This window comes from Hylobates moloch, unplaced genomic scaffold, assembly GCF_009828535.3.
Source record: "Hylobates moloch isolate HMO894 unplaced genomic scaffold, HMol_V3 SCAFFOLD_5, whole genome shotgun sequence".
In the NCBI taxonomy this organism is placed as follows: domain Eukaryota; kingdom Metazoa; phylum Chordata; class Mammalia; order Primates; family Hylobatidae; genus Hylobates; species Hylobates moloch.
In genome coordinates, this window is record NW_026652280.1 from 78,129,326 (window position 1) to 78,190,633 (window position 61,308).

At 39.6% G+C, this 61,308-nt stretch overlaps 3 protein-coding genes across 3 annotated transcripts; all 3 read left to right on the forward strand.

Moving 5' to 3' along the window:
- Positions 1 to 10,614: 10,614 nt before the first annotated feature.
- On the forward strand, positions 10,615 to 11,559 carry LOC116468210 (olfactory receptor 4D6). The gene has a single exon (XM_032151810.2). The coding sequence runs from the start codon at positions 10,615 to 10,617 to the stop codon at positions 11,557 to 11,559; it is 945 nt and encodes a 314-aa protein (XP_032007701.1).
- Positions 11,560 to 31,757: 20,198 nt separating this feature from the next.
- LOC116468211 (olfactory receptor 4D10) lies at positions 31,758 to 32,693 on the forward strand. Its single transcript, XM_032151811.2, has one exon. The coding sequence runs from the start codon at positions 31,758 to 31,760 to the stop codon at positions 32,691 to 32,693; it is 936 nt and encodes a 311-aa protein (XP_032007702.2).
- Positions 32,694 to 55,321: 22,628 nt separating this feature from the next.
- Positions 55,322 to 56,239, forward strand: LOC116468212 (olfactory receptor 4D10-like). The gene has a single exon (XM_032151812.1). The coding sequence runs from the start codon at positions 55,322 to 55,324 to the stop codon at positions 56,237 to 56,239; it is 918 nt and encodes a 305-aa protein (XP_032007703.1).
- The last annotated feature ends 5,069 nt before the right edge of the window (positions 56,240 to 61,308 follow it).

Here is a 61,308-nt window from a genome sequence, read left to right on the forward strand (position 1 = left end):
TATTGTGTTCTATTGGTCTATGTGTCTGTTTTTGTACAAGTACTGTGTTGTTTTGGTTACTGTAGACTTATAGTATAGTTTGAAGTCAGGGAGTGTAATGCCTCCAGCTTTGTTCTTTTTGCTTAGGATTGTCTTGGCTATACTATCTCCTTGATTTTAACCATGCCATTCCTTTACCAGTTCAGGACCTGCCTCCATTTCACAGTTGGTGTCTTTTTGATCACCACACCCTGAATTCTCCTTGCTATCTTCTATCTGAACCCATTGCTCCTATAAAATTCCTGTTTCTCCTCTTGAATAAATTAAACCTTGCAACTGACATTGGGTATAATTTTTTTGCCATCATCTCAGGGAGGTATATCCCAAGTTCCCACCTCCAGATAATTACCCCTTCATTTCAGGCACTCATAGTGGGGTTGTCCCACACAACTATTTCTGCTGATAAATCTCTCTCTCTGGCCACTTGTAACACATTCACTTTTCCATTGGTGTAGGTCAATTGGGTAAGTAGATATTTGATTTGATTGTTCATATAAGAGAATTAATTATTTCCTCCATATCTGGAAGAACATAAACAATGCACAGGAAAGCAGAGATCCCTTCTTAGGTTTCCTGGGTTCTTCATCCTCTAAATTCATTCCCATCCACAGCCAATAAAATGTAGAATGGCTCCTACAAATCATATATACAGCTACTCAGAGAGAGAGAGTTGAAATTTGCTGAGTGCTTACTAAATTTCAAGTTCTATTCTGAACATTTCATACATGTTAAGCCATTGAATCCCCACTCACACAGCCATTGAGTGGAAACTGACTCAGCATGGCTCCTGAGACTAAACTCATAAACACTTTGTGACATTTCCCCCAAGTGGGCCTCTGATTAGGTTGAAGTGGGGAGGTTTTATAGTGGCAGCCAAATATACCACCCAGGGAAAATACTAGAGAAACTCAACATACGCTTCCCACTTCTGTCTACTAGACGTATCCCATGCCTCCATTTTTCTATTGCACATCTTCCAAAATGTAGGCCCAGAAGCAGAGGCCACAGCTATGCCTAGAACTACAGAACAATTGCCATTGGGGTCAGGCTGGTGTATGAAACTGCAACAATTAAGCCAGTAAAATTTTAGGAATGAAAAGCTGACAGTATATCTGTATATTAAAGGATACTTGCTTTACAGAAATATCAGCAAATGAATCAAAAATTTACAGGCATTTTACCATTACAAGGGAAATTCAAGAAAGAATATGAGAAGGAGAGATTGTCTGATCCTCACCCCTATTTGGTTGCAGTTACATCATTAGCTTCTTCAGGCATTATTGGGTAGTAGAGAACAGCAGGAGGCAGGGAGACAAAAATCAAAATATCAGTTTAATAATGTTAAACCAGCAGATAATGTTCTGTTGGAGGATATGGCTTTGATCTGGTCCTATGGCTGCCCCACAGTGTACACCAGAATTAGACAGGCTAACCCAGGAGAAGCAGGCTTGCCCTGTTGCACTAATTGTGTAGATGAGAGAAAATCAGTCTACATGCTCCCTGCATGGAGACAGATCCCAAAGAAAGAGAAGGAAGATCAGAAGGCCAAGTTCTCCTGCCTAATTTTTTTCCCAGATTCACCACTCCTTTAAATCAGGGGTGTCCAATCTTTTGGCTTCCCTGGGCAACATTGGAAGAATTTGTCTTGGGCCACACAAAAAAACACACTAATGATAGTTGATGAGCTTTAAAAAGCATCACCAAAAAACTCTTAATGTTTTAAGGAAGTTTACAAATTTGCATTGGGCCACATTCAAAGCCGTCCTGGGCCGCATGCAGCCCACGGGCTGTGGGTTGCGCAAGCTTGCTTTACATCACTCCTACCTTCCTAGAAAGGACTCAGTGAAGGAGGAGGCACAAAACCTGCATGCCATTTCAGTGTAAGTCCCTCTCCAGGAAAACAGGAGGAAAAGGGAAGGAACTCCCCATACACATACTAAGATCTTTAAGGTTACTTCACCCTGATCCTCTAAGAAGCCCTAAACTGAAGTTCCATCCACGACTATGAGGGGCCACCAGACCAGGAGGCCTCATCTAGTGGAATCCAATTTGCCAGTATCTCCAGGTCTCAGTCAAGCCCTCTTCATGATGACGTTGGTCGCATCCAGTGCTTGGATCTTACAGGATTATTATGAGCCCAAAAAAAGAAAATTGATTTTTAGAAATCTCTTAGAAAAAATTTAAAACATATAAATACCAGGGATTCTTGTTATTATCAAATACTGCCTCCCCCAAGGAAGCATTCCCAGACTCCCTGGACCTCACTAAATCCCTGGGCCAATCTCGACCCATTCTTGCCCTTTGGTGTCAATTATCACAGTTGTAAGTTCATGCTTGATGGTGGCAATCATATCTGTCTCTTCACGAATATATCCTCAGCATCTGGAACTGTGCTTGATATACAAAACACAATAAATATGCATTTTTGGTCAACTATTATAATTGATCTGTTTGAAAAAATCAATTATGTGACCCAAATTGTAACCACTGTCACATAAAATTGACTCTTGAACTATAATATTGTTGATGAAATTGCTGTAATCGTTATCATACAAGGACTTTACATCAAATTTGATGTTGATATAACTTAGAGAAGGGGCCTTTGGAGATTCCTCAGACTTCCCTGTACACAGTTTCATCACCTCCTTATTAGATGTGCTATCATAATGGGGTGTGTGTGTGAAAAAGAGAAAAAACATGCACAAGTGTTTCTTAGTAACTTTTTGATAAATCCCATTGCATCTGCAACTGCCAACTTCTCCACTGAAAACATATTTCCTACAAATATCCAACATTATTCCCCATGCTAATTATTATAGTAGACTTCTTATTCAGCGTCAGTTAGGAACAGTGTAAACTGTTTATGTGTTTGGGTGAAGAAGAGCAGAGCAGTGATGATGGGGAACTTGTCAGGCTCACTTTACCAATGCAAAGGTAGGTGAGGGCGTCGTGAACATTTTGCACACCTACAACCTTATGATTTCGATAGTGTCTCTGAAAGGCAAAATGTCCATTTGCAATTCTGGAAGTATATGTCATCTTGAACTAAAAGCTTCTGGCTGATTAAGATCTCCTACCTCTAACCTAAAATACTGGGCTTCTTAAGACACATTCAAATTAGGTAATTTTTCAAAAATTAAAACTCACTCCATAAACATTACTAAGCCCCTACAATGTGTAAAAAAAAATAATAACTGGCATGATCTTTTTCTTAAAAGGTGATTAAAAGTTAGATGGCAGCATAAAGACAACTATATAATGATATTAGGATTATGATAATATTAATACCCTACATTTGTATAATGCTTTGAAGTTTACTGTATTCTCTCATATGCATTAAGCCATTTAATTGACTTATACAGCAACATAAGTGAGTAGGGGATGTAAAATGAGGCTGAAAATGGCGTAAAGGAAAACAAATACTTCTTGGGGAACTACTGCATATCAGGAGCTGGACACCCATTTGTTCATTCATCTTCAAAAAGAATTAGTGAATAACTGCTATGTGCCAGCTAGCAGGTGGGGATACAATAGTGACAAAGGAAATCCTTGCCTTCAGGGAGTTTACATTTGGAGGAAAAGGCAGACACACATAGACCCATAAAGGCAAGGAGTAAAAAGTGTTAGACGATCACGAGCAAACCTCACTATGCAAAGTAAAGTGTATGTTCCTCATTTCACAGAATAAGATCCTGGGGTTCATAAAGGTTAACTTGCTCCAGGTCACAAGAGCCACAGTTTAAAATACTGGAACCTGGCTTCAAAGGCTGTGCTCTTTTGAACAAGCTAATTCTACGTTCAATAATGCAACACTGAGGTTACAAAACAGAAAGCCTATCATTTGATCCTGACCTGACACTGAGCCTGATAGTCCAGAACCTTCTAAGGTGATTGCCAGAAGAGTAGGTGGAATAATATTAATCTGAAAGAGAAGTCAACAATAAGTAGATTTGACCTCAGTTCCCAGAGACCTGAGTTGGCTGGTCCCAGATTCTCCTCTGGGTGCCTCCAGCCAATGCCTCATGGAGCCATAACACACCAAAAGAAAAATTAGAGCTGTCTTTCCTACACACCCTTTTCCATAATAAGTCAGCTTCTTAGAACAATTTTAAAAACAAAAGAAAAATACAAGATACATAATATCAGAGCTCAAATTAATGGAGAACTTTTTACTGCAAATTGTAAATAAGTATAGTAGTTTTTCTGATTCTCAAAATCAGAAGCCATTTAAAATCTTTTTTTAATTAGACACAACAGAATGTCTTTTTAAAATAAAAATGCCAAAATCAAATTACCAACAGATAATGGCTACCACTGTTGTGATATATTAATACATCTTTTCAGACTTCTAGCCATGTAGATATTTTTCCCAAAAATAACATCATGTGACATATTCAGTGTTTTAATGTCACTAAAAAGAAGTCTTTCCATGTTTAAAAGTACAATTCTACGTTATAACTTTGAATGTCTCCAAATACTTAATTGTACTATTGTGCCGTATTTATTGAACAAATTTGCTGTACCAGACACTAACTTAAATTCTAATTTCTACTATTTGAAACAGCACTGTGATGAACTTTGTTTATATTTAGGACATTAAGCATTTGGTTTATTAACTCTTTAGCATAAATTCCTAAAGTAGAAATTTTGAGTCACGGGGTTTGTACATTTTACATCTTGACACATATTTCCAGAATGACCCCAGAAATGTTGCCCGTGTGTGCACTCCTATTAATCATATAAAGGTGTCACTTTCCCCACATCTATGCCAACAGTGGACTTTTCAACATTGGTTAATCTTCTAGATGAGAAATGACACCTCAGTGCAATTTAATTTGTATTTCCTTTTTCTTTCTTTCTTTCCCTTCTTTAACAGAGACAGGATCTTCCTATGTTGCCAAGGCTGGTCTCAAACTCGTGAGCTCAAGAGATCCTCCCACCTTGGCCTCCCAGTATATTTCTTTGATCAATAGGTGATTGACTGTCTTTTCACATGTGGGCTAACCAACTGTATTTTTCTGTGAATCATGACTCATTTTTGTTTTAAAGTATCAAAATGTCTGTGTCTTACAGATTTATAAGAGCTCTTTATATATCAAAGATGTTAAGCTTGTTTTACAATTTTTAGATATTTTCCCAAGTTTTTTATTTATAGTTTTAAGCTTATTTATGCTTTTAAAATGTAAAAGTTTTATATTTTTACTTAGTCAAATATAATAATTATTGGTGTAATGCTCCTCTACTCCAAAAATTATGAAAACATTTACCTAAGTTTTATTCTAATATTTTAATTGTTTTATTTTTGGTATTTATATTATTAAGGTGACAAAATCGTCTTCCATTTCTATGAGAAGTTAAAGAGTGTTGCAATTTATTTCAGCTCATGGTATCTATATATAAAGAGAAATTAAACATTCAAACACAATCAGAATTGGGCTGTGTCCTTTTTTTTTTTTTTTTTTTTTTTTTTGGAGACAGGTTCTTGCTCCATCACCCAGACTGGAGTGCAGTGGTGCAATCACAGTTCACTGAAGAGTTTTGATGTCCCAGGCAGAATTGATCTGCCCAGTTCAGCCTCCTGCATATCTGGGACTACAGCATGCAGCACCACCAGGCCCGGCTAATATTTTTTGTAGAGACAGGGTTTCAGGCTGGTCTCAAACTCCTGGCCTCAAGTGATCTGCCCACCTCCACCTCCCAAATTGCTGGGATTAAAGGTGTGAGCCACCACACCCAGTCTGTTTCTTTTTTTGGTGTTTTTTTGTTCACTTTTATTTTAAGTTCAGGGGTGTAAGTGCAGGTTTGTTACATAGGTAAATTTGTTGTACAGATTATTTCATCACCAAGGTATTAAGCCTAGTATCCATTAGTTATTTTTCCTGATCATCTCTCTTCTCCCACCCTCCACTCTCCAAAAGGCCCCAGTATGTGTTGTTCCCCTCTATGTGTTCCTGTGTTATCATTTAGCTCCCACTTATAAGTGAAAACATGCGGTATTTGGTTTTCTGTTCCTGCGTTAGTTTGCTAAGGATAATGCCTCCAGTTCCATCCATGTCTCTGCAAAGGACATGTTCTCATTCTTTTTTATAGCTGCATAGTAATCCATGGTGTATATATACCACATTTTCTTAATCTATCATTGATGGGCATTTAGGTTGATTCCATGTCTTTTCTATTGTGAATAGTGTTGCAATGAACATACACGTGCATGTGTTTGCAATACGATGATTTATATTTCTTTGGGTGTATACCTAGTAATAGAATTGCTGGATGGAATGGTTTTTCTGTCTTTAGATCTTTGAGAAATCGCCACACTGTCTTCCACAATGGCTGAACTAATTTACATTCCCACCAACAGTTTATAAGCATACTCTTTCTCCACAACCTTGCCAACATCTGTTATTTTTTGACTTTTTAATAGTAGCCATCCTGACTGGTATTAGATGGTATCTCATTGTGGTTTTGATTTGCATTTCTGTAATGATAAGTAATGTTCAGTAATGTTTAGCTTTTATTCATATGATTGTTGGCTGCATGTACGTCCTCTGCATGTTCACGTCTTTGCCTGTTTTTTAATGGAGTTGTTTGGTTTTTTCTTGTAAATTTATTTAAGTTCCATATAGATGCTGGATATTAGACCTTTGTTGGATGCATAGTTCCCAAAAAATTTTCTTCCATTCTGCAGGTTGTCTGTTTACTCTGTTGATCGTTTCTTTTGCTGTGCGGCAGCTCTTTACAATACCTTTATCATCAGTTAAAATTAGAAAACTAATATGCCATTTGACCTAGTAAGTTCATTTCTGGGAATGTATCTTAAAAAGAAATCATAGAGGCACATGAAAATGCATTTACAAAATGCTGAGTGCAGGATTATTCAAAAATACTAATCATGAACCGACTAGGCAACTGAAGAGATCAAGATACGACTTTTGTAGCCCCTCACTTCCTGTACATTCTACAAGCCTGACTCGCAATGCCACCCACTCACCCTGGTTTCCATACTCTCTATCTTAAGTCCTGAATCCCAAACTGCTGTGCTCTCCTGGCTGGTGTCTCGTTCCATTTTAGCCATCATGACTGATGCTTATTCTTCACCTGCCTGATTCCCACATACCTATGAAAACCTGTCTCTACCTTAGTAACCAATGTATTTCCCAATACATTCCACAAGGGATCAGGGAGATCTTGCAGCAACAACAAAGAACTACATACAGTAAAACAATAGAATGTAACCAAGGAACTGTTAAGAGGCTACATGTGAAAAATTATGGAGTAGGAAATTAAGTCACACATATGTTTTTGAATGTATGAAAGCCAAAGCAAAGATACCCAGTCAGGGCCTGGCACGGTGGCTCACGCCTGTAATCCTGCACTTTAGAAGGCTGAAGTGGGTAGATCACCTGAGGTCAGGAGTTCCAGACCAGCCTGGCCAACATTGCAAAACCCTGTCTCTATTAAAATTACAGAAATTAGCTGGGCATGGTGGTGCGTGCCTGCCATCCCACCTACTCGGGAGGATGAAGCAGGAGAATCACTTGAACTGGGAGGCGGAGGTTGCAGTCAGCCAAGATCGCACCAATGCGCTCCAGCCTGGGCAACAGAGCAAGACTCTGTCTTAAAACACACACACACACACACACACACACACAAACACAAAGATACACAGTCTGTTACACAATTCTTATTGCCTCAGAAAAGAACACACACTGATGTCCCACGGGAGCTCTGCCTTGCGCTTGGGTCTAGGATAAATGTCTTCTTTGGAGTCTCCTGGGAAGAACAAAATAGATCTTGCCCTGACTACAATCCAAAGATGGATGCTTTTCCTTGTAGACACTCTAATAAAAGGCAATAACATAATTCCAAATACATTGTACCAGTTAGTGTGTTACTGGATGCTGGCATATTAAAGTAAGATTTCTTTTAGGCTGTATACCTTAAATATGTGCAATTTTTAAAAGACTGTAAAAAGTTTTTTGATTAAAAATAAATAAATAAAAATAAAAGAGGCAACTCACTTCCACAGGAATGAAATTATTCTAACGGTGGAAACATCAGGGATCTAAGAAGATCACAAGATTTTTGTTCAAGAGGACTTCTGTATGTTCTAACCCCTCAGACTAAACTATAAAATACGCTCAACTGTAAGAGAACTGAAGTAAGAAAAATTAAGAACTATGTTTCTTATGGAATACTTTCTTTTGCTTTTATTTCAGGGAAAATGCTCTATCCTTTTTTCATCTGGCATACTGTCTTCTTTCTTATCGTGTCTTTTTCAGACATAATTGTTTTTTCAAACGCCAATTGCCTACTTTTTATTGTAGAATTAGATTTTGGTCATCTCAATTATTTAAATTTTTTTTTTTTGAGGCGGAGTCTCACTCAGTCGCCCAGGCTGGAGTGCAGTGGTGCAGTCTTGGCTCACTGCACACTTTGCCTCCCAGGTTCACGCCATTCTCCTGCCTCAGCCTCTAGAGTAGCTGGGACTACAGGCACCTGCCACCATGCCAGGCTAATTTTTTGTATTTTTAGTAGAGACGGGGTTTCACTGTGTTAGTCAGGATGGTCTCAATCTCCTGACCTCGTGATCCACCTGCCTCAGTCTCCCAAAGTGCTGGGATTACAAGCATGAGCCACTGTGCCCAGCCCCTTAAATTTTTAAAATCATCTATAATATGAGTCCTTGGGACATACAGATATTCTTTTGTTTCACATGCCTGCTGTATCAAATGGTTTGGGGGCGGGGTTATTGTTTTGTAGAAACAGGGACTTGCTCTGGAGTACAATGGCACAATCATAGCTCACTGCAGCCTCAAATTCCTGGGCTCAAGCGATCCCCCCACTTCAGCCTCCTGAGTAGCTGGGACTGCAGGTGCACACCACCATGCCTGGCTAATTTATTTTTTAAAATTTGTTGTTGTTGTTAAGATGGGGTCTCACTATTGCCCGGGCTGGTCTCAAACTCCTGAACTCAAGCAATCTGCCTGCCTTGACCTCCCAAAGTGCTGGGATTACAGGCATTAGCCACTGCACCTGGTTCATGCAGATATTCTTACTGAAAGAAGTTTGTCCTCACATGACTGAATTTCTGATTTGGGGAAAAAGCAGTATTAATATAATAAATTGCTATTATATAGCAATAGTAGAATATCCCTGGAATTTGAGTCAACAAACCTGGTTACAGTTCTCTATCTTTCACCAGTTCAAACTCTGATTCTGAAAAAAATAACTGTCCTTCTCTAGTTACTCCTAAAGTAAGAAGCATTAGACTAATTTATCTCTGAAGTCCTGTGATGCTCTAATGATCAGTTTTTCTGTGATACTAAAATATGCCCTAAACAATGATTGTAGCTCTATACTCTACCAAGAGCCCTGTGTGTCAATAGCAAGGTCCAGGCTTCCCAGAGTGCCAAAGAGGAGTACTTATGAGGGCCTGACTCTTCTCTTTTTATAAGGGATGAGATGAGGATTAGGTAGTCAGGCTACTTAATAAACTGTTTAAGCCTTATATACACACTAGAATTCTGGTAAGCCAAAGTAAGCCCCAGACTATCTGATTTCTCAGAGTGGTACAGTGGAAAAACCTCTGGAGACTGTTATGTTAAAGAAAAATTATTCACCAGACAATTATTAAAGACAGGAAGATAGATTTCATTTAAAACTCTTGCAATAGAAGAAAAAGATTGAGCTCAACTCAAAACACAGCAAAGACAAGTGAAGATTTTTAAGCGATGAGCAGAGTGAGGGAGGTCAGTGGATTGAAAATTACTAAGAAGTGGTATCAAAGGTAGGGTGGTTCTTGCCAAACTGGCATAAAAGAATTCTTGCTAAAGACTGGCCAAGGACTTAGATATTGAGGGTGAGGGATGAGGTTAAAAACAATAAAAATATAAAAGGGTAAGGGGTGAGGAATTTGATTAGATTTCAAGGGTGAGGAATTCTCATTAAACTGACTTGGCAAGATTCCTGCTAAAATTGGGCTCAACAAAGACAGACACAGAAGGTCAAGGTTGAGTCACAGTAGAGAAAAGGGCTCAGAGGAGCCTAACCAACATTTGGTCAAGGAGGGAATCTTTCTCTAGTCAGGAGAATGATTTGGATTTGAATCCTCGATTTACAATTCACTAATTTTGCGACTATGCAGATGTGAGTAAGTCATTAACTGCTGTAAAGCTTCAGTTTCCCCATATATAAAATGGAGATTACCATACTAAAGACCCTTCAGAAACTTCATGAGAATCGAAATCAAGATGACCTATTGCAGGTGAAAGCCCTCGGTAAAGCATAGGCAAACGGCCACAGTCCATCCATCTCTCCCTGGTCAGAGTGAGGATACACACATGTGATGGTTTTTTCCTGTTAACCCAGGGTATTTACAATAAGAAAGAAGAACCATGTGAAAGAAGAATTTCCAGACCACAAAGGGAAGACTGGCCCAGTTTTTCTGTGTAGTCATGATGACCTGGATGCTTGAGAGCAGTATGTGATCAATGATTTTGCCACCTCATGTCACCATAATCCAAGTGCTAACATATCTTCGCCCAAGGTAGGACCTGGAAGAGAGTCATCCCCATCATGGACCAGATCAACCACACTAATGTGAAGGAGTTTTTCTTCCTGGAACTTACTCGTTCCCGAGAGCTGGAGTTTTTCTTGTTTGTGGTCTTCTTTGCTGTGTATGTAGCAACAGTCCTGGGAAATGCACTCATTGTGGTCACTATCACCTGTGAGTTCCACCTGCACACTCCTATGTACTTTCTCCTACGGAACAAATCAGTCCTGGACATCGTTTTTTCATCTATCACCGTCCCCAAGTTCCTGGTGGATCTTTTATCAGACAGGAAAACCATCTCCTACAATGGCTGCATGGCACAGATCTTTTTCTTCCACTTTGCTGGTGGGGCAGATATTTTTTTCCTCTCTGTGATGGCCTATGACAGATACCTTGCAATCGCCAAGCCCCTGCACTATGTGACCATGATGAGGAAAGAGGTGTGGGTGGCCTTGGTGGTGGCTTCTTGGGTGGGTGGTGGTTTGCATTCAATCGTCCAGGTAATTCTGATGCTTCCACTCCCCTTCTGTGGCCCCAACACACTGGATGCCTTCTACTGTGATGTGCCCCAGGTGGTAAAACTGGCCTGCACTGACACCTTTGCTTTGGAGCTTCTCATGATTTCTAACAATGGACTGGTGACCCTGCTCTGGTTCCTCCTGCTCCTGGGCTCCTACACTGTCATTCTGTTGATGCTGAGATCCCACTGTGGGGAGGGGTGGAACAAGGCCCTCTCCACGTGCACATCCCACATCCTGGTGGTGGCTCTTCACTTCGTGCCTTGCGTTTACATCTACTGCCGGCCCTTCACGACTCTGCCCATGGACACAACCATATCCATTAATAACACGGTCATTACCCCCATGCTGAACCCCATCATCTATTCCCTGAGAAATCAAGAGATGAAGTCAGCCATGCAGAGGCTGCAGAGGAGACTTGGGCCTTCCAAGAGCAGAAAATGGGCGTGAGCAGTCAGATGGAGAGTGGAAGTCTGTCTGACTTAATTTTCTCAAATGCTAGCCTAAGAGTAACAGGTAGCTAGCTCTTCTTCCACCACTTCATTGTATATCTTCATAGCCACTCAATTCTATTAGCGGGAGTATACAAACAATAAGAAGAAATGAGATTAAACAATGTGAGCTATTGAGCTTGTGGACTCAGGAGAAGAAGGAGGTGTAAGGTTGAAATCAATACCCTAAATGCTTTTTGGTGTTATCTGTGACTCATACCAACACTTATCTCACTTTTAGCACCCGTAATATGGAAATATCATTACTTGCTCACAAGTTTGTCAAAAGAATGAAATGTGATCAATGCTGTGAGGATGATAGTTGTGAAGGCATTATCAGGCATTAATTAATCTCCTGGCATTAATCAGGTATTCAATCAACATTCCCTATTACCTATCCCTCTCTTCCTAAATGTGCATATACACAGAATATAGACACTTTTATTTCATATATGCTTTCTCTGGTGACTCTGCTATATCCAGTCAGTTATTGAAATCACTTGATTTTATTTTATTTTATTTTTTATTTTTTTTTTTTTTTTTTGAGACGGAGCCTTGCTCTGTTGCCCAGGCTGGAGTGCAGTGGCGCCATCTCGGCTCACTGCAAGCTCTGCCTCCTGGGTTCAGGCCATTCTCCTGCCTCAGCCTCTTGAGTAGCTGGGACTACAGGCGCCCACCATGATGCCTGGCTAATTTTTTGTATTTTTAGTAGAGATGGGGTTTCACCATTTTAGCCAGGATGGTCTTGATCTCCTGACCTCGTCATCCACCTGCCTCAGCCTCCCAAAGTGCTGGGATTACAGGCGTGAGCCACCGCACCTGGCCTTGATTTTATATTTTAAGTACAGAATCTTAAGTATATTTCACCAATTAATGAAAATGGAAGGAATATTTTAAACTGTTAAGTCAAATATATACATGGACAAATTTATACATGGACAAATTTATACATGGACCAAGTATTTCCTGTTCTCAGGTCTAGTCTACTGATTTACCAACTGAAATTAAAAAGATGCTTGTATAGTTTGGGTACATACATGCGCAGAGACAATTTTTTTATGTTAACCTGAACTTCCTTTTCTTCTTTATACCCTCTTTACATTTCACCCTCGGGGCTTTTATGACTGGAATAAAACCGTAGTTTTTGTTTATGTATGGGTAGACAATTCAAGACAAATCATGGTGGTTCAAGAAAACAAAACCTGTCTAATCAATACACTTTATGCATTCATGGCCCACTTTTTGTTCCAGGAGAGAAAAGAAACACATTGTATTCGGAGTTATTTGGGAATAGCCACTGGGTCTGTGTTAGAATCTACCTCTCTCTCAAGGGAAGGATTCCAAGAGAGTAGATATCTAAAGACAATGAATCCTCCTTCTTCCTCTATACTCACCTCAAATCCACCCTTCAGCCTTCAACAGTCATTCAAAAATTATCCAAGGAAGCTCAAGAAATTGCAACACATTGAAAAAAGTTTTGCAAGGTACCAAACTGTTATAACGCATTAATATTTGGCCAAGAAGATCCTAGTAGTTGACATACATCCGTGATCCTCCCTGAGTCCTACAAGACAGAGCTATTGAGCCAAGACTCCGCATCAGCTCCCCCTGCAGCCCCAAGGACCTAGAGTTGCAGCTACTCATGGCAGGAGGATCATTTGAACCCAGGAGTTGGAGACCAGCTTGGACAACACTGCAAGACCTTGTTTCCACACACACAAAAAAAAATTATTAGCCCCCTTAGGGAGCTTTATAAGCAATTTTTCCTAATTGCTCCCGTATGAGGAAATTCAATACCAAAAATATACTGTATATATTTATGTGTACTGAGGCCTTTTGAAGGGCCATACATCATTGTAATATATAAGTATTGTTGCTCCCCTGAGAACAAATTATCTCTCTGGGCATGTCAGGCTGTCATTGAGTATGAATGATTATATGACATTAGATGTTTCCAGAGACCAATATTTCCCCAAAACTCAGAGAATCACAGAATGGGTAGATTCATGTTCATGTGTTCTGGGGCCTTGCAAGAATTTGGAAAGCAAAGAAACGTGGGCATCCTTGTGCGTGTCTGTGTGTGTGTGTTCGTGTGCATATGTGTGGACTTGCTTGCAGTAATAACTTGGAAACTGTTTAATAACTCCCTCTGGAACTCTGACACTACCAGAAGAATGTCCATTCTATTTCCACACTCACATCCAATAAAATTTCCTTTGCTAATTCTCATATTAGGCCTGAGCCTGAGACATTAGTGCACGTAGCAAGGACATTTTGAGCGAAGAAGAGCCAACAATGATGTAACTCTCTTAGTCAGCCCTTTCCAACATGAAGGCTGAAGAGAAGACATTGAAATCTGGTATAATTTATTTTCAGAAGGACTTTGCCTTCAAGCACCATATTTCCCCACCATTATACATGCTGAGGCCCAGCTACCCAGTCTCAGATGGTGTAAATTCATGTTGGACACTGAAGGATTTAGGTAAGAATATTGAACTGTCAGAGTGTGAGATATTATGGATTATACATGAATATGATGAGCATGAAAAATATGTCAAGTGTGTAAGATATGGCAAAAATAGTTGAAAACTTTAGCAACAGGAAACCAAAAAAAATGGATATTAAACATTGGGAAATAAGTAATATCTTCATAAAAAGGAACCACAGCAATGGGGTCAGCATAATAAAAGAGAAGGTAGTTTGTATTTGATAGAAAAATAGACCAGGTGGTGGCTCACATCTGTGATCCTTTGGGAAGCTGAGATGAGCAGATTGTCTGAACTCTGTTGAGAGTTCAAGACCAGCCTGGCCAACATAGTGAAACCCCAACTCTACTAAAAACACAAAAAATTAGCCAAGCGTGGTGGCGCACCCCTGTAGTCCCAGCTACTCAGGAGGCTGAGGCACGAGAATTGCTTGAACCCGGGAGGCAGAGGTTGCAATGAGCAGAGATCATGCCACTGCACTCCAGCCTGGGCAGCAGAAAGAGACTCTGTCTCCAAAAATAAATTAAAGTAAAATAAAATAAAATAAGAAAAAGAAAGGAGCAGATTTTGTTTCAGTTTAGGGTTTGCCCATGAGGATCATGAAGCTCTTTCTACCAAATAGGTGCTTCCTTAAAAAAAAATTACTTTAACCTCAAATTCCCTTAACAACTGTGAAGGTTTCAAAGTCAGCTCCATATGCACACTTTGCCCATGGCTCACTGGGTGTCGTTTCTCTTTGATTTGGAGACAGCCTTATTCCCAAACCCATTCACCCAGTGCTAAAGCCTCAGTTCCACTCGGTCAATTCACACATGTTCACCGAAACAAAAATGAGCAAGCTGATTCAAAGAGAAGCTGTCCTTTCACAGAATAGCGTTTTACATTTTGCAAATGTCTTCATAAATAACCTTTCATGATAGGCAGGAAAGATTTGGTTTTAGGAGAAACGGAAAGGAACCAAGTTAACTGAATGCCTACTACTGAACGATGGGTACTTTACAAACAGTACCTCATTTTCTCCTTACGCTACCTAACAAAGTGTTATGCTTCCCAGTTTCCAGAGGAGTAAACTAAAGAAAAATAAAAGACTTGCCGAGGTAACAAAGTAGGAAGAGACAGAATTCCAACCCCGCTGTGCCCTACTCCAAAGCTCTTAACATTATCCCACACTGCATTATCATAGACTGCCACAGCATTTCACCACTGAGGATCTGAGGCACAAAGAGGCAAAGTGGCCTTCTCAAAGTCACAGAACATTTTCATGGCCTGGATCAGAACATGAATCTTTACCTAGCATCTGAAACCAAGTCAAAGATATGAGCAACATAGGCTGGGCATGGTGGCTCATGCCTGTAATCCCAGCACTTTGGGAGGCCAAGGTGGGAGGATCACCTGAAGTCAGGAGTTCAAGACCAGCCTGGCCAACATGGTGAAATCCCATCTCTACTAAAAATACAAAAATTAGCCGGGCGTGGTGGTGTGCACCTGTAACCTCAGGTACTCGGGAAGATGAGGCAGGAGAATTGCTTGAACCCTGGAGGCGGAGGTTGCAGTGAGCCGAGATCGCACCATTGCACTCCAGCCTGAGTGACAAGAATGAAACTCCATCTCAAAAAAATATATATATATATATGAGCAATATAGTTTCTTAGCCTGTGTTCGTCAAGATCCTTCTCACCCACTCAGACTCAAAGGCCAATACATATAAGTCACGACATGCATTTATCAACTAGATTTATTCATTAATGTAAAAAACATTAATAGGCACCTAACATGTGCCCCAGACTAGGTGAGGCTTTAACAACATTAGGATGAATAAAATATTGAGGAGACAGGATGAACTTGAGGCTTAATAGGAAAATTATACTGAATTAAGGAGAGACAGACATATAAGAAATTAGATGCTATAAACCATGATAGGTGTCAGGGCAGAGAACGGCAGAGACACAAAGGAGGGACCTAGGTGAGGGGTGTTAGGAACATGTGGTCAAAGGAGTATACCCTGAACCTGAGTGTTGAAAGCCCGGGATTTGTCAAGGCAGATAGTTGGGATATTCTGAGAATGGGAAGGACATGGTAGGCAGAGGCAGCAACAGGAACGTAGACCCAAAAGCATAGGCAAACAATAATTTGCATAATATTTGAGCCACTGAAACCAGAAACAAAGGAAACAAGGCACCAGATAATATCCAAGATGAAGAAAAGTCTTGGATGAAAAAAAAGGAGTTTGGGGGCTTTTTTGGTTGTTTTTTGAGACAGAGTCTCACTCTGTCACCCAGGCTGGAGTGCAGTGGTGCGATCTCGGCTCACTGCAACCTCCACCTCCCAGGTTCAAGCAATTCTCCTGCCTCAGCCTCCTGAGTAGCTGGGATTATAGATGCGCACCACCACGCCCAGCTAATTTTTGTATTTTTATTAGAGACTTGGTTTCACCATGTTGGCCAGGCTGGTCTCGGACTCCTGACCTCAAGTGACCCGCCTGCCTAGGCCACTACGCCTGACCCAAAAAAAAAGGAGTTTAAACTTTATTTTTCAGGCAATAGGGTACCATTAAAAAAAAAAAAGAAATAACATGGTCTCATTTAGAATATAAAGACATTTCTGGAAATAACAAAGAGAATGAGGTAAGAAGAATGTAGACCAAAGAAAAGGAGACCAGTTAGGGAATTCCTGCAATAATCTAAGAATAGATGACAGGCTTTAACTGAGGATGGAGAAGAGAGAACAAGAGAAGTAAAGAAAGCAGAATCCTAGGAGGGTTAATTTTGCACAATGTCCTGGTGCCTTGCCAAGTGGGTAGCTCAGTATATGTCATTGGGATAAAATGCTGCCCCCATCAGTACATGCTGTGGAGTTCACTGTGTCCATGTGGAATAAACAGACTCAGGAAACAAAGGGTCACATTCTCTGGAGCAGATGAGAGGCAACGTGTGTTTTGGGTTTGTTTATCCACACGATTTTTTAAGGTTATCACCCTTCCAAAGCTTGTTTTTCCACAGCCCGAGCACGATGCCTCCCAGCTGTGCATTGAACTGGGGATCTGTAATATGGTGCCAGATGATTCAGGCAGATGCTTAGGCTGAGTATAACTATTTTCCTCTGAGTTAACTTTTGTCATGCTGCCACCATCATATATTTTATAAGTTATTGAAATTATGGTGTCAGGCTCCAGAAAAATATATATATATATTGAAGTGCTGTGAATGGAAAATGTATTGGGCAGAAAGTCAAAAACTGACTTCACCACTACCTTGCTGTGTGGTCTCCTACATGTCACTTCAGCCTAACAGGAAATTTACTTTAATTGATCCAAAAGCAACAAAAAGTTACTGGTTCTTTGAAAACATAAATAAAATTGATAGACCATTAGCAAGATTAACCAAGAAAAGAAGAGAGAAAATCCAAATAACCTCACTAAGAAATGAAACAGGAGATATTACAACTGACACCACTGAAATACCAAAGATCATTCAAGTCCTCTATGAACACCTTTACGCACATAAACTAGAAAACCTAGAAGAGAAGCGTAAATTCCTGGAAAAATACAACCCCCTAGCTTATATCAGGAAGAATTAGATACCCTGAACAGACTAATGCCAATAACAAGCAGCAAGATTGAAATGGTTATTTAAAAAATACCAACAAAAAAAGTCCAGGACCAGATGGATTCACAACTTAATTCTACCAGCCCCTCAAAGAAGAGTTGGTACCAATCCTTTTGACAGTATTCTACAAGACAGAGAAAGAAGGAACCCTCCCTAACTCATTGTATGAAGCCAGCATCACCCTAATACCAAAACCAGGAAAGGACACAACCAAAAAAGAAAACTACAGACTGATATCCTTGATGAATATAGATACTAAAATCCTTAACAAAATACTGGCTAACCAAATCCAACAACATATCAAAAAGATAATCCACCATGATCAAGTGGATTTCATACCAGGGATGCAGGGATGGTTTCACATATGCAGTTCAAAATGTGATACACCACATAAACAGAGTTAAAAACAAAAACCACATGATCATCTCAACAGATACAGAAAAAAAATTCCGCAAAATCCAGTATCGCTTTATGATTAAAACTCTGAGCAAAGTCAGCATACGAGGGACATGCCTTAATGTAATAATAGCCATCTATGACCAACCCACAGCAAACATAATACTGAATGGGGAAAAATTGAAAGCATTCCCTCTGAGAACTGGAACAAGACAAGGATGCCCACTCTCACTACTCCTCTTCAACATAGTACTGGAAGTCCTAGCCAGAGCAATCAGACAAGAGAAAGAAATAAAGGGCATCCAAATCAGTAAAGAGGAAGTCAAACTTTCACTGTTTGCTGACAATATGATCTTTTACCTTGAAAACCCTAAATACTCCTCCAGAAAGCTCCTAGAACTGATAAAAGAAATAGCAAAGTTTATGGATACAAGATTAATGTATACAAATCAGTAGCTCTTCTATACAACAACAATGACCAAGCAGAGAATCAAATCAAGAACTCAACCCCTTTTACAATAGCTACAAAAAAATAAAATAAAACACTTAGGAATATACCTAACCAAGGAGTTGAAAGTCCTCTACAGGGAAAACTACAAAACACTGCTGAAATAAATCACAGAGGACACAAACAAATGGAAACACATCCCATGCTCATGGATAGGTAGAATCAATATAGTGAAAATGACCATACTGCCCAAAGCAATCTACAAATTGAATGCAATCCCCATCAAAATACCACCATCATTCTTCACAAAATTAGAAAAAAAAATTCTAAAATTCATACGGAATCAAAAAAGAGCCCGCATACCCAAAGCAAGACTAAGCAAAAAGAACAAAATCTAGAGGCATCACACTACCTGATTTCAAACTATACTATAAGGGCATAGTCACCAAAACAGCATGGTACTGGTATAAAAATAAGCACATAGACCAGTGGAACAGAGTAGAAAACCCAGAAATAAACCCAAATACAGCTAACTGATCTTTGACAAAGCAAACAAAAACATAAAGTAGGGAAAGGACACCCTTTTCAACAAATGGTGCTAGGATAATTGGCTAGTCACATGTAGGAGGATCTATACAAAAGTCAACTCAAGATGGATTAAAGACTTAAACCTAAGACCTGAAGCTATAAAAATTCTAGGATATAACATCAGAAAAACCCTTCAAGACATCAGCTTAGGCAAGGATTTCATGACCAAGAACCAGAAAGCAAATGCAATGAAAACAAAGATAAATAACTGGGACCTAATTAAACTAAAGAGCTTTTGCATGGCAAAAGGAACAGCTGGCAGAGTAAACAGACAACCCACAGAGTGGCAGAAAATCTTCACAATCTATCCATCTGACAAAGGCCTAATAGCCAGAATCTGTAACAAACTCGAACAAATCAGTAAGAAAAAAAAAAAATCCCATCAAAAAGTGGGCTAAGGACATTAATAGACAATTCTCAAAAGAAGATATACAAATGGCCAATAACTATATGAAAAAATGCTCAACATCACTAACAATCAGGGAAATGCAAATCAAAACCACAATTCGATACCACCTTACTCCTGCAAGAATGGCCATATCAAAAAATCAAAAAAACGTAGTTGTTGGCATGGATGCAGTGAACAGGGAACACTTCTACACTGCTGGTGGGAATGTAAACTTTCACAGCCACTATGGAAAACAGTGTGGATATTCCTTAAAGAACTAAAAGTAGAACTACCATTTGATCCAGCAATCCCACTACTGGATATCTACCCAGAGGAAAATAAGTCATTATTCAAAAAAGACATGAGCACACGCATGTTTATAGCAGCTCAATTGACAATTGCAAAATCGTGGAACCAACCCAAATGCCCATCAATCAATGAGTGAATAAAGAAACTGTGATATATATATATATATATATATATATATATATTTGTGTGTGTGTGTGTGTGTGTGTATAGTCCACCATATATATAATGGAATACTATGCAGCCATAAAAAGGAATGAATTAACAGCATTTGCAGTGACCTGGATGAGGTTGGGGAATATTGCTCTAAGTGAAGTAACTCAGGAATGAAAAACCAAACATCGTATGTTCTCACTGATATACGGGAGCTAAGCTATGAGGATGCAAAGGCATAAGAATGACACAATGGACTTTGGGGACTTGAGGGGAAGAGTGGGAGGGGCGAGGTATAAAAGACTACAAATACGGTGCAGTGTATACTGCTCGAGTGATGGGTGCACCAAAATCTCACAAATCACCACTAAAGAGCTCACTCATGGAACCAAATACCACCTGTACCCCAATAACTTACGGAAAAACAAAATAAAGAAAAATATAAATTGGACAAATTCTTCATAAGACACAAATCACCAAAACTGACATAAGAAGATTATTTTGTCTAAACAGCTCTATATCTGTTCAAAAAATTGATTTTTATTTATCTTAATTTTTAATTTATATATAATATATGAACATAGTTTCAGGGTATATGTGATAATTTAATACATTCATATAATTTATAAAGGTCAAATCAGTATACTTGGAATATCTTTCATCTTAAATATTTGTCTTTTTGCTGGAACCATTTGCATTTTTCTCTTTCAGCTATTTTGAAATATACAATAGGTTACTGTAAAGTATAGTCACTCTACTGATTTAATACTAGGTCTTATTTCTTCTATCAAACTGCATATCTGTCCTCATCAATCAAACTTTCTTCCCCCATCCTTCCCTGCCTCTGATAACCATTAATCAACTCTCTATCTTCATGAGATATACATTTTTAGCTCCCACATGTGAGTGAGAATATGTGATATTTGTCTTTCTGTGCTTGTCTTATTTCATATAACATAATGATGTCCAGTTCTTTCTATGTTGCTGCAAATTACAGGATTTTATTCTTTCTATGACTAAATAATATTTTATTGTGTATATTTACCATATTTTCTTTATCCATTCATCCATTAATAGACAATTACGTTAATTCCATATTTTGACTATTATGAATAGTGCTGCAATAAACAGAGACTACAGTTATCTCTTCAACATATTGATTTCCTCTCTTTTGGTTATATACCCAACTGTGGAATTGCTGGGTCATAAGGTTGTTCTATTTTTAGTTTTTGGAAAACCTTCATACAGTTTTCCACAATGGCTCAACTAATTTACATTCCCACTAATAGTGCTGCCCTTTCTCCTCATTCTCTCCAGCATCCATTATCCCCTGTCTTTTTATTAAAACCATTCTAAATGGGATGAGATTATATCTCATTGTAGTCTTGATTTGAATTTCTCTGATGATTAATGATATTGAATATGCTTTCATATACCTGTTGGCCATTTGTATGTCTTCTTTTCAGAAATATTTATTCAGATGTTTTGTTCATTTTTTTAGTCGTATTATTTGATTTTTGGCTATTGGGGTGCTTGAGCACCGTTTATATTCTGATTCTGAATCCCTTGTCAATAGATAGTTTGCAATATTTTCTCCCAACAAAGAATTGAATTTTGTTTGTTTTTGAGAAGGAGTCTGGCTCTGTCACCCAGGCTGGAGTGCAGTGGTGCAATCTCGGCTCACGGCAAGCTCCACCTCCCAGGTTCACGCCATTCTCCTGCCTCAGCCTCACTGGTAGCTGGGACTACAGGCGCCCGCCACTACACTCGGCTAATTTTTTGTATTTTTAGTAGAGATGGGGTTTCACCGTGTTAGTCAGGATGATCTCGATCTCCTGACCTCGTGATCCGCCCGTCTCGGCCTCCCAAAGTGCTGGGATTACAGGTGTGAGCCACCGCGCTCGGCCTTGTTTGTTTGTTTGCTGAGACAAGGTCTGTTACTCTTCCCCAGGCTGGAGTGCAATGGAACAATCTTGGCTCACTGCCTGCCACATTGATCTCCCAGGCTCAAGCCATAATCTCACCTCAACTTCCCAAGTAGCTGGGACTATAGGTGCATGCCGCTGTGCTGGAGATAGATACATAAATAGACAGACAGACAGACAGATAGATAATTTTTTTTAAGAGATAGAGTTTCCCTAAGTTGCCCAGACTGGTCTCAAACTCTTGGGCTGAAGCGATCCACCCTCCTCGGCCTCCCAAAATGCTGGGATTACAGGTGGGAGCCATTGTGCCTGGCCTAAGAATTGGATTTTTTTTAGTTAAAACCTTGACACAAGAAATCCCTAAGCCCAGATGGTTTCACAGGTGAATTCTAACAAACATTTAAGGAAGAAATAATACCAATATTACAAAACTCTTTCAAAAAATAGAGAAGAGAACACTTCCCAATTTAGTATGGTTTTTGAGGATAGCAGGCAATAATACCAAAACCAGACAATGACATCATAAAAATATAAAAGTATTGACCAAAATCCCTCATGAATGTAGAGGTACTCTGAAATGTAACAACAACAAAAGACATTACTACGAAAAATTAAAGAAGTCCTAAATAAAGAACTATATCATATTCACAGATTGAAAGACTCAATATTTTTAAGATTTCAATTCTCCCCCAAATTAACCTATAGATAAACACAATCCAAGCCCAAACTCCACCAAGACTTCTTGTTCATTATGCTGATTGTAAGTTTCTATGGACATGGGAAGGATTTTAAATACCCAAAACAATTTTGTGAAAGAAAGCAAAGTTGGAGGACATAAACTACCTGAACTCAAGACTTATTGGACGACTATTGGACAACTACAATCATCAATAACATATAAATGAGCTTGAATAAACCTAGATCATTGGAAATGAAAAGAGAGTCCAGAAACACACAAGTACATATATGGTTAATTGAATTTAAATACAGCTATCTAGGTAAATCAGTGGAGAAGGGGAGGAGTAATCACCTTTTCAACAAATTATGTGGAAACAACTGATATCCATATGGGAAAAAATAAACCTTCACATTTACCTCTCACTGCAGAAAAAAAATTCCCTTGAAATACATCAAAGATTAAGTATAAAAGCTCAAACTATTAGACTTCTAAAAGGAAAGACAAAAAGTTTGCAATTTGGAAGTAGACAAAAATTTTTTAGAGAAGATTAAAAAATAGAAAATGTTGAACATCCAAATTTAAATTTCTGCTACTCCACCTTGAAGAGGCATGCAAAATTAAGAAAGGGACAAAGCAAGAAAGTAAGAAAACAATCTACACACTTAATAAAAATTCATATCCTATGAATGAAATCAATAATTCCCAGAAACGAAGTGAGGAGCGCCTCTGCCCGGCCAATCCGTCTGGGAGGTCTACCACGGAGGCCAGAAGCAATGTTGGGGCTGGACGTGGTGGCTCACGCCTGTGGTCCCGGCACTCTGGGGGGCGAGGCGGGTTGATCACTTCAGGCTAGGAGTTCGAGACCAGTCTGGCCAACTTGGCGAAACATGAAAAATACAACAGACAAACCAACCAACCAACTCAGTGACAACAAAACAGGTCTACCCTGGAGTCATACTCTAATTTTTTCTATTTTCCTCCCTTTCTGATCCTTTATCCCACTTTCTTTTTCTTCCTCTTCCTTCTCCCTCTTCTTTGTCAAATAGAGGATTGAGTTATTATCACTGATCCATATAAAGTCCCTCTCTCATTTATTTTAACTCCCACCCCCCATTTCTATTCCCCAACTTCCCATGTGCAACCTTCCTAATATGTTTGATACGCATCTTTTTGTTTGTATGTATTTTTAGAAAATGTTTATTGTTTTTGTGTGCAAAAAAAATTAATAAAAAAAAATAAAGCAAATCAAGCAGCAAAAAAAAATAATAATAATAATAATAATAATTCCCAGAAACGCCTAACCTAAACATGGCAATGAGATAAAAGTTCTCCCTTAATAAGAAATGGTCAATGTAAAGTTGAATCAATTAACGCAAAAAAACAAAAATTCTAAGTTTCATCAAGTTATAGAAGGCTACGCACTACATATGTTCACTTCCTGGAAAAAAAAAAAGAGGTATTTATTGGCTCTTTATTGGTAGAGCCAGAGTCCAGCAGAGAGGGCAGCATAAAATGCACACATAAAAAGCACCCGATTAGTGAAAGAACTGACGAATAAGGAAATACGAGTTTTAGTTTTTTAATGGTTTCTTATTGCCTAAAAAATAAAGTTTAAACTCCTTTTTTGGGGGGCCAGGCGTGTTGGCCCAAGCCTGTAATCCCAGCACTTTAGGATGCTGAGGCAGGTGGATCACCTGAGGTCAGGAGTTCGAGACCAGCCTGGCCAGCATGGTGAAACCCTGTCTCTACTAAAAATACAAAAAAAAACAAAATTAACCGGTCGTGGTGGCGTGTGCCTGTAATCCCTGCTATTTGGGAAGCTGAGGCAGGAGAATCACTTCAACCCGGGAGGCGGAGGTTGCAGTGAGCCAAGATAGAGCCACTGCACTCCAGCCTGGGCGACAAGAGCGAAACTCTGTCTCAAAAAAAAAGAAAGAAAGAAATATGAGTTTTAGTGACAGAAAAACAATAAGTAAAATTTGTGTACTTCAAAATATATCAAGAAAATTAAAACAAGCTGTAGACTAGGCAGATTTATTTGCAATACATATTTCTAATAAAGGACTTGTATCCAAAATATATCCTAAAACTCAAATTAAGAAAAATTAATATAGCAACAAATTTGAATAGACACGAAATCAAAATAAACTATATGATAAGTACATAAAAAATTTGCAACATCACTGATGGTCAAGAAAATAAAAATTAACACCATGGCCAGGTGTAGTGGTTCACGCCTGTAATCCCAACACTTTGGGAGGTCTAGGCGGGCAGATCACTTGAGTCCAGGAGTTCGAGACCAGCCTAGGCAATATGGCGAAACCTTGTCTCTACAAAAAATAAAAAAATTAGCCGGGCATAGTGGCATGTGCCTGTAGTCCCAGCTGCTTGGGAAGCTGTGTTGGGAGGATCACTTGAGCCAGGGAGTTGGAGATTGCAGTGAGCCAAGATCACGCCACTGCACTCCAGCCTGAGTGACACAGTAAGACCCTGTCAGAAAATAAGAAAAACACCATAATGAGATACTACCACATACCCATGAGAAAAATGAAAATTCATGATGCTAACAATATCAAATGTTGGGAAAAACACGAAGCAACTGCAACACTGCTGGTAGATCTGTCAATTGCTGCAATCACTTTTTAAAACAGTTGGGCAGTTTCTTATAAAGTTAACACGCAATACCATATGGTGCCCTAACACCTCCAGGTATTTACCCAAGAGAAATAAAAACCTATGTTCACAAGACTTGAACAAATATGTTTAGAGTAGATTTATTCATAATAGCCAGAAACTAGAAACAACTCAAATGCCCATCAACAGTTAATTGGACAAACGAATTGTGATAAATCTATTCAATGGAATACCATTCACAATAATTAGGGGTAACTAATACACTCAAGAAAACAGATGAATCTCAAAAACATTTTTTTAAAAAGCCAAATACAAAAGAGTTCCTCTATATGATAATTCTATAATATTGATTTTTTAGAACAGAAATGAAATTTTCTTGAATACATATATTTATTTTCTTGACTATTACACATTTAAAAAATTATTTCTTATATATACTTGTTATATATTCTGTTTTCTCTCTCTCTCTCGCTCTCTCTATATATATATATCTCTCGGTGGGAGGTGTATATGTTTCCAATGCTTCCCTTCAGTCTTTTTTTTTTTTCTTGAGAAGGAGTTTCACTCTTGTTGCCCAGACTGGAGCGCAATGGCGTGATCTCAGCTCACGGCAACCTCGACCTCCCGGGTTCAAGCAATTCTCCTGCCTCAGCCTCCCGAGTAGCGGGAATTACAGGCATACACCACCACACCCAGCTAATTTGTATTTTTAGTAGAGACAAGATTTCTCCATGTTAGTCAGCCTGGTCTTGAACTCCCGACTTCAGTCTTTTATACAGCTGCAAGAATAATCCTGTATGATTATGTCAGTGCTCTGTTTAAACCCTCCAATTTCACTCAGAATAAAAATAAAATTCTCATAATGGACTACTCGTTCTATATAATCTTGACATCATCTGCTAAGCACCGGTCTTTTTGATGTTCCAAAAACATGCTGCCTCTCACCTTAATACCCTCGTGTAAAACGCAGTTCCTATCCATTGCCGCCTATCTCACTGCCTACCTAGTGGTTTTTGTTCTGTTTACCACCAACATACTCTATACATTTTACTGATTTACTTTATTTATTACCTGGGCTATCCCACTAGAATAGTACCTCTATAAGGACAGGATTTGGGTCTGCTTTATTCACTGCTGTACTTTCAGTTCCTTGGGTATAAAATAGACTCTCGAGAAGTAATTGTGGTGTAAACAGGTTTTTACACTTTTCTGTGTATTGATATAAATCACAGATGCCAGAGAGCTTATATAATCACTAAGTCTCTGTGTCACATGAATGCCATTACTGCATCCTATTCACATATTAATTCTTGTTTCCAATTAAATTTAAAATCTTAAAGCTCTATTCCCCAGTACTAAAATTCCAAAACAGATTCAGATTTGTCTGGATCCAGTTCATACTTCTCACCTTCACTGAACGGCATCAACTCCCCTCAGACTCATTGCCTATTTAACACGTCTGAATCAGGAGTCTCCACACATGTAACACAATTCACCATAAAGCTTGTAGGTAAAGTACATTCTTGTTCTTTTTATTAATTGATTCTCTTCCTTTCCTTGTATCTGCTGCTTCTCACTCAAGTCAGATGTTGATGACTGAGACAGAAGAGGATGGAGACAAAGGTCCATTCAGTCTGCTACTCCAGAATCAAGTTAGTGAGACCCAGAAAAAGGCAAAAAAAAAACAAACACCAAGCATTATCCATCTCAACATGCATGTTCAGTCTCATGCTGTTCTTTGTAGACTAGTTTAATGTAATAAAACACAACTAAGTTCAAACTCATTGTCATTCTGGAAAGAGTGGAGGTGGATTCTACAGAAAATCAAGCCTTTCAATAAATTGAGTTAGGCTAAAATAAGTATTGCATTTATGTGAACAGTTTTATTATCTTACACTGACCCGTCTGTCTCCCAGTTGAAAGAGTCCACATAAGTAGTGTTGGAAACAGGAAAATGTATACTCCCCAAATATCACTTGTTTCTGTTTATATGGACATTTATTAAAACATTATGGTCATACTCAAATGAGATGGACAGTAAGTAAGTGTGTGGTGTGTGTGTATGACTGTAAAACAAAAAAAAATGCATCATGGGACTATATTCATTCTGTGTTTAATTAGAAACTGGACTGGAAGCAAATTACTTTAGGCCCAGTTCTCCTAGGTTTTTGGCAACCTAATTGGAACCCACAGGTAGATGATGTCCTCTGAGCCTTGCAAGCTGTGAAAATTGGACTCAAAGTCTCTCTGGCATAGCATTTGGCATGTATTAACAAAGTTCTTATTGAACTGTGGTTAAGGAGATAGGTTTCCTCTATTTCCTCTAGAGAATTTGGACACCAACCAAAATGTACCCATATGTGTCTGTGTATACACGGTATACTTTGGTAACATTTTAATAACTCCCATTGAAACTCCATCTCCAACAGCAAAATCAGCCACTTGACTTCTACTCTGTTGTCCAATAACATTCTGTTTCCAATTCATAAATTAAGCATGAGCCTCAGAGGTTTGAACATAAGTCAAGGACACAATGGAAAAACTTTTAAAGATGTGATTCTTTGAGTCTGACTTTTCTCTCCAAAAGCAGAGCGAAGACACTGAGATATTTAGCGTTGCAAAGGGCTTAACCTTTAGACAAGATTTTCAAGAATTAATGTCAGTAGTCTTCTGTTATGCACTGTACCTAATAGCATCCAATTTGTAGTTGGAGTTTTGCGATCAAAGGAACTGGGTAAAGACAAACTTCTAGCTAAGGTTAAGGTTATGCATAGTGAAATTGAGATGTTTTTATTGATTATGTATGACTAATTTTACTTGAATATTTTTCAGGTATATCAAATGCTTCAGAGTTAAAATAATCATCTCAATGACAGAAACAACAAAGGTGGGTGTTAAATATTGGAAAAAATGATATTATGTTAAAGGAGATGCTGGAAATGTGATCCATTTGGTGTGAGAGGAGGCATCAGGCATTCCCTGTGACCCTTTGAGTTGCTTATGTGTGAGGCCACCTCAGCCTAAGGTCAATGCAAAAGAGTTTCCAGAGCCGCTTTCTGCCAAATGCTTACCTTCAGAAAGACTTTTTCAAATGCTTTTCTGATACAAAGTTTCAACCTATAATGACTGAACTTGGGGAAAAAATGAAATATTGTGTCTTCCATCGTGTTTTCATACCTTCCATTTCATACATTCTTTCTTCACCCAACAAAGATTCATGCTATATTCTATATGAAAGACAAGATTTACACTAGTGCAGACTTACCTAATGGGTGGTGGTGAGAATTAAATAAATCAAGTTTTTATACCACTTCACATATACAAAGGACTGAAATAATGGATTTTGTTACTGACAGAAATGATCATATCTCCTACCGTAGGTGCTATGCCACCCAAATCTTCTCTTACAACACGTCTCACTTTTTATCGTGTGTCATGTTCACTTATTTGCATAAATCTTCCATTTCTGTTGGTCTGTAAACACTTTAGAAATGTGGCCCAACTAATTTGTATACATTTGAAGATTGTGATAAATGTCCACCGGCTATGTATAAGGTGGCGCGAGTAATAATAATTATAAAATTTATTCCAAATGACCAATGACAGTTTATAAACATAGGCATTATTCTAAAGATGACAATGTCTCTCATTGCTGTGTGATCCCTCCACCCTCTAAGCTTTGATCCAAAGAGGGATAGAGCAGAAGAAAGTGTGATGATACAGTATCCGCTGCCTCCCAGAAGGGGGTCACTGTCTTTTTCTCATCCCAACACTCAAGCAAGATCCATAACCTTTCGTCACCACTTTCCAGAACACCCCACTCCATGTAATACTAGAAGTTCATGGATCAGAGTTGAGAGTAAAGAAGTCCAAGGGGCTGGGTGCAGTGGCTCACGCCTGTAATCCCAGCACTTTCGGAGGCCGAGGTGGGCAGATCACGAGGTCAGGAGATTGAGACCATCCTGGCTAACACAGTGAAACCCTGTCTCTACTAAAAATAAAAAATTTAAAAAAATTAGCTGGGCGTGGTGGCGTTCACCTGTAGTCCCAGCTACTAGGGAGGCTGAGGCAGGGGAATGGCATGAACCCGGGAGGCGGAGCTTGCAGTGGGCCGAGATAGCGCCACTGCACTCCAGCCTGGGTGACAGAGTGAGACTCCGTCTCAAAAAAAAAAAAAAAAGAAATCAAAGGACATTGTCTCCACCTACCATGGATCATGGATGAACATTTCAGGCTTTCCTATCTTGATTAGGAGAACAAGAAGCTCAGCAGGCTTAAACCATTCATTCACCAACCAAACAATACCTAGGCACCATTGAATGTAATAATAAATCTTTTATTAATGAGGTTTCTGTTACTAATAAAAATCTCCTACCATTCCACACTTCCTCCCTCTGTACTAACCACACTGCATTTTCCAATGTTCTCTGTATAAGCATATCATCTTCACTACTGACTGACGTTTTATAGGCTGTTTCCTTTGCATGATACATCCTGTTTCTGTTTCCTGGAAATTCATCTAAATTGAGAGAAAACTTCCCCTCCTCTAGGAAGGCTTCCCGCACTAGTCTCAGCTAGAGCGCTGCTGTGCTTACACAGCACTATATTGGTACCAGCATAATCTCCCATGTGTGATTATGCACTTATATGTTTATATTTTCCATCAGAGCGAAAATTGCTCCAGAGTAAGGACTTTGCTGTGGTCATGTGAATATTGCTATTACTAGCAGAATCCCAGCCACACTATAGGTGTTACAAAATGTGTGCCGAAGGACTGAAGGATTCATTGGCTAAACAAAAGCCTTCTCACTGGCCTAATAAATGGAGGGTCAGGAATGTAATCAAATCCAACATTAAGGAGTCATGTTCCATTTTAATGACATCAATTTCTGCAGCACAGTCTTATCGGAGGTGCTGCAGAGGTGTGGAATATTGGGCTGAACCTATGCTGATCCAAACTTACCTGAAAATTTTATAATTTTTTAAACAGTGCATCTGAGACTTTTTTCTGCTGCCTTTACCCTAAAGTAAATGGGAAGAAACAACTGATCAACTGAATGCTTAAACAACGATCATATGTTGTAACACATGTAATGTTGTAAGCTTTGGAGGTAAACAGAATCACATCCGAAGCTCAGTTCCAGCACTTACTACTGCTGTGAGTTTGAGAAAATGAGCCCACCTTTCTGAAGATCATTTCTTTATCTGTGGGGAGAAATTTTTTTAAGAAATCTTTATAGGAATACATAAGAGAATAATTCACAAAACACAGTTACTCTTGGGGTATGGAGATTGCAGGGACATCACGGCTCTCCAGCTGATTTTCTCCCAGGCACATGCAGTTGGTGAAGACAGGATCTACTGTTGGTGAAGACAGGATCTACTGTTGGTGAAGACAGGAAAGGCAAAGGAAAAACAGGACAGGAGGTTGGACCTTTCAACAAAGCCTGAAATTGGGCATCAACAGTCAGACCCCAGGGTCTATACCCTCACTTAGTCTACTTTTCTCTTTTCTGAGACAGGGTCTCACTCTGTCACCCAGGCTGGAGTGCAGAGTGCAATCACGGCTCACTGCAGGCTGGGCTTCCAGGGCTCAAGTGATCCTCCCACTTCAGCTTCCTAAGTAGCTGGGACCACAGGTATGTGCCACCACGCATGGCTAATTTTTTTTATTTTTTGTAGTGATAGGGTCTCCCTATGTTGCCTCACTCAATCTTGTATTCTCTCAAGTGAATCTTTCCCTTGACTCAGATTCCTACTCCTCTCTGCTGACTCAAACTGATATTACCCACACAGAATCCATCTGACACAGGGCAGACTGGAGGAGTCAGAGCCCCAGTCATTCAGCTAGTTGATGGCAGAATAAGGACCAGATGGAACCAATGTTCCAATCTCCCCAGTCCAGAGCTCTCTTCACTACATCCCACTGCCTCTCTCAGTGGCGAAATTCTTCCTTTGGGGAAAAAAAAAAAAATCACCTTTCAGATTTTCAAAACTTCTGTTGGTTCCTATCAAAATGTATTCCTGTACAGGGCAAAAAAATAACTGATAATAATAATAGTGACCATAAACCAGGAGCAGCCACAACATAAAAAAACAAACCTGGTACTTTCACTTCTGTCTTTTGAGAAAGCCAGAACTTTTGACCTCCAAAGCAGTGTAAGCGACAAGAAGAGATGAAAAGATTCCCTTAAAGCAGAATAAAGAAGGAAAGATTTATTACATTGGGAGTTTTGTACCAAAAACATCAAATTAAAAATGGGTAATTGATTTTTTAAAATACACTATGTCACTACTTAACATGTTTTCTTTCCCAAAATAGTTCTATAGGAGAAGAATTATTGAATGACTTTGCATATGATAATTTGATTTTATCACCAAACTAACTGTAATCTGAAAAACATGAACAATGCAACAAATTGCAAAAACTACAACCACATGGGAAGTTTCTGCACTGCATTCTAGGTGTTTAGGAAGACAACAAAATAAATATCCCAGTGCTTTCACATGACATGGTTTAAAACCAAAGAGAATAAAGAGGATGATTCAATGGAGATGAAAAACTGCACCAGGGTAAAAGAATTTATTTTCCTTGGCCTGACCCAGAATCGGGAAGCAAGCTTAGTCTTATTTCTTTTCCTGTTCTTGGTGTATGTGACAACTCTGCTGGGAAACCTCCTCATCATGGTCACTGTCACCTGTGAATCTCGCCTTCACACGCCCATGTATTTTTTACTCCGTAATTTATCTATTGCCGATATCTGCTTCTCTTCCGTCACAGCGCCCAAGGTTCTGGTGGACCTTCTGTCTGAAAGAAAGACCATCTCCTTCAATCATTGCTTCACTCAGATGTTTCTCTTCCACCTTATTGGAGGGGTGGATGTATTTTCTCTGTCAGTGATGGCATTGGATCGATATGTGGCCATCTCCAAGCCCCTGCACTATGTGACCATCATGAGTAGAGACTGTTGCATTGGGCTCACAGTGGCTGCCTGGTTGGGGGGCTTTGTCCACTCCATCGTGCAGATTTCCCTGTTGCTCCCACTCCCTTTCTGTGGACCCAATGTTCTCGACACTTTCTACTGTGATGTCCCCCGGGTCCTCAAACTCGCCCATACAGACATTTTCATACTTGAGCTGTTGATGATTTCCAACAATGGACTGCTCACCACACTGTGGTTTTTCCTGCTCCTGGTGTCCTACATGGTCATATTATCATTACTCAAGTCTCAGGCAGGAGAGGGCAGGAGGAAAGCCATCTCCACCTGCACCTCCCACATCACTGTGGTGACCCTGCATTTTGTGCCCTGCATCTATGTCTATGCCCGGCCCTTCACTGCCCTCCCCATGGATAAGGCTATCTCTGTCACCTTCACTGTCATCTCCCCTCTGCTCAACCCCTTGATCTACACTCTGAGAAACCATGAGATGAAGTCAGCCATGAGGAGACTGAAAAGAAGACTTGTGCCTTCTGACAGAAAATAGAAAAAAAAAAATCCTCAGCTCTTCATCACCAAAGACATCTTATATTTATTGTTTTTCCCGTGAAGTCATACACATATATTCAAATATATTGTCAAACCAACTACACTTAGTAATAATTAATTTTTCTATTTATGTTAGTAAGTAACTGATAAGCTTCTGGTCAGGGAGAGATTCACACCTTCTAATTGAAAATAAACCAGAGCTCCCTCCTCTTCACCAAGATTTTGTTTCATGATTTTTCTTCCATGGACTCCAAGTTCTGAAAATGTTGCCTGCTGAATTGAATATATTTATTTAGTGATTGCTAAGTATTTGTTTTATTTTTGTAAGTAATACATAAAATTATACATATACCTAGCAAATGCATATTATATATAGTAAAGCTTCTTATCTGCATTTAGTTGACATAAATATTAATAATTTAAACAGAGCTTTTATGATTCAGAAAAGAGAGGAAAAATTGTTAGCAAATATATATATGATTCTGCAGTCCAATTTTAAAGAAAAATTAAGCCAAGTGCACACAGACATTATCATTATCTTTCTGCTCCTATTACAGTAAAGGAAGGTGTGGGAGTGTATCTGAAACACAATGGGGTTTGGGGATTGACTTTCTGTACAATTTTCATAAGGTAAACGTATCCTAAATGATCCTTATGATGAGCAAGGTCATTACCTTGCCCTTTCTTGAACCCCAAGCTCACTGGCCACCCTACTGCATTTCCTTGGCACTCTGTGCTTAGGGTTAGCACAGAGTCCTGAGTGGACTCTATTTCGAAATTTCCTATTTTCTTGTCTCTTTCTCTTACTGGGCAGTGATTTCCCCAGGAGCAGAGATCATGTTTTATTTACTGTCACAGCAGCTAAAACATACTAAGACTTCAACAATATGTTGCTGAATAAATAGCTCAATGATCAAATGGTGTCACTTACTTGATATACTCTGTAGCCTGTGAGTTTCCACAAATGACAAAAATACATTAAGCTACTTTAACCTATGCAGACACATACATAAAGCTTAGAAAAAAGTGAAAAATGATTATTTTACACATTTCTGCAATTATGTTTTTAGCTGTTCACAATATTTTTTACAGGGATCTGGAGTTCTTCTTATTGAAACTGGAATTCTTTCTGTATCTGATACCAACCTTGTCCCACAATCTAGACATGCAAGAAATATAACGTTTTAAAATTTTATATAACTTGATTTCTATTTCAAGCTTCCATTCAATTGTGGTGGCTGGAAATTTAATCTTTTATTACGAAGTTCCCTTAATGGTTTCTGAGTTCCAGGGAAAGAGAGTGGGAAATAGGGATAAAAGGTGATACCTCATTATATAAAGGTAAATTCTTTCCTGAACCAATAGTGGCAGTGTTCATGAACTAAGTACAATTGTCTCTGCCTTTCATGTTCACAAGCAAAAAGAATCTGCTAACACCTTTCTTAGAGATTAAAGAAAAATGTGATTACCTCAGTAAATCTAGAAAAGCATTTGATAATATTCAACAGCAATTTATGGCCAAAACTTATAAATAAAGAAAAGAAGCATTCTTTCTTAAGCTAATAAAAAGGCAATATAAATATTATAACACAAATTATACGTTACGGTAAAATGGAGGCAATCCATTTAAGTGCTACCTTATATTCCCACTCCAATAAATACTCTACTTTTCACAACAAAGACACAGAAAAACTTTGAATTCAATTCCTGATGTAATTCAGGACATTGCACAATTAAATTGTGCATCTGACTTCTATGAGGTCAGCCCTATGGCAGTAAGAAATACATAAGTAGCTGAAGACTTGCATAAAAGCTCTCTGGGGCCAGGCATGGTGGCTCACACCTATAATCACAGCATTTTGGGAGGCCAACGCAGGTGGATCTTTTGAGGTCAAGAGTTTGAGACCATCCTGGACAACATGGTGAAACCTTGTCTCTACTAAAAATACAAAAATTTGCCAGGTCATGGTGGCACATGCCTGTAATCCCAGCTACTCAGGAGGGTGAGGCACAAGAAACACTTGAGCCTGGGAAGCAGAAGCTGCAATAAGCTGAGATCGTGCCACTAGGCTCAAGCCTGGGTGACAAAGTGAGACCCTTAAGAAGAAAAAAAGAAAAAGCTCTCTGGTTCCCAGACTTCACCTTGAGCTGAGCATATAAACCACTTGTCATTTCTTTAGTGTAATTTATTCAGTGTAGTTAGAAGTAGCCACCCCTCCTCCACAGTCCCTATAGTGCTGACAAGGTCAAGTACAGGAGTCACCTCATGATTCAAGGCACTTGCGTCACTAAGAAAATTGTCACAGTCAATAACATGTGACAATTTGGTTAGTTATAATGCCTTTGTATGCCATGGATTGCCAGAATCTGATTTACCGTGGATAAGGAATTCAGCATGATGTTCATGACCAAGGACATTTCAAGTAATCTCAGAATCTCATCTTTGAGAGTCTCCTTTCTGCTATCACTTCTGTTACCAAATACTTTACCAATCAGAGTCAAGTCAAGACAACAGAAGCCACATCAGTTATTTATCAAAAGATTTTTTATCACAAAAAAATTTAAATATAAAAGTAAAATGTATGGCAAAAAAAGAGTGGGAAAATAAATATACTGTTGTAAGATTTATATTCAACATGAAGGGATACCATATGAAGGCCATCTGATGTGAGTTAAAGATGCATATTGTAAGCCCTAGAGTAATCACTAAAGAATAAAACTGCAAGATACAGATAATAAGACAATAAATGAAATAAAATAAAAAACTAAAAATATTGAATTATCCCAAAGAAGGTAGAAAAATAATAAAAGGAAGCAAAAAAATAAATGGGAAAAAAATTTTAAATAAAAGCAAAATGAGCCACGCACAGTGGCTCACTCCTGTAATCCCAACACTTTGAGAGGCTGAGGGGCAAGTGGATCACCGAAGCTCCAGAGTTTGAGACCAGCCTGGCCAACATAGTAAAACCCCGTCTCTACTGAAAATACAAAAATTAGCTGGGCATGGTGGCGTGCACCTGTAATCCCAGCTACTTTGGAGGCTGAGGCAGGAGAATCGCTAGAACCTGGGAGGCGGAGGTAGCAGTGAGCTGAGATTGTACCACTGCACTCCAGCCTGAGTGAAAAAGTGAGACTCCATCTCAAAAAAAAAGAAAAGAAAAAGAAAAAAAATCAAAATGGTAGCTGTAAGCACAACTGTATTCAAAACTACATTAAAGATTTCTCAATGTCAGAATAGGAGCTTACAAGCAACCAAGGTGGGAAGGTAAATATGAAGCATGTGATAATAGATTAGTGTTGGAGACATCAGTATGAAAGCATGTTTAGTGGCCAAGTGTGGTGGCTCACACCTGTAATCCCAGCACTTTGGGAGGCCAAGGTAGAAGGACTGCTTGGGCCCAGGAGTTCAAGACCAGCCTGGACAACATGGTAAGACCTTGTGTCTACAAAACATTTTTTTAAATATTAGCCAAGGGTGGTGGCACACACCTGTGGTCCCAGCCCAGGAGGTCAAGACTACAAAGAGCAGTGTTCCTGCCCCTGCACTCCAGCCTGGGTGACAGAGCAAGACCTAGTCTCAAAACTAAAACAAAAACAAAATGAAATAATGTTTAGCTTAATATAAAGACAGATATATTACATAAAGATAGATATATTAATATGTATAGATATGTATATATGTATGTGCATATGTGTATATATTTTATATATATATAGTATATACATACTATATATACATGTACTTTTCTTGTTCTATCCATGGAGAATTTGAGAGTATAGAAGTAACGACACTTCAGTGGCAATAAGCCCATCTGGTGCCCAAATCTTGATTACTAAAACCCTTCTCCAGTAAAAAGTCACAGGACTCTTGGAAGATGTGTTTGATCCGAGGGTTAACACAGATTATAAATAACATGAGCCTGGAGCACCTTATAGAACCAGAAAGTAAGGAAGTGATCTCCCATTTTCATGGATTGGAAGAATTAATATTGTTAAAATGACCATACTACCCAAAATGATCTACAGATTCAATGCAATTTCTACCAAAATACCAATGACATTCTCCAGAGAAAAAGAAAAAAAATCCTAAAATTCATATGGAATCACAAAAGACCCCAAATAGCCCAAGCAATCCTGAGCAATAAGAACAAAACTTGGGGCATCACACTACCTGACTCCAAAATACACTTCAAAGCTGTAGTAACCAAAACAGCATTTACTGGCATAAAAACAGATATATAAAACCATAGAACAGAATAAAGAGCCCAGAAATATATCCACATATTTATAGCCAGCTGATTTTCAACAAAGGTGCCAAGAACATACACTGGGGAAAAGACAGTCTCTTCAATAAATGATGCTGCAGCAACTGGATATCCATATGTAGAAGAATAAAACTAGACCCTTATCTCTCACCACATACAAAAATCAACTAAAAATGGATTAAAGACCCGAATGTAAGACCTTGATGCTGTAAAATTATTGAAGAAAACATAGGGAAAATCCTTCAGGAAATTGATCTGGGCAAAGATTTTATGGTAAAACTTCAAAAGCACAAGCAACATAAGCAAAAATAGACAAATACATTACATCAAACTAAAAAACTTCTGCACAGCAAAGGAAACAATCAACAGAGGGAGAGACAACCTGCAGAATGGGAGAACATATTTGCAAACTGACAAAAATTAATATCCAGAATATACAAGGAACTAAACAGCAAAAAACAAATATCTTGATTTAAAAATGGGAGGCAGGGCACAGTGGCTCATGCCTGTAATCCCAGCACTTTGGGAGGCCACAGCAAGCAGATCACCTGAGGTCAGGAGTTTGAGACCAGCCTGACCAACATGGAGAAACCCCGTCTCTACTAAAAATACAAAATTAACTGGGCATGATGGTGCATGCCTGTAATCCCAGCTACTCGGGAGGCTGAGGCAGGAGAGTCACTTGAACATAGGAAGCAAAGGTTGCAGGGAGTGAAGACCACGCCATTGCACTCCAGCCTGGCAACAAGAGCAAAACTCAGTCTCAAAAAACAAAAACAAAAATGAGCAAAAGGTCTGAATAGATATTTCTCAAAAGAAGACAATTAAACCACAAACAAGAATATGAAAAAGTGTTCAACATCACTAATCATCATGGAAATGTAAACCAAAACCATAATGAGATATCATCTCATCCAAGTTAGAATGACTATTATCAGAAATACAAAAAATAACAAATGCTGGTGAGGATACAAAGGAAAGGGATCTCTTATATACTGATAGTGGGAATGTAAACTAATACAGCCATTACAAAAAAACAGAATGGATTCCATTCCAAGATGGCTGAATAGGAACAGCTCCAGTCTGCAGCTCCCAGCATGATTGACGCAGAAGATGGGTGATTTCTGCATTTCCAACTGAGGTACCTGGTTCATCTCACTAGGACTGGTTGGATAGTGGGTGCAGCCCACAGAGGGTGAGCCAAAGCAGGGCGGGGCACCGCCTCACCTGGGAAGCACAAGGGATCAGGGGATTTCCCTTTCCTAGCCGAGGGAAGCCATGACAGATGGTACCTGGAAAAATGGGACACTCCCGCACAAATACTGTGCTTTTCCAATGGTCTTAGCAAATGGCACACCAGGAGATTATATCCCACACCTGGCTTGGCGGATCCCAAGCCCATGGAGCCTCGCCCACTACTAGTGCAGCAGTCTGAGATCGACCTGCAAGGCAGCAGCTTGGCAGAGGGAGGGGTGTCCGCCATTGCTGAGACTTGAGTAGGTGACCAAAGCAGCTGGGGAAGCTCAAACTGGGCAGAGCCCACCAGCAAGGCCAGCTGCCTCTGTAGTCTCCACCTCTGGGGGCAGGGCATAGCTGAACAAAAGGCAGCAGAAACTTCTGCAGACTTAACCATCCCTGTCGGACAGCTCTGAAGAGAGCAGTGGTTCTCCAAGCATGGCGCTTGAGCTCTGAGAATGGACAGAATGCCTCCTGAAGTGGGTCCCTGACACCTGTGTAGCCTAACTGGGAGACACCTCCCAGTAGGGGCCAACCGACTCCTCATACAGGCAGGTGCCCCTCTGGGACAAAGCTTCCAGAGGAAGGTTTAGGCAGCAATATTTACCGTTCTGCAATATTTGCTGTTCTGCAGCCTCCGCTGGTGATACCCAGGCAAACAGGGTCTGCAGTGGGCCTCTAGCAAATTCCAACAGACCTGCAGCTGAGGGACCTGACTGTTAGAAGGAAAACTAACAAACAGAAAGGAATAGCATCAACATCAACAAAAAGGACATCCACACAAAAACCCCATCTGTAGGTCACTGATATCAAAGACCAAAGGTAGATAAAACTGCAAAGATAGGGAGAAACCAGAGCAGAAAAGCTGAAAATTCTAAAAACCAGATCACCTCTTCACCTCCAAAGGATCACAGCTCCTTGCCAGCAACAGAACAAAGCTGGATGGAGAATGACTTTGACAAGCTGACAGAAGTAAGCTTCAGAACGTCAGTAATAACGAACTTCTCTGAGCTAAAAGAGGATGTTTGAATCCATCACAGGGAAGTTAAAAACCTTTAAAAAAGATTAGATGAATGGCTAACTAAACAGTGTAGAGAAGACCTTAAATGACCTGATGGAGTTGAAAACCATGGCACAAGATGTATGTGATGCATGCACAAACTTCAATAGCCAATTCGATCAAGTGAAAGAAAGGGTATCAGTGATTGAAGATCAAATTAATTAAATAAAGCAAGAGAAGAAGTTTAGAGAAAAAAGAAATGAACAAAGTCTCCAGGAAATATGGGACTAAGTGAAAAGACTAAATCTACGTTTGATTGGTGTACCTGAAAGTGACGGGGAGAATGGAACCAAGTTGGAAAACACTCTGCAGGATATTATCCAGGAGAACTTCCCCAACCTAGCAATGCAGGCCAACATTCAAATTCAGGAAATACAGAGAACACCACAAAGATAGTCCTCAAGAAAAGCAACCCCAAGACACATAATTGTCACATTCACCAAGGTTGAAATGAAGGAAAAAATGCTAAGTGCAGCCAAAGAGAAAGGTCGGGTTACCCACAAAGGGAAGCCCATCAGACTAACAGTGGATCTCTCAGCATAAACCCTACAAGCCAGAAGAGAGTGGGGGCCAATATTCGACATTCTTATAGAAAAGAATTTTCAACCCAGAATTTCATATCCAACCAAACTAAGCTTCATAAGTGAAGGAAAAATAAAATCCTTTACAGACAAGCAAATGCTGAGAGATTTTGCCACCACCAGGCCTGCCTTACAAGAGATCCTGAAGGAAGCACTAAACTTGGAAAGGAACAACCAGTACCAGCCATGGCAAAAACATGCCAAATTGTAAAGACCATGGAAGCTAGGAAGAAACTGCATCAACTAACGGGCAAAATAACCAGCTAACATCATAATGACAGGATCAAATTCACACATAACAATATTAACCTTAAATGTAAAAGGGCTAAATGCCCCAATTAAAAGACGCAGACTGGCAAATTGGATAAAGAGTCAAGACCCATCAGTGTGCTGTATTCAGGAAACCCATCTCACATGCAGAGACACACATAGGCTCAAAATAAAGGGATGGAGCAAGATCTACCAAGCAAATGGAAAGCAAAAAAAAAAAAAGCAGGGTTTGCAATCCTAGTCTCTGATAAAACAGACTTTAAACCAACAAAGATCAAAAGAGACAAGGCCATTACATAATGGCAAAGGGTTCAATTTAACAAGAGTTAAGTATCCTAAATATATATACTCCCAATACAGGAGCACCCAGATTCATAGAGCAATTCCTGAGAGACCTAAAAAGAGACTCAGACTCTCACACAATAATAATGAGAGACTTTCACACCCCACTGTCAACGTTAGACAGATCGAGACAAAAGGTTAACAAGGATATCCAAGACTTGAACTCAGCTCTGCACCAAGCAGACCTAATAGACATCTACAGAACTCTCAACCCCAAATCAACAGAATATAGATTCTTCTCAGCACCACATGGCACTTATTCCAAAACTGACCATGTAGTTGGAAGTAAAGCACTCCTCAGCAATGGAAAAGAACAGAAATTATAACAAACTGTCTCTCAGACCACAGTGCAATCAAACTAGAACTCAGGATTAAGAAACTCACTCAAAACCACTCAAATACCTGGAAACTGAACAACCTGCTCCTGAATGACTACTGGATACACAATAAAATCAAGGCAGAAATAAAGATGTTCTTTGAAACCAATGAGAACAAAGGCACAAAGTACCAGAATCTCTGGGACACATTTAAAGCAATGTGTACAGGGAAATTTATAGCACTAAATGCCCACAAGAGAAAGCAGGAAAGATCTAAAATCGACACCCTAACATCACAACTAAAAGAACTAGAGAAGCGAGAGCAAACACGTTCAAAAGCTATCAGAAGGCAAGAAATAACTAAGATCAGAGCAGAATTGAAGGAGATAGAAACACAAAAAAAACTTCAAAAAAATCAATGAATCCAGGAGCTGGTTTTTTGAAAAGATCAACAAAATTGATAGACCGCTAGCAAGACTAATAAAGAAGAAAAGAGAAAAGAATCAAATAGATGCAATAAAAAAAGATAAAGGGGATATCACCGCTGATCCCACAGAAATACAAACTACCATCTGAGAATATTATAAACACCTCTACACAAATAAACTGGAAAATCTAGAAGAAATGGATAAATTCCTGGACACATACATCTTCCCAAAACTAAACCAGGAAGAAGGTGAATCTCTGAATAGACCAATAATAGGCTCTGAAATTGAGGTAATAATTAATAGCCTACCAACCAAAAACGTCCAGGATCAGATAGATTCACAGCCGAATTCTACCAGAGGTACAAAGAGGAGCTGGTACCTTTCCTTCTGAAACTCTTCCAATTAATAGAAAAAGAGGGAATCCTCCCTAACTCATTTTATGTGGCCAGCATCATCCTGATACCAAAGCCTGGCAGAGACACAACAAAAAAAAAAGAGAATTTTAGACCAATAACCCTGATGAACATTGATCGAAAATCCTCAATAAAATACTGGCAAACCAAATCCAGCAGCACATCAAAAAGCTTATCCACCATGATCAACTGGGCTTCATCCCTGGGATGCAAGGCTGGTTCAACATAAGCAAATCAGTAAACATAATCCATCACATAAACAGAACCAATGACAAAAACCACATGATTATCTAAATAGATTCAGAAAAGGCCTTCAACAAAATTCAACAGCCCTTCATGCTAACAACTCTCAATAAACTAGGTATTGATGAAATGTATCTCAAAATAATAAGAGCTATTTATGAGAAAGCCACAGCCAATATCATGCTGAATGGGCAAAAACTGGAAGTATTTCCTTTGAAAACTGGCACAAGACAGGGATGCCCTCTCTCACCACTCCTATTCAACATAGTGTTGGAAGTTCTGGCCAGGGCAATCAGGCAAGAGAAAGAAATAAAAGGTATTCAATTAAGAAAAGAGGAAGTCAAATTGTCCTTGTTTGCAGATGACATGATTGTATATTTAGAAAACCCCATCATCTCAGCCCTAAATCTCCTTAAGTTGATAAGCAACTTCAGCAAAGTCTCAGGATACAAAATCAATGTGCAAAAATCACAAGCATTCCTATACACCAATAACAGACAAACAGAGAGCCAAATCATGAGTGATTCACAATAGCTACAAAGAGAATAAAATACCTAGGAATCCAACTTACAAGGAATGGGAAGGATCTCTTCAAGGAGAACTATAAGCCACTGCTCAACAAAATAAAAGAGGATACAAACAAATGGAAGAACATTCCATGCTCATGGATAGGAAGAATCAATATTGTGAAAATGGCCATACTGCCCAAGGTAATTTATAGATTTAATGCCATCCCCATCAAGCTGCCAATGACTTTCTTCACAGAATTGGAAAAAACTACTTTAAAGTTCATATGGAACCAAAAAAGAGCCCACATTGCCAAGACAATCCTAAGCAAAAAGAACAAAGCTGGAGGCATTACCCTACCTGACTTCAAACTATACTACAAGGGTACAGTAACCAAAACAGCATGGTACTGGTACCAAAACAGAGATATATACCAATGGAACAGAACAGAGTCCTCAGAAATAACACCACACATCTAAAACCATCTGATCTTTGACAAACCTGACAAAAACAAGAAATAGGGAAAGGATTCCCTGTTTAATAAATGGTGCTGGGAAAACTGGCTAGCCATAGGTAGAAAGCTGAAACTGGATCCCTTCCTTACACCTCATACAAAAATTAATTTAAGATGGATTAAAGACTTAAATATTAGATCTAAAACCATAAAAACCCTAGAAGGAAACCTAGGCAATACCATCCAGGACATAGGCATGGGCAAGGACTTCATGACTAAAACACCAAAAGCAATGGCAACAAATGCCAAAATAGACAAATGGGATCTAATTAAACTAAAGAGCTTCTGCACAGCAAAAGAAACTACCATCAGAGTGAATAGGCAACCTACAGAATGGCAGAAAAGTTTTGCAATCTACCCACCAAACTAAGGGCTAATATCCAGAATCTACAAAGAACTTAAATTTACAAGAAAAAAAAAAACATCAAAAAGTGGGCAAAGGATATGAACAGACACGTTTCAAAAGAAGACATTTATGCAGCCAACAGACACATGAAAAAATGCTCATCATCACTGGTCATCAGAGAAATGCAAATCAAAATCACAATGAGATACCATCTCACACCAGTTAGAATGGCGATCATTAAAAAGTCAGGAAACGATGCTGGAGAGGATGTGGAGAAATAGGAACAGTTTTACGCTGTTGGTGGGAGTGTAAACTAGTTCAACCATTGTGGAAGACAGTGTGGAGATACCTCAAGGATCTAGAACGAGAAATACTATTTGACCCAGCGATCCCATTACTGGGTATATACCCAAAGGATTATAAATCATGCTGCTATAAAGACACATGCACACATATGTTTGTTGTGGCACTGTTCACAATAGCACATATATACCACATTTTGTTTATCCACTCATTGATTGGCGGGCATTTGGGCTGGTATCTATATATATATATACATATACCATGGAATACTACTCAGCCTTAAAAAAGAATGAAATTATGGCATTTGCAGCAACCCAGATGGTGTCGGAGACCACTATTCTAAGTGAAGTAACTCAGGAATGGAAAACCAAACATTGCATATTCTCACTTATAAGTGGAGGCTAAGCTATGAGGACAAAAAGGCATACGAATGATACAATGAAATTTGAGGATTCACTGGGGAGGGTGGAAGGGGAGTGAGGAGTAAAAGACTGCACATTGGGTACAGTGTACACTGCTCAAGTGATGAGTGCACCAAAGTCTCATGTGGCCCAGGCACTGTGGTTCACACTTGTAATCCCAGCACTTTGGGAGGCTGAGGCAGGTGGATCACCTGAGGTCAGGAGTTCCAGACTACCCTGGCCAACCTTGTGAAACCCCGTCTCTACCAAAAATACAGAAATGAGCTGGGCGTGGTGGCACCCGCCTGTAATTCCAGCCACTGGGAGGCTGAAGCACGAGAATCACTTGAATCCAGGAGGAGGAGGTTGCAGTGAGCCAAGATTGCGCCACTGTACTACAGCCTGGGAGACAGAGGAAGACCCTGTCTCAAAAAAATTTTAAAAAAAAAATGTATCCATGTAACCAAACACCACCTGTTCCCCATAATCCTATTGAAATACAATAAATAAATAAGTAAAACTTTTTTTAAAAAGTGCATTTTATGGAAGTAGAGAGTAGAATGGTGGTTACCAGAGGCTGGAAGGGGAATGGGCGTGAAAGAACTAACTTGGTGAAGGGGTACAAAAGCACCGTTCTGTAGAGGAAATAAGTTCTAGTATTCAATAGTAAAGTATATGTATAATATAAATATTATAGTTACAAATAATTTATTTTATATTTCACAATAGCTAGAAGAGAAGATGTGTAATATTCCCAGCACAAAGAAAAGACAAATGTTTGAAGAGATGGATATCCCAATTACCCTAATTTTGATTATTACACATTGTATGCAGGTATCAAAATATGACATGTACCCCCAAAATATGTGTAACAATTATATATCGATAAGGTTTTTTTAATTTTTAAAAATTAATAAAATAGAGAATGTTTGGTAAAATTTACTGGGGTGGTAAAGAGTCCATCAGGTCCTAGACTCTTCCTTGTTGGAAGGTTTTTGATTGCTGATTTAATCTCCTTATGTGTTATTAACCATTTCATATTTTCTATTTATTCATGGTTCAGTCTTGATAGATTGTCTGTTTCTAGGAATTTGTCCGTTTCTTCTAGGTTATCCAAATTTTTAGCATATAAAAATTTGTGGTATTCTCTTATAATCCTTTGTATTTTTGTGGCATCAGTTATAATGTCTCCTCGTTGGTTTCTAATTTTATTTAATAAAGTATTCTATCTTTCTTAAAGTTTTGTCAATTTCATCTTTTTAAAAAATCCAATTCTTAGTTGTTTTTCTTGATATTAAAAACTGGTTTCTTGGCTGGGTACGGTGGCTCGTGCCTATAATCCCAGCAGTTTAGGAGGCCGAGGTGGGCGGATCTTCTGAGGTCAGGAGTTGGAGACCAGCCTTGTCCAGGCTGGTGAAGCCTGGAGACGGTGAAACCCCGTCTCTACTAAAAATACAAAAATTAGCCAGGCATCATGGTGGGTACCTGTAATCTCAACTACTTGGGAGGCTGAGGCATGAGAATCTCTTGAACCCAGGAGGCAGAGGTTGCAGTGAGCTGAGACCGTGTCAGCCTGGGCGACAGAGAGACTCTGTCACACACATACACAAAAAAAATGAAAGTACATATAGACCAAAATACCTCATGAACATAGACAAATGCCAAAAAATAAAAACAAGAACAAAAAATTAACAGAAAATAAAGTCAGAAATACAGAAAATAAATAAGTTATAAATAAATTAAGACATACATACATTATATTCACAAATTGAAAGCCTCGGTATTGTTAATATTTCAATTCTGCCCAAATTAATCTATACATTCAGTGTAACCCAAATCAAAATTTTAGCAGGCCTTTTTGTTTGTTAAACTGATTGTAATTTTTTTTTTCACAGGGTCTCTCTGTGTCACCCAGGCTGGAGTGCTGTGGTGCGATCTCAGCTCGCTGAGGCCTCAACCTCCCAGGCTCAAGTGATCCTCCAGCTTAGGCTCCCAATTAGCTGGGACTACATACCGTGCATGACATCATGCCCAGCTTTTATATATATATATTTTGTAGAGACCGGGTTTCGCCGTGTTTGCCAAGCTGGTCTCAAACTCCTGGGCTCAAGTGATCCACCTGCCTCGGACTCCCAAAGTGCTGGGATTTCAGGCATGAACCAGGACTCCATGCCTGATTGTAAATTTTCTATGGAAATGCAAAGAACCTAAAATACCTAAAACAACTTTGTAAAAGAAAACAAAGTTGGAGAACTTATACTATCTGAATTCAAGATTTATTAGACAGCTACAATCATCAGTACCATATAAAATGGGCATGAAGCTAGACATGGATCATTTGAAGTCTGTAAATAATACAGGCATATGTATATGATCAATTAAACTTAAATAAAGGTGCCAAAGTAAATCAAGAGAGGAGCAGAGAACAATCATCTTTTTAATAAACTGAGCGAAAACAACTGGTTATCCATGTGGAAAACAAAAAACCTTCACCTGAAAGTGACATTATGCAAAAAATTCACTTGGAATACATCAAAGATATAAACATAAAAGTTCAAACTACAAAACCTCTGAAGAAAATTGGACAAGATGTTTGCAATGTTGAGGTAAGTAAATATTTCTTAGGCATGATTTAAAAAATAGAAAAACATAATAGAACTTCAAATTTTTAAATTTCTATTCTTCCAAAACATTATTAAGAAAATTAAGAACAAGTTGTAGACTAGGTTAACTCTTTGCAATACAGATTTCTTATAATTAACTGGTATCCAAAACGTATTTAAAATCCCCAAAACTCAAATTCAGAAAAAAAAATTTAATAGTTACAAATTTAAATAGGCACACCACAAAATAAATTATATGATTAGTCAATAAGTACTTGAAAAGATGATCAACACCACTGGTCATAATGAGATACCACCACATGCCCAAGAGAGTAATTAAAATCCATGCTGCTAACAATATCAAGAGTCAGGAGCCAGGCGCGGTGGCTCACACCTGTAATCCCAGCACTTTGGGAGGCCGAGGCGGGCGGATCACAAGGTCAGGAGATCGAGACCATCCTGGCTAACACGGTGAAATCCTGTTTCTACTAAAAATACAAAAAAATTAGCCGGGTATAGTGGTGGGCGCCTGTAGTCCCAGCTACTCGGGAGGCTGAGGCAGGAGAATGGCATAAGCAAACCCAAGAGGAGGAGCTTGCAGTGAGCCGAGATCATGCCACTGCACTCCAGCCTGGGCGACAGAGCAAGATTTCATCTCAAAAAAAAAAAGAGTCAGGAAGAGCATGGAAGCTACTGGAACAATGCTGGTGGGGCTGTCAAATAGTGCAATTGCTTTATGAAATAGTTGGGCAATTACTTGAAAAGTTAAACGTGACTTACAGCATAATTGCCCTAATACGACTACATATTTACTCAAGAGAAATAAAAATCTGTATCCACAAAGAAGCCATGAATGAGAATGTTTATAGAAGATTTACTCATAATAGCTAGAAACTAGAACAAAATCAAATGTTTATCAACAGGTAATTGGACAAACTGTGATGCATCCATTCAATGGCATGCCACTCACAATAAATAGGAACAACTGACACTTGCAATAAAATGGGTAAATCTCAAAAGCATAAGAAAAAAGTCAAACACAAAAGAGTCCCTCCATATTATAACTCCAGAAAGTTAATTTTTTAGTGAAATGGAAATTTGCTTGCCAAAATATTAACATATTTATATACTTGGCTGTGGGTATATAGGTTTTCTCTTTTTTTTTTCTGAAGTCTCCTCTGTCACCCAGGCTGGAGTGCAGTGGTGCAACCTTGACTCACTGCAGCCTTCAATTCCCAGGATCAAACCATCCTCCTGCCTCAGCCTCCCAAGTAGCTGGGACTACAGGTATGCACCACCATACCTGACTAATTTTTGTATCTTGGGGAAAGACGGGATTTTGCCATGTTGCCCAGGCTGGTTTAAATTCCAGGACTCAATAAATCTGCCCACCTTGGCCTACCAAAGCGCTGGGATTACAGGCATGAGCCACTGCACCCAGCCTCCATTGCTACTCTCAAGTATGAAAAATTCCAGATGCAAAAACTTTCCTCTTAAAACCTCCAGTTTCACTCAGAATAGAAATCAAATTCTCACAATGGCCTAATCGTTCACCAAAATCTTACCCACCCATTACCTTTTGACATCATCTGTTAAACACCAGCCTTGTTGATGTTCCAAAAATATACCCCCTCACCTTAATACCCTTTTTTATTTCTTTTTTTTTTTTTTGAGACGGAGTCTCACTCTGTCACCCAGGCTGGAGTGCAGTGGCGCCATCTCGGCTCACTGCAAGCTCTGCCTCCCGGGTTCACACCATTTTCCTGCCTCAGCCTCCTGAGTAGCTGGGACTACAGGCGCCCACCACCACGCCCGCCTAATTTTTTTGTATTTTTGTTTTTTAGTGGAGACGGGGTTTCACCGTGTTAGCCAGGATGGTCTTGATCTCCTGTCCTCGTGATCCACCCACCTCGGCCTCCCAAAGTGCTGGGATTACAGGTGTGAGCCACCACGCCTGGCCCCCAGTACCCTTTTATAATTTGAAGTTCTTATCCATTGCTGCCTATCTCACTGCCTTGCCTAATGGTTTTTGTTCTGTTTATCAACAATGTACTCCATATATTTTATTTACATTATTTATTATCTGGGTCATCCAACTAGAACACTCTAAGAGGACAGGATTTGGGTCTGTTTTATTCACTGCTGTACTTTCAATGTCTTGGGTATAAAATAGACTCTCGAGAAATAACTATAGAGTGAACAGGTTTTTACACTTTTCTGTGTATTTGATATAAATCACAGATGCCAGAGAACTTATATAATCACTAAGTCTCTCTCTCACATGAATGTCATTGCTGCATCCTATTCATATATCAATTCTTGTTTCCAATTAAATTTAAAATCGTGACGCTCTCTTCCCCAGTACTAAAATTCCAAAATAGATTCAGATTTCTCTGTATCCAGTTCATCCCTCTCCTCACCTTCACTGAAAGGCATCAACTCCCCTCAGACTCTGTCTGTTTAATATGTCTGAATCAGGAGCCTCCCCCCATATACCACAATTTACCATAAGTCTTGTAGGTAAGCACATTCTTGTTCCTTTCATTAACTGGTTTTATTCCTTTTCTTGTATCTGCTGCTTCTCATTCAAGTAAGACTTTGATGACTCAGACAGAAGAGGATGGAGGCAAAGTTCCATTGAGTGTGGTTCTCTGGGACCAAATTACTTGGCTCCTGAACATGAAACAAACAAAAATTACCTTTTTTTTTTTTTTTTTTGAGACAGAGTCTTGCTGTGTCACCCAGACTGGAGTGCAGTGACATTATCTTGGCTCGATGCAACCTCCGCCTCCTGGGTTCAAGCGATTCTCCTGCCTAAGCATCTGGGACCACAGGCACACACCACCACACATGGCTAATTTTTGTATTTTTAGTAGAGATGGAATTTCACGATGCTGCTCAGGCTGGTCTCGAACTCCTGGCCTCAAGTGATCCACCCGCTTTGGCCTCACAAAGTACTGGGATTACACGCATGAGCCACCATGCCCGACGAAAAATTACCCATTTCAACATACATGACCTGTCTCATGTTCTTATCTTTGTAAATAAACTTACTTTCAAAAAAAAAAAAAAGTTGAAAAGCAGGAAAATCCAAACTCATCATCATTGTGGAAATAGTGAATGTGAGTTCTATATATCACACCATTCAATAAACAAGTTATTCTAAACTAACACTGTTAATTGTTGGATAGTTTTACTAAGTTATACTGATCTAGCTATCTCCAAATTGAAATATCCCACATGGGTAAAAGATTGGGTAACAGAGAAAATGTGCATAACCCAAACATTGTCTAAGTTGTGATTCTATTTATGTGGATGCTTATAGCAACATCATAGAGCTACAATCATTCTGTGTATAATTAGAAACTGGACTGGTAGCAAATTATTTGAGGTCCAGTTCTCCTAGGTTTTTGGCAATCTAATCGAAACTCAGATAGATGGTGTCCTCTGAGCATTGCAAGCCGTGGAAATTGGACTCAAAGTCTTGCTGGCATAGCATTCAGCATGTTTTAACAAAGTTCTTATTGAAATGTGGTTAAGGGGATAGATTTCTTCTATTGCCTCGAAAGAACTTGGACACCAACTAAAATGTGCCTGTGTGTGTCTGTGTACATGTGCATGATGTGCATGCTTTGGTAACATTTTAATAACTCCCATTGAAACTTCATCACCAACAGCCAAGTCAGCCACTTAACTTCCACTCTCTGGTCCAATAACATTCTCTTTGCAATTCTTAAATTAAGCATGAGCCTCAGGGATTTGGACGTAAGACAGGGACACAGTGGAAGAACTTTAAAGATGTGACACCTTGAGTCTGCCCTTTCTCTCCTGAAAGTGGAGCAGACAATAAGATATTTAGCATTCCAAAGGGCTCTACCTTTAAACAAAATCTTCAAGAATTAATGTCAACAATCTTCTGTCGTGCACTGTATCTAATAGCATCTAATTATTTTTTTCACAGTTTCAGGATCAAACGAAGAAAGTAAAGCCATCAACCTGCTAGTTAAGGTTAAGGTTATGGGTACTGAAATTGAAATGTTGTTACTAATTACATATAAATAATTTGACTTTTTTCAGGTATATTATGTTTTTAGGTATATTAAATGCTTCAGAGTCAAGCTGATCATCTCACTGACAGAAACAACAAAGGTAGGTGTTAAATATTGGGGAGACTCATGTTGTGTTAAGAGCGATATAGAGGCCAGGTGCGGTAGCTCACGCCTGTAACCCCGGCCCTTTGGGATAATGAAGCAGGCAGATCACCTGAGGTCAGGAGTTCACTAGCCTGGCCAACATGGTGAAACCCTGTCTCTACAAAAATACAGACATTAGGCCGGGCGCGGTGGCTCACACCTGTAATCCCAGCACTTTGGGAGGCCGAGGCGGGCGGATCACGAGGTCAGGCGATCAAGACCATCCTGGCTAACACGGTGAAACCCCGTCTCTACTAAAAATACAAAAAAAAAAAAAAATAGCTGGTCGTGGTAGCGGGGGCCTGTAGTCCCAGCTACTCGGGAGGCTGAGGCAGGAGAATGGCGGGAACCCGGGAGGAGGAGCTTACAGTGAGCCGAGATCGCGCCACTGCACTCCACAGAGCGAGACTCTGTCTCAAAAAAAAAAAAACAAAGAAAGAAATTAGCTGGGCATGATGGCCGGTGCCTGTAATCCCAGCTACTCGGGAGGCTGAGGCAGGAGAATCGCTTGAACCCTGGAGGTGGCTCAGCAGTGAGCTGAGATCGCACCATTGCACTCCAGCCTGGGTGACAGAGAGAGACTCCACCTCAAAAAAAAAGAGAGAGATACAGAAATGTAGTCTATTTGGTGTGAGAGAAAGCATCATGCATTTGCTGTGACCCTTTGAGTTGCTTATTGGTAAGGTCCCTTCCTGTCAAATGTTTATCTTCACAACTTTTTTCAAACAATCTTTCTAGAAAAATTTAGAGCCCATAAAGAATATTGGGGGAAAGGCACTATTTCTTTTATCCTATTTCCATCTTTTGTATTTTATACATCTGTTCCTTCTGCCAAACATAGATTCTGGAAATATTTCATATGAAGTACAGGAATAGCATCAATGCTTACCCAATAGATGGTGGTGAGAATTAAATTAATCAAATTTTGTGCTGCTTCACACACAGGAAACACTCAAAAAAGTAAAAGCTTATATTTCTACTGGAAATCATCATATCTTCTATCAACTTCCAATCTCACCCAAATCTATCTCTGCTTCTCACATGACATACCTCACATTCTATAATGCATGATGCTTCATCAATTTACACAAATCATCCACTTTTATTAGGCTATACACACTTGTTAAACACTGACAATGTGGTCCAATTTATCCATATGCATTTGAAGATTGCAATAAATATTCACTGGCTATGTATAAGGTGGAGCAAGTAATAATAATTTAAAATTTTTCCTTCAAATGATCAATGACAGCTTATAAACATTGGCATTGTTCTAAAGATGACAATGTCTGTCACCACTATGTGGTCCCAACACCCTCTTACTTTGATCCAAAAAAGGAAAGAGCAGAAGAAAGTCTAATGAGACAGTGTAGGCTGCCTCTCAGAAGGGGTCACTGTCTTTTTCCCTGCTCCACACCGGAGCAAGAACCGCAGCGTTCCATCACCACTTTCCAGAACACCCTCCTCCACATGATACTAGAAATTCATGGATCAAAGTTGAGAATAAAGAAGTCAAAGGACATTGCCCCCACCCACCATGGAGGAATATTTTAGGCTTTACTATCCTGAATATGAGAACAAGGAGGTCAGTAGACAGTTCAATCATTCACTAACCAACCAGTACCTAACAAACACTGAATGTAATGATAAGCTCTTGGCAGGGAAAAGTGGCTCACACCTATAACCCCAGCACTTTGGGAGGCTGCCACGGGTCATGAGGTCAGGAATTCGAGATCAGCCTGGCCAACATGGTGAAACACCGTCACTACTAAAAATACAAAAATTAGCCGGGCGTGGTGGCACACACCTGTAATCCCAGCTACTGGGGAGGCTGAAGCAGAAGAATAGCTTGAACCCAGGAGGCAGAGGTTGCAGTGAGCCAAGATCATGCCACTGCACTCCAGCCTGGGCAACACAGCAAGACTCCATCTCAACTAATAGTAATAATAACAATAAGCTCTTTATTAGTAGAGTAAGAAAATTTTGGTACTAATAAAAACCTCATTTCATTCCACACTCTCCCACTCTGTGCCAACCACACTGCATTTTCCAATATTCTTCTGTATAAGTACGTCATCTTCACTACTGACTGACTTTTTACAGGCTGTTTCCTTTGCATGATGGATCCTGCTTCCATTTCTTGGAAACTGATCATGACTGAGGGGAAAACCTCACCTCCTCTAGAAAACCTTCCTGCACTATTCCCAGCTAGAGCTCTGCTGTGCTCCCACAGCACTATATTGGTACCAGCATCATCTCTCATGTGTGATTATAAACTTATATTTTTGTATTTTCCATTAGAGTGAAAAATTCCCCAGAGTAAGAACCTTGCTGTGCTCACATGTATATGCAGAATTCCAACCACCCCATGAAGATCACAAAATGTGTGTTGAAGGATTAAAGGGCTCATTGGCTAGATAAATGCCTTCTCACTTGCCCTGATAAATGCAGGCTCAGGAATGCAATCGAGTCCAACTTTAGGGAATCAGGTTCCATTTTAATGACATCAATTCTTGCTGCACAACCTTACCGAGATTGTTACAGAAGGGATGGGAGATTGGTTGGGTTAAACTCATGCTAACCTCAAACTTATCTTGGAATTTTATTATTTTTTATATAAATATCTCATCTGGGACAGTTTTTCTGCCACCTTTACCCTAATGCAAGACATAATTCTGGTCAACTGAATGCTTAAACAAAGATTATATGTTGTAGCAGATGGAATGTTGGCTTTGGAGCTAAAAGAATCATATTGGAAATTCAGTTCCACCACTTACTACTGTTTTGAGTTTGGGAAAATGAACTCACCTTTCTGAGCATCATTTCTTTATCTGTAGGGAAGAAATAAAAAGCTCTTCTTCATAAGAATAAATAAGACAACCGTTCACAGGACATTTTAACTCTTGGGGTATGAAGATTGGAGGGGGATCATGATTCTCCAAATGGTCTTCCCCCAACCACCTACAAATGGACCTACTGATGGTGGAGACAGGAAAGGAGGAGGAATGGGACAGGAGAAAAAAGTAGATTATCAGTTAGTTCCTGCCTTTCGACAGAGCCTGAAATTGGGGATCAACATTAAGACCCCAGGGTCAGCCTTGTAACCTCTTAAATGAATCTCCTCCTTAGCTCAGATCCCTCCTCCTCCCTGCTGGCTCAAACTGATGATATCCACACTGAATCCATTTGACACAGTCCAGAGTTGAGGAGTTGGAGCCCCAGTCATTCAGCTAGTTGATGGCAGAATAAGGACTAGATGGAACCAATGTTCCAATCTCCCAAATCCAGAGCTCTCTTCACTACATCCCACTGCCTCTCTCAGCAGGAAAATTCTTCCTTTTGGGAAAAAACTAATCACCTTTCAGATTTCCAAAATCACTGAAGGTTCTTATCAAAATGTGTTCCTGCACAGGGTAGAAAGATAGTATTAATAATACAGCAGCAGCTAAAACAAAAATAAGAACCGGCTGATTGTCCTTTCACTTCTTACATCTAGAAAAATCAGAACCTTTTGACCTCCATAGCAGCATAAGTAACAAGATGAGATGAAAATATTTTCTTAAAATAAACAGAAAACAAAAGTATTACAATAGCATATTTTAATGCTATTCACTCTCAAAAGGACAAATACTGCATGATTCCACTTCTAAAATAGTCAAATTCATTGAAACTGAAAGTAGAATGGTAATTGCCAGGGGCTGATGGGAGAGGGAAGAGGGGAGTTGTTGGTCAATGGGTACAAAGTTTCAGTTATACATATACAAGATATGTAAGTCCTAGGGAATTGCTGTACAACATTGTACCTATAGTAAACAGTCCTCTACTGGTACACTTAAAAATTTGTTAAAAGAATAGATCTCGTATTAACTGTTTTTACCACAATCGAAAACATTAATTATATTCTTTGAGATTTGTTTTTACACGTTGTTTCAAATATGTTTCCTAATAGCAAATTTAACATGCTTTCAAATAAATATTAAGCAAAAAATCTGATTAGTGTAAAGTAGTGACAAGGACAAGTTGACTAAATGAAATCATAGGCTGCAATTTTAAGAAATCTGACAGAATACAACCAAGAGCTAGGAAATTGATCCGTGACACAGCAACATTGCAATAAGAAATAGAACAGCAAGATAAGACTCTCTTGAAGTCGACAGAATATTAGCGAATGTGACTATTAAGTGTGTAGACTATAAGTTTCCTAATGGCTGGAACTACTTCTTACTTATCTTTGTATTTAACACTTCGCAGTTCCTGGCAACCAATAAGTTTGCATGGCTATAAAAATAAATAATAAATATAATAAAAATAATCAATTATATTAAATATACTATGTAAATGTCACTATTAAACATGATATGTTTATTCTTTCCCAAAATAGTTTCATAGGAAAATAATTATTGAATGACTTTGCATGTGATAATTTGATCACCAAACTGATTGCTATCTTAGAAATGTGGACAATGCAGCAAATAGCGAACACTGCAATCACGAGGGAAGTTTCTGAATTGCATTCTAGTGTGCTTGGGAGGACAATAAAATAAACATCTCTGTGCTGTTGCATGACATAGCTTGAAACAAAAGAGAATAAAGAGGATGATTCAATGGAGATGAAAAACTGTACGAGGGTAAAAGAATTTATTTTCCTTGGCCTGATCCAGAATCGGGAAGCCAGCTTAGTCTTAATTCTTTTCCTATTCTTGGTGTATGTGACAACTCTGCTGGGAAACCTCCTCATCATGGTCACTGTCACCTGTGAATCTCGCCTTCACACGCCCATGTATTTTTTGCTCCGTAATTTATCTATTGCCGATATCTGCTTCTCTTCCATCACAGCACCCAAGGTTCTGGTGGACCTTCTGTCTGAAAGAAAGACCATCTCCTTCAATCATTGCTTCACTCAGATGTTTCTCTTCCACCTTATTGGAGGGGTGGATGTATTTTCTCTGTCAATGATGGCATTGGATCGATATGTGGCCATCTCCAAGCCCCTGCACTATGTGACCATCATGAGTAGAGACCGTTGCATTGGGCTCACAGTGGCTGCCTGGTTGGGGGGCTTTGTCCACTCCATCGTGCAGATTTCCCTGTTGCTCCCACTCCCTTTCTGTGGACCCAATGTTCTCGACACTTTCTACTGTGATGTACCCCAGGTCCTCAAACTCGCCCATACAGACATTTTCATACTTGAGCTGTTGATGATTTCCAACAATGGACTGCTCACCACACTGTGGCTTTTTTTGCTCCTGGTGTCCTACATGGTCATATTATCATTACTCAAGTCTCAGGCAGGAGAGGGCAGGAGGAAAACCATCTCCACCTGCATTTCCCACATCACTGTGGTGACCCTGCATTTAGTGCCCTGCATCTATGTCTATGCCCGGCCCTTCACTGCCCTCCCCACGGATAAGGCCATCTCTGTCACCTTCACTCTCATCTCCCCTCTGCTCAACCCCTTGATCTACACTCTGAGAAACCATGAGATGAAGTCAGCCATGAGGAGACTGAAGAGAAGACTCTGACCTTCTGATAGGAAATAGACCAGTACTTCCCTCCTTCTCACCACTTTTGAAAATGCTTGCCCAGCAAATACATTCTACTCACTAATTGATTTCTAATTATTGTTTAGTCTACTAATAAGAAACACATGACTTTCAAACATTCTGATTAGCAGGTCATAATAATGTAAAAAAGATGGGTTCTGTGTCACAGGAGAAAGTATAGAGATAAAATTGTTAGCAGGAGAGGTGTATATTGTTTTTGCAATATAGCCTTGGAAAAACTAAAGGAAATAAAACCAAAATACACTCAGACATTTCCACTACAATCCTGTACTGCTGCCAGGAAGGGAGCTGAGACACATATTAGAAATATGATGCAGCTTGGGCATTAGGATTCCATAAGATCTTTCATGGAGTCATCATATCCTAATTAAAGAAACCACACCCAAGTTAAGTTCCTCCTCCAATCCTATAATATGAACCCAATAAATATCACTGTTAGATTTTTTAATCTAAAGCCCACCTACCAATAGCTGAGAGCAGGTGCTTGGATCAGCACAGTTTGAGTTAGAACGTGACCTCACATATTGTGACCTCTGTGACCTTGAACATAGTTTTAACCTGATCTTCCTCTGAACCCCAGGTTTGCTGGCCCCCACCCCAGGACATTCTGTCAGTAGCCTGGGCTTGGCTGTAGCACAGCCCTTGGGACCCTGTTTCAATTCCCTGTTCTCTTTCTCCCAATCTCCCCCAGTAGGATTATGCTTTATTTATTGTCATATCCCCAACACCTGGCACAAGTATAACATAATAAATGCTACTGAAAATTACTGAATTGAAACATTCAGTGAAAGACTACTGCTCTCACTCATTTCTGCTATTCAAATCATTGGAAAGTATTGTTAAGAAAATAATTCATTTTTTACTCTCTGAAGACATGACTTCCTAAAAATGACTGAAATCTTCGAAGCTGCTTCAGACTGTGCATACTTATTCAAAAAACTGGAATAAAATGGAAAACATTATTCGATATATCAAGTTCGTTTTTATTTGTTTACTTAATGTGCTATTACAGCTGCTGGGAGTTGTTCTTTTGTGGGTTTTTTTTTTGCCCATTTCTGGAGGTAGATCCTAGATATCTTAAAATTGTTGAAACTAGCAAAATGTGTATGTCGGTATACAAATCTCAGTTCACAAATCAGATATGCAAAGGTCCTGAGATGGGGATGTGTCCACAAGGTCCAAGAAACAGCAAGGAGGCACTTGGGACTAAGTGAGAAGAAGCAAGTAAGAGAGAGGAAGTGCCTGTAGTTGAGTTCAGAGAGATGGTAGGGTCTTGGGGCCAGGTCATTGCAACTTTGCGGACCACTGCAAAGCTTTTAGCTTTCACGCTGAGTAAGATGTGGCACATTTGGAGGCCTTCGAGGAGCAGAAGAGGGGTAAGGACAAAAACTGGGGAGCAATTCAGACCCTACTACAATAGCCCCATGAGAGAAAGAATGAAGACATGACTTAGAATGGTAATGGTGGTCATGGTGAGAAGTTTGAAAAACTTTGAAGGTCAAGTTGGCGTGATTTGCAGATGAACCCAACACAGGTTTCCTGACTACTATGTATCCCGTGAGAACTCCATCATCCAATTTGGTCATCAGGCCATTGAAAGTTCCTTCATTCTCACCTACATGATCCCTTCAGATCCAATATCTCCTCCCAGTACTTATGTGTCACACTTCAGACTCACCCTGCATGCATGGGACTGCAAGAATAGAAACTTATTTCCCAGCAGAAGCCAGAGCTTCACCTCTTCTAGTCACATTGTAGGAGTCAGTATAGCTGAGGAATCTTCTCAGGGACTCATGCTTCCCAGAAAGCATCCAGGTAATCAAAGCTAGGAAAATAAATAAATTAAAATAAAATTAACTTTTTATATTCATGAATAAATGCTGTACCTGGAAATAATAATATAAAAAGTCAGGTTTTTGTTTTGTTTTCTTTGGTTGGTACCATTTATTGTGTTATTTGTTTATATTTTCAAATCACTTAATAAATTTTTTTTAACATAGGCACCAGTATTTCTTGGAGAAATGACTGATTTTAGGACTGGAGCAGGGAATATACAATATAAGCCTGGAGCATCTTTTAGCACCAAAAAACAAGGAAATGTTTAAAAAGCAAAACAGTGGAGGTATGTCAGAGGGGCACAGGAGCCAACTGAAAGAGCTTCCCATGGCCAAAGTTGGAACAACAAAATACGTAATGTAGTCATGGATTATAACCTGAAGTATAAAATAAATATCCATGAGCCCATTCATACATAAATGATTAAATAAATCAATAAATGGAGGATAATAGACAAGTCTTGCATGCAGGAAAATTCCAAAAAATGTATGTAGATTCTCCACCCTCAAGGACGTGGAGCATGACTCCCAATGTTTTTTTTTAATTGAGACATGGTCTCACTCTGTTGCCCAGGCTGGAGGGCGGTGGTGCATCTTGGCTTACTGCAGCCTCAACCTCCTAGGCTCAGGCAATCCTCCTACCTCAGCCCCACAAGTAGCTGGGACTATAGGCAGGTGCCACCATGCCTGGCTAATTGTGGTATTTTTAGTAGAGACAGGGTTTCACCGTGTTTCCCAGACTGGTCTCAAACTCCTGAGCTCAAGCAATACTCCTGCCTTGGCCTCCCAAATTGCTGGAATTGCAGGCACAGGCCACCACACCCAGCCCCAATTCTCTAAGTATGAGTTATAAATAGTTATCTCCTCTCTCCAAAGAGTACAATTTTTTTAATCCTGGAGAAACCTGACAAAGACTACCTCAGCCGGGTGTTCAAAGTTAACATCATCAGTGATCAATCATGATAATGGCATGTACCCTGATATGGTTTGACTATGTCCTCACCCAAATCTCATCTTGAATTGTAGCTCCCATAATTCCCATGTGTTGTGGGAGGGATTTGGTGGGAGATAATTGAATCATGGGGGTGGTTCCCCCATACTGTTCTCATGGTAGTGAATAAGTCTCACGAGATCTGATGGTTTTATAAGGGGTTTCTCCTTTTTCTTGGTTCTCATTCTCTCTTCCCTGCCACCACGTAAGACATGACTTGCTCCTCCTTGCCTTCCGCCATGATTGTGAGGTTTCCCCAGCCATGTGGAACTGTGAGTCAATTAAACCTCCTTCCTTTATAAGTACCCAGTCTCTGGTATGTCTTTATCAGCAGTGCAAAAACAGACTAATACATACCCTTTGATATGATGTGATGAGAGTGGCATTTGGCCTCTGCATTCTTTCTCCCAGACATCTGCAACCCCTGTCTAACCATGAGAAAATCATCAGGACCAGCCAAATTGAAGAACATTGTATAACAGCAGTCCCCAACAATTTGGCATCATGGGCTGGTTTCGCAGAGGATAATTTTTCCACAAATGAAGGTGGTGGGGATGGTTTTGGGATGGTTCATGTGCGTTACATATATCGTGCACTTTATTGTTATTACATGTAATATATAATGAAATAATTATACAACTCACTATAATGTAGAATCAGTGGTAGCCCAGGGCTTGTTTTCCTGCAACTAGATGGTCCCATCTGGGAATGATGGGAGACAGTGACAGATCATCAGGCATTAGAGTCTTATAAGGAGCTTGCAACCTAGATCCCTCGCATGCAGAGTTCACAGTAGTGTTCCCACTCCTATAAGAATCTAATGTCCCCAATACCAGCAATGAGGAGCAGCTGTAAATACAGATGAAGCTTCTGTCACTTGCTCACCCCCCACTCACCTCCTGTTGTGTGGCCTGGTTTCTAACAGGCCAAGAGGTGGTAACAGTTCATGGCCTGGTGGTTGGGGACCCCTGTTCTATACAATACTTGACAATGACTCTCCAGTACTGTCAAGGTCATCAAAAACAAGGGAAACAATGGGAGCAATTATGGCCAATATTCCATTTTTAGAAGCTTAAAGCTGTAGATCTTAAAGATGGTCAAAAAATGAAGCTAGCTGTTGAGTAGAATCACATTTCTCACTGTGTGGCCATCTTGGTGTCTCGTTTCATTTGACTTTATTTTTCTTAGTATAGACAGCCAACCATGCTACTCTGTCCTGCGCCTGCTTCAACCTCTTCCCAAACTGGGGATTCCCAGTCAGTAAAGTAAGTGTGGAGATCTGGAGAAGGGATGAGCCTTCCCCAAAACTTGCATGCCCCTGTGCTGTTTGGTACTAAAGGTTCCATTTCCAGTTCTCTTTGCGTAAGTTGTTAGACTTGGAAATAGAATAGGATGGAAGACTGCGCAGTGAGTCCAGTCCCTCATCAGCTCCAAGTTTCTCTGCACCATGGGCACTCATGGAAGGGTGCTCTCTGATCACCAAGAACAGCACTTTTTGGACTTTCTCAGGAATACAGCTTGACATGTTTCCACACAACCTTTTCTTCCTTTTGAAGCCAGAAGATAAGGGGATTCATTCTTTCAGTTGCCTCTGAAAAACTTTAGGCTCTAGACAAAATGTGTATTCCTCAGCACGTGTGTCTGAGTGACTTCTTTTTTTTTTTTTTTTGAGACAGAGTCTCGCTCTGTCGCCCAGGCTGGAGTGCAGTGGCACAATCTCGGCTCACTGCAAGCTCCACCTCCCGGGTTCACGCCATTCTCCTGCCTCAGCCTCTCCAAGTAGCTGGGACTACAGGCGCCCGCCACCACGCCCGGCTAATTTTTTGTATTTTTAGTAGAGACGGGGTTTCACCGTGGTCTCGATCTCCTGACCTCGTGATCCGCCCGCCTCGGCCTCCCAAAGTGCTGGGATTACAAGCGTGAGCCACCGCGCCCGGCCTGAGTGACTTCTTAATTACTCCCACTGAAACAACCTCACCGTCAGCAGAATTTTTCCACAACTGCATCCAACTGTAATCCCTCTGATAATTCTCACACTAGTTCTGGGATTAAGGAACTGGTAAATATGATGGGACACTGTGAATCAGTGTGGAAGAGCCAAGAAAATATTATTCCCTAAGTCCTTTCCACATTAAGACAGAAGAGATGCCATTGAAATAACTGGCCTTCAGAGGGGTGTTGAGCAGAATTTTCTAAAGTTG

Excerpts from the sequence above, each read along its gene's own strand:
- LOC116468210 (XM_032151810.2), top strand. The coding sequence starts at position 10,615 with ATGGACCAGATCAACCACACTAATGTGAAGGAGTTTTTCTTCCTGGAA.
- LOC116468211 (XM_032151811.2), top strand. The coding sequence starts at position 31,758 with ATGGAGATGAAAAACTGCACCAGGGTAAAAGAATTTATTTTCCTTGGC.
- LOC116468212 (XM_032151812.1), top strand. The coding sequence starts at position 55,322 with ATGGAGATGAAAAACTGTACGAGGGTAAAAGAATTTATTTTCCTTGGC.